General features: G+C 39.4%; 2 protein-coding genes across 5 annotated transcripts; both read left to right on the top strand.

Moving 5' to 3' along the window:
- The first annotated feature begins 10,765 nt into the window (after nucleotides 1–10,765).
- Nucleotides 10,766–20,167, top strand: LOC100619802 (zinc finger protein 420-like). 2 transcript variants are annotated; one of them, XM_007492309.3, is made up of 5 exons: nucleotides 10,766–10,880; nucleotides 11,655–11,779; nucleotides 14,062–14,188; nucleotides 15,525–15,620; nucleotides 16,469–20,167. In XM_007492309.3, the coding sequence occupies exons 2-5, from the start codon at nucleotides 11,747–11,749 to the stop codon at nucleotides 18,637–18,639; spliced, it is 2,427 nt and encodes an 808-aa protein (XP_007492371.2). In that variant the 5' UTR covers nucleotides 10,766–10,880; nucleotides 11,655–11,746; the 3' UTR covers nucleotides 18,640–20,167. The 2 variants fall into 2 exon arrangements, with proteins under 2 accessions (XP_007492371.2, XP_016277860.2); XM_016422374.2 differs by lacking the exon at nucleotides 10,766–10,880 and having other exon boundaries at nucleotides 11,042–11,779.
- Nucleotides 20,168–36,336: 16,169 nt separating this feature from the next.
- On the top strand, nucleotides 36,337–70,293 carry LOC103095662 (zinc finger protein ZFP2-like). 3 transcript variants are annotated; one of them, XM_056796455.1, is made up of 5 exons: nucleotides 36,337–36,486; nucleotides 38,198–40,022; nucleotides 40,690–40,811; nucleotides 61,627–61,753; nucleotides 68,475–70,293. In XM_056796455.1, the coding sequence occupies exons 2-5, from the start codon at nucleotides 38,366–38,368 to the stop codon at nucleotides 68,540–68,542; spliced, it is 1,974 nt and encodes a 657-aa protein (XP_056652433.1). In that variant the 5' UTR covers nucleotides 36,337–36,486; nucleotides 38,198–38,365; the 3' UTR covers nucleotides 68,543–70,293. The 3 variants fall into 3 exon arrangements, 2 of the variants coding, with proteins under 2 accessions (XP_056652433.1, XP_056652434.1); XM_056796456.1 differs by lacking the exon at nucleotides 36,337–36,486 and adding an exon at nucleotides 37,425–37,873; XR_008911666.1 differs by lacking the exons at nucleotides 61,627–61,753; nucleotides 68,475–70,293 and having other exon boundaries at nucleotides 38,198–40,166; nucleotides 40,690–40,800.
- Nucleotides 70,294–72,089: the final 1,796 nt, after the last annotated feature.

Here is a 72,089-nt window from a genome sequence, read left to right as displayed (position 1 = left end):
CAATCATAAATTAGACCCCAACCATAAATTTCAGAAAGTAGATCCCTGTCCAAAACTCCAGCAAGAGAAACATAAACCTCCCTCAGAGAATTAAAAATGAGCAGAAATTTTCGTTACCCTCCCCATACACACACAAAACCTCCTCTCAGTCGCCTCACCCAAAGAAACCAGTTCTGCCGAAAATCTGGGAATCCTCCAAGAAAAATAATCAGATCCCAAAGCAGAATCACTAGAAAAGACAGCCAATTCTCTTCCTTTTGTTGCCCCTTCCCCTGATAAAATACCCATGATATCCCCATTACAACTAACCATAGAGGAAAATCAGGACACAAATGATGAAATTCCACAGTATTTCTCTTTCCCAGGAGCAGAGCAGACTGACACAGGGAAATCTTATTTGGATACATCAGCCTGTGCCATTAACAGTTTTAAAAGATTTAAAGCTAGCTACTTTTCAATATGGTCCTATAGCCCCAGTTAAAATGAAATTGGTGGAGACACTTTCTAATGACATTCTCCCCCCAAATGATTGGAGCAGGATAGCTAAAGCTTGTCTATTGAGAGAAGAATATTTGCTGTGGAAATATGAATATGAGAATGAAGCAAAGATTCAGGCAGAAAGCAATAGGAATGCTCAGTTTAGAATTACCTATGACATGTTCACTGGGCAAGGAGCTTATGCTGCAGTTCAAAATCAGTTGTCTTATAATTCACCAGCATACTAGCAAATTAAAGTCATAGCATTGCAGGCCTGGCATACACTAGTAAGTCCCAGGAGCTAAGCAAGATCAGACAAGGGCCAGAGGAACCTTTCCAATAATTTGGCTCTCATTTGTCACAGTCTCTAGAATTATTCAGAACCCTGAAACAGACAACCTCTTAGTCAGACATCCCTAGATGAGTACATGAAGCTCTCCATCAACATGGGATCCTCACATATTCAAGGTGTGTAAGCACCAAAAGTGTGAGGATAATTTTAGTGTTTTTACTTAAAAATCTAAATAAGTGGTCACCATGGGAAATTCCCAAATATGAAAATACCCAAGTCAGATGGGGATTTATGGAGATTTTAATTAAAAAAGAGAAGGAATTAAGGGAGAGAGAGAGAGAGAGAGAGAGAGAGAGAGAGAGAGAGAGAGAGAGAGAGAGAGAGAGAGAGAGAGAAAGAATTAATTTAAACTGCTCTGGCTCAGGCTAAGCCAAGAAGTAGTTAAAGGCCTTGGCCAAAGTGGCCTCCCTGAGCCTAAGGGAGAGGGAGTTAGTCTTATTACCACAAGATCATCTCCAAGCAAGCTCCAGTCCTTCACTGAATCTCCTGAACTGAGTTCAGAATCTAACTCAATTCAACTGAAATTCTCAACTCTGAAATTTTTACCCCTTTCTTTTAAAGACATTTTCTCTTATGTCACCTCCCCTAAATTTTCACGTCTACCAATCACAGTAGATGTTTTTTTCCAGAACTGCCCATTCTTAGTTCTCATCTTCTTTGGTTCTCACCTTCTCTGGTTAGATTATATCTTCTGAGTACTTCACACCTCTTTGTTAAGCTTGCCTTTTGTAAGTTACTTGACCTTTTTAGGTACTAATTTAACTTTTACAGCTACTTAACATCTTTTTGTATTAGATCTAAAAATTGACCTAGCTTAAGGTTCTAGCTTTACTATAAGGTATGAGTTAGGGACTTTCATTGTTCAATCAGGAGTTTACAACTTTATCTTCCCCTAAAGTATGTCTAATTAGGGTGGAGTAATTTTAAAAGTTCCCAATACATTCCAGATTCTTGTTAGACCAAGTATCTCCATTGTTACAATAAGGGAATAGCTAAATAAAATCTTCTAAGCTACTGTCTGAGTAGTTTTTAAGATTCACAGGTGTGGCATTTGCTGAAACAGTGCAAAAAATCAGGCTACTTCCAGAAAGCTCTGAGACTTGTTTCAAGGCTCTCCCACACTGTTTCCTTGGATATCACTGATTAAATAAATCAGTGTAAATCCAAGATTGACAGAATGGGACGGGTCCTTCCTTATAAGGGCTGACCACAGCCCAATCAAATGATAAAGGCAGCTCCTCCTCAGATGATTTTTTCCCCCAACAAAAAGAAAAAAGGAACTATAAGAGATTTCTCCCAACCCGCCTTAAGTAGCACCAGCCTTGATTTGGCCCCTACTTCCTTTCCCATTACTCTGTATTATAAATTAGTAGAAAAATGAATGACCCAAGGAAAAAAGTGAACCAGTATCCCTCTAATAGAAAAATCTATTCTAGCAATTTCAGCCTCTCCTGACGGGACTTGTGGTACATGTTTGGCTTGTAAATCTGTGATATCTGTGTCATGAATCTATGTGATATGTAGTCTGTGCACTGGGAGGGCTAATTTTGAGGAAAAATAAAAGAGGTTCTTTGCACCTTCCTCCCTCACATTCTCCCCTTCGTTACCCTGGGAAGAATGGAGGAGACAAACTAGAGACAAGTTGAAAGATTCAGAAACAGCATTGTAGAACCTTTTGAGTCTCCTAAAACTCGACAAAATTTAATTAAGTACAAAGAAATCTTATTCTGTGCTCTCATTAAAGCAAGAGCCAAATAAACTGATCTGCCAAATGTTTCTCCTTCCATTTCTCACTGGTCATAAGAAAGGGAACATAGAAATCTAAAAGTCAGAAAAAGCGACAAATTGATGCCACCATTGAATTCTACCAATAGGTTAAATACTGAGATATATATTTTATGAAAATCACAGAGGATTTTAGAATGCAATCTAAGGAAACCAGCTTAGTAGCTTTCAGACAGCTACCTGTAAAACAGTGACTCAGAATTAGACCGATCAAGTGTGTATTTGCTTATGAAACTTGTGCCAACTCAAGCTCTGTAAAGTGTACAAATAATGTTCAAAGAATGCAGGTTTCCCTAATTCACCATATTTGGAATGCATTTATATAAAAAAGGGGGAAACTTCAGATATTACTAATAAATGTAAAAAATGTAAAAAAGTAAAAAAAAATTTAAATATTTAAAAAAAGAATTGGTTTAAATTAAAAATTAGTATAATCTAAACATTTTAGGAGTACTTATGAAAATGACAAAAATATGGGGGGGAAAGAGCCCATGCCTACAAATTATTCTAACTTTTTAAAGTTTTCTAAACATTTAAAAATTTCTTCTAAACCAACATTTTACTAAACTTCAAAGTTAGAAAATGATGACACTTCCTATGCGAAAATTTGGTTCCATTTAAGTGGTTATCTTTGTTAAAAAAATATTACAAGAGGCAAAAATTAACATCGATTGTGGCAGCTTAAAACTAAACTTTAAGATACTATACTTTAGTCAAATAATTCTTACTGTGTTGATTACATGACTCTGCCTAAAAAGTGATTTGAGTAAACTGGAGTTGAGATTAAAATTTAAAAAATTAAAGATATTAAAGAAAAAAAACGGTTCAAATATTATTCATCTGCAATTGTGAAATGCCATTGAAGATTAACCAGCCTTAAAATACATTTTGTCAGTGAGTAATTGTGTGTAAAAATGAAGTATGTATGCAACTATACTGTAAAGAAAATGTATTTTTCACGTGGATTGGATAAAGCAAGATGTACAAATGTGACATACAAACAGGGTAAATGAGTAATGCATCAAGAAAATTTTGACCAGCACAGTGTAAGAGTGGGTAGCAAAAGGGGAAAAAGATGGAATTTTGAAAGAAGAGTGAGTGACAGCAAAGACCATTAGGAGTGGAGGATGCTGGGAGAGAAGAGGAGACTTGTCAAAACTCCATGAAGAATTCTGGGCTTTTGAACAGAGATCCCAAAGAGGCAGGAAGCATTTCCTGGCTGGGGATCTTGCCAAGAGCCAAATAGATGTTTCACCTGAGTATTGCTGGGAGACTACTGCTACTAAGTCATTCCAGCAACATATTACTTCAAGGAAACATCTCAGCAGAGTTTCAAGACTCTTCTGACCCAGGAGGGTTGTGGACTCGCTGCTCAGGAGCCTGGCTCTCCCCTTTGCCTTTTGCACTTGTTCTGCTATTCCTTAGCCCAATAGTATAAAAATTAGGAGTGAAGGAATTAGCTGGGTTTGGGAAGGAGAAACTCAGATTTTGACTTGACAGCTGTCTGAGTGATGGACCTTGTAGGACATAAACTAGGGACTCTGACTTCCTCTTTCCAACCTCCCTACCTGCCTTATAGCCATTGCCTATTAAACCTTTCTTAATCACAGTCAGATCTTTCTTTGGTTCATTATCTGGAGCTGATGGACGGTAATTTGCTGAAGCTATAGATCAGCCTTAGCAGTGTTAATCCAAACCCCTCCCCTGCTGAATCAAGGGACTCGGGGGTGGTTTGTCTCCCTGACCGCTTTGTGTCAGGGAATTTGGGGATATCCATCACTTCAACTGATAGGGGAGATCTTTCTGCAACTTCCCATCACCCTCACATCATGGGGGATCCCCTATTTCCTGTGCAGCATCCCTTGACAGCTTCTCCTAGGAGGAGTGAGGGAGAGCAGAAGTCAATCCATCAAGGCTCCTATCTCACCACACTCTGCTGCCTTCACAACAAGCTCCCTTTAGGTCATCTCACCATCATTATAATAACACCAACAGTGTAGTTAATATACAATCCTTACACCAGATATCATATACGACTTGGAATACGATTGTTGGTTGTAGACAATTGTGAAATTAGAATTTTGCTCCCCTTCCCAGAATCATAGTTATGCATCTACATAAGATACGAATGTAGGGAAGAGGTAAGTTTTGAATAGCTCTGCCCTTGCTCTCTTTTCCCACAAACGTAGCTGTGGAAGTGGAGTGAGAGTCAGGCATGAGAATTTTACTCATGTGTTCTTTACTTAGGCTTTCTCATTTTGTTCCTTTTATTTCTTCTACTTCAAGTGATTATTAATAAATCTTATAAAATATTATACTTGAAGTTATTGGATATTAATTTTAATCTTACATTTTTGGTGAGCCATGAAGGGATAGAATCCTTGAATTTCTTTTTAAAGAAAGCCTTTAAGTTTAGGGAGCAGGTAAATTTTGCTCCTGCTTTTTGCCATGCTGTTGTGGTTTTTGTTTCTTGTTTTTTCTACACCTACCTGCCTTGGGGCTCCTGGATAAACCACCTGATATTTCTGCTGTTTGGAAGCTATTACGGTTCTCCCCCTCAGGATAGGCTGGAAGAACTGAGAAGACTAAGACTAATAGTGCAAAGGGTCCCACTAGATTTCTCCCTATGTAACATCAGACCAGGGGACAAAGTGTATATGAAAAATTTTACCAAAGACAAACCCACAGAGCCCAGATGAATTGGTCCATACGATTAGCTCTCACCACGCCTACATAGATACATCGATCAAAGTAATAGGAAAGATTCTTGGTTTCATGCATCTCACGTTAAACATCACTATGCCCATGATAACACACCAAAAGGCAACTTAATGGAAGCCCAAGAATCCATTCAAACACAGATGCCCCAAGAACAACCCTTGATAAATAAACATAGAGGTCATGAATCCAACAAAATCCACAAGAAGAAATAGAGATACTAGACAGAGACAGTGAAACCAAAATAGAATAATGCCTAAGACAGATAGTATAAACTTGGGTTAGTTAGATCAGGGAGGATCAGTGTAGCCTGTGAAACACAGGAAGAGCAGTTTCTTGTGGAACCTGGGAATTTATTTGGGTGAATTTAGAATCCTTTAGAATTAGTAAACATATATACAAATTTCAATCTCAAGCCTAGACTAAAATATCATTAACCTCTACAATCAACCACATAGGAATAGAATAATCGCCTTACAATCACACATTAAGCAAGATACCTACATTCATTACATTAAAAAATCCCACTTGCACATATGAAGATGGCACAAACATCCTGTATAAAGTTTCAGTCACATGCATCAACATATTCACTCTTACATGCACACACATGTTAATCTTACACATACGTACGATCCAGATACCAGAGATCATCTTTCAAGGTGAGACAACAGGCAAGTATGTATCCTGTAAAGGAGAAGGCACCCCGGACCTGTGACTACGTCAAGCAACACCAAAGGTTGGAAGATACGTGGACAACTGGAAAGAACTTTGAATCAAAGACATTAGGGGGAATGAACTTCAGGAAAATGGGTCATGTAAGATTAATCGCTGATCATATTAACTTCACATATAGGGAAGTACATCCACACATACATTGGAATAAATATGCATCCACCACAACATATCTAGAACACAAACACATTTCACACTGACATTAGGGGCTGTGCCATAAATAAGGACAACCCATAAATTGTATATTTGTAAATAGATATTTAGTACCAGAGGATATATATGTATATGTGTATAGAAATAACATGTGACCTATGTAAATATGTACAAATAACAGACATGTATATATGTAACATAATAATGATCTAATCCCTAATATAGATAGAAAGGAGAGTTGAAATACTAGCCATTAATAGAGAGGGACAGAGTAGTTTAGTGTGGAAAAGGGAATGTTGTTACTAGAGAGGTAACACAGGGACAGAATAAATCAGATTTCATTAGATACAAGTTAATATATATACCTATAAATGTTATGAATTGTTACATTGGAATTAGTATTACATAATGCATAGGATAGTTCAATTTTACTTAAATTAAATTTTATATTGATTGCAATGGGAATGACTTTTTGTATTAAGAAATTATTATATTGTAAAATTTTGTATATAAGACCCTAAGATGATTGTGCTCCTTTGATCCTCCTTTAGATTTAAGATGGACAAGAGAGATGCATCTCCAGGCTACACCTCAATTCTATCAGGCTATAACTCAGACATCTGTCTGTTCCCTAAAACCAAAGAATCTTTTATGAGGGTCATTCCCTACATTCCCTACAATGTCGCCAGGAAGACCCCAGTCAGATGACCAAACCCCTGACCAAATGCCTGAAGGTTTACGACTCTAGGTATAGGAAGGGGAGCCTCCAGCCTCCCTGGAAAGGACCCTATGTTGTTCTTCACTTTTATGCTGATCATATGGGGCTAGTTCCAGGCATTCTTAATCACCTAGTAGCCTTTGTCAAGGATCGCATTAATACCATCCAGCTAATGATCCCTCGCCAGCATTATCAAACCCTGAAACTACTGAATCCCCTTATGAGGATACAGTCACATGAGGAAGATTCCTCATGTACAGCAGAAGAAGTGGGGAATGAAGGACCAGCCCTGGAATCTATTTTCTCCCTTCCCTGACCCCCTACCCATAGAAACCCTGCAGGCAAGTCATCACATCCTGACATATGCCAGGAGCCAATAGACCCCATCCAGAAGTTCCTGTCACTCCCCCTCTTGACATATGCCAGGAACTGATAACACGCCTGCCCCAGGAGTTCCTGTCCAGTTCCTGTTCACTCCCCCCACCCCAGGAATTGTACTCCCCCTACCACTCCAAGATAAAAAGCCTTCAAGCCCCAGACTTGGGGCTCTAGTCATTTTTAGAGTGCTGAGCCCAAACTGCAGCTTGTTTAATAAACTCCCTCTTGTGTTTTGTTGGTCATTATTTCATCCTTGGGATCGATTAACTGGGTACTTCACTATCTGCTTCTGTTTTATGGTGAGTTCATCCCATTTACATTCATAGTTATGATTACCTACTATGTATTCCTGTGATGAAGACTCTTTTAGAGACCGAGTGCCCAAACTGCAATTCAAAACCTACTTATTTATTGCAAAGTGCCAATACAACAATTGAACCTGAATACTGAGGTTTTAATTTAGAAAAAAACTACTCCAACATTAACATCTTTTGTCTTAAAAGAAAAACACAATAACAAAACTTGTAGTGATACAAAGGAGTTTTTATTGAAAGGTAAAAGTTTGCATTTTGGCATGCTTTTGAACTAAAGTGGGGCACTTCCTAAAATGATTCTGGACACCCCAAAATTCAATTATAGGAACCATTATTTATTGATTAATAAAGAATCTACCAGCTGGGACAGACTTCCCTAGTGGAAGCTGCATCAGACTGACATAGGATAGTTTAGTAGTAGTAGTAGTCTCTCAGTAACCGAGGATGACGATTGTCTTTGTGCGTTTTCATCTATGATAGATGAGTGTGCACAAAGACACTTGTGCATGAAGGAGATTTAAGTGGAAAAGTCGATGCACAGAAACAGACCCACTCTCTCAACGTTGGAAGTCTGGGTCCAGTGGCATGAAAAGTCGTTACACCTGGAGACTTCCTCAGCTGTATTGGATGGCCGTGTTGTCTTTTGTGCTCCAACACGCCCTAGGCACTCCACAGTGCTTTGCTGTGTCGCCCTCTCAGCCGTTGAACCTTCTTATTGGTTTCTTCCATCTGTTCAGCCAAAGCAGTTTTCACATGCTGGGTAAGCAAAGCCCTGGTTCACCAGGGGTCGACGACGACCCGATGGCTACTCTCACAAGGTTTAGGTTACAAAATACACAGTTATTTCCTTTTACATACAGGTTCTTATTTGACAATCAAACAAACCTTATATGTGTGGTCAGAGACAATACTTAGGTTATTCAAGGGTTGTTAATTTTTACTTAATTGTACTTAATTAACTTATCCCTAGTTAGCTAAGTGTTATCTTGCATTCCATCTATGGAATAGTCAGTACACTTTCTGTCCTCATAGAATAAACATTCCTTCTCTGTGTCAGGCTGGCTATTAATCACAGTTAGACAATTTTCAAATTCCCTGAAACCATTATGTATCACAAGGTCTCATCAAACAAACCTCTAACCATGAGTTTTTGTGCTCAATAAAATCTGTCAAACATTTCACATTTAACTGACAGTTACCACAATGCATTAAATTACATTTGCTCCCTGTCAAAAGCATTAGCAATCCTCCCAAGTTGTACACATCAACCCTCAGAATTAATCTTAAGTGATAAAACAGGACCCTGAGGCAAAACAAAACAGGACTCTAGGGTGTCAACATGGAATCTAGAAACCCCAAACTGATGGGACTAAGCATATGCTAAGGACCCTCTTTGTCTTAGGTAGTCTCCCCTATTGAATCGGAGCCTCTTTCCCAAGAAGAACCACACCTGGGCAGGAATCATCCTTTAGTGGCCATTGGAAGCAGCCCCTTCCCTTACACCCTTGCCTCTAGCTGTGATTCCTTTCCCAAGCTTGATTGTTTCCTGTCAGTGTAGTTTGAACCCTCCCATTTTCTTTGTAGCTATAGTGGGATGTCCATCATCTTTCCCTGTCCCTGGATTTCCCCCAAATGGTAAGAGGTTCCCCACATTCTTTTGTTCCTTGGAATCGTCATCTATCTTGGTGCCACTCCCAGGGGTCAGTGACCAGAGCGTCCAGAGTTCAGTCCTCGGACTCTGTGCAGTGTGACGCGCAGCTCTGTGTCGAGGCCTCCTCGCGCTGAACCCCTTTTACCCTTGATTAAAGAGTGATTTTGACTACTTCGTAGTTCTGTGTTTTTTTTCCAGTTAACAGGCCCAAACAGAACCTTCAAGCAAAGAGACTCCTAGAGTAAAATGGGCCCTGGGGCAAAACAAAGCAGGACTCTAGAGAAACAGAACTAACCTACAGAACAGAGCAGATGGTTCCAAAGGCAGCTTAAATTTTGTCTGAGATGCCAAATAGCAGAACCAGAGGCAGGCTCTGGAGAAGGCACCATTCGCTTCCTTGGACTTCTGATCCGTTCCCTCCCTGGAGTTGGAAACTGCATACCCTCCAAGTCCACGATCAGAAACACCCCCGAAGGGGATAAGGGTTCGAGTGTCCTTCATAGGCCACCCCTCTCTTCCCCACCCCCATTCCAGGGGAGGGCAGGCCATGCCCAGCCCAGGCCTGTGTATTCTCTCCTCTTGAGCCCAGGAGCCCTGCAGACAGACACACAGACACCCCCAGACTGTCCTCTGTCCATCAGGGCTCAGTGGCTGTTGCTGCTGCCTTCTGTAGCCTCCTCGAGGGCAGGAGGGGTTCCTGGGCCTCCCCCAGGCCTCTGAAGGGTCTTTGGGCCTCTGGGCTGGGGCGGTGCTAAAGGAGACCCTCCCCAGCTGGCCCAGAGGCCCAGGAAGCCCAGAGGAAGCAGCTCTGTTTCCCCCCCAGACCCTCTGTGGACCAGCTTCCCCACAGCCCTGGCTCAGGCTCTTATTGTCTGGATCTCACCATGGGGGAAACTGAGGCAAAGGCTGGGAAGGGCCTTGGCCAGGCTCCCCCAGATGGGCAGTGTCTGAGGCCAGGTTTGAGCCCAGATCTTGGGGGTTCCAGGCCCAAGAGAGCAGCCCCGAGTCACCTGATTCCGCCACCTGGGGAGAGGGTTGGCCCCTCCTTGGGGGAGCCCCTGGGCTACCCCCAGAGCAGAAGGTGCAGCAGAATATTCAGAGAGATCCCTGGAGGAGGGGGGCCCTTGGGGCTGGGCCTGGGCCCTGCAGGATCAGCTACTGCCTTGTGCCTCAGTTTCCTTCTCTTGTCAGACAGAGGGCATCCTAGCACACTCTCCTCCGGTCCTGGGGGAGGGTGGATCCATTCACTGCAGCCAATCAATAGACACTTATTAGACACCTGCTGTGTGCCAGGCTCTAGTCTGAGGTAGCCTCCCCTCTAAAGAAGAAGCAGTAGGGCAGGGCGGGAGGGGAAGTGGGGGGAGGGGAGAAGGCTGCGGCCCCCCACATTGGGGGACAATTGGTGTATAACTCCTCCCCCACCGGCCCAGAATGGACTCCATTTCCCAGAATGCCTGTTTCCGGACTTCCTCCTAGTCTTGTCTCCTCCCACAGGTGACAGGCTCAAGGCATGCTGGGAATCGCCTATGGTCCCTCTTAGTTCCTGGAGGGTCCTCTATTTTTCTCTCTTTTGTTACTCCCGGAGCTTTGATTTGCTCGGTGAGAGGGGGAGGAGGAGGGAGTCCACGCGCAGGCGCGGCCCCGGCTCCCTGGTCTGGCGGAGACTTTGTGCTCTAAGTCCTGGGGAGCGGGAAGAGCCCGGTGGACCAGTTCCGGGTGCTGAGCTTGGGGATAGCGGGGAGTGTGCGCATGTGCAACACGGGAGGTGGGGAAGGGGCTGTGTGGCGGGGTTTAAGTGTGGGTGTCTGTGGGTCACTTTTAAGGACCTCAGAACGGGACCAACACGGAAGCGTCAGTGTCAGGCCCGGACGGCTCCGTCTGAGCCAGGAGCCTTGGCGAGGCTTTGCCCTCCGCCAGAGGAGAGAATGTCCCTCCCGGCGCCCCCTACCCGCCCCCTCCCCGGGCCGGAATCTAGAGCCAGAAGGCATCTGGGGGCGGGGGAGGCATTCAAAAGGTGGGGGGAGGGGCCGATAAATCTAAGTCCGGTGTCTGGGGCATGCCGGTACCCACGTGCCATGGAAGGGGCCTCGATCTTGGGCACCGAAGACATGCCAACACCCACGTGATGCCGGTCTCCCCTTCCAGTGTACCTCTTCCCATTCCCCAGTAACCCCTCCCCCAAGGAGTCTCCCTCAATTCAGCCAGTGTAGTTTCTGAATGGAATGAAGCCAAAGATGGCAGCAGGGAGTGGGGGGGCTTCTTTCTGGCCAGTCCAAGGCCCTTCCTAGCCTGAAGTTCCCTGTTCTCCCCGATGGGGAAGAGTCTCCCTTGAGGCCTGGGAACCCCTCTGAGCCCTCCCCCTCTCTCCTCCAGGCTGACAGAGAGGAAGCCTCCCCCCTCCTCCCAGGGCTGCCACCCCCTGAAGCACCCCAGGGTGGCCCCGCAGAGAGCCCGCAGCCAGAGGAATGGCCCCCGGGACCCCAAGGTCCCTCTCCCAGGTGAGTGCAGCCCCTCCCCAGGCCAGGCTGGAATCCAGCAGAACTCAGAACTGTGTCTGTGCCAGGCCTCCAGGATCGCTGTCACTGCTTGTCCTAAGGGAGCTCCAGGGTCAGCCATCCACTGTGTTCTGGGGTTTCCTGGCCTGAATTCCAGCTGCCCAGATTCTAGCCAGACAGGCCCAGGCGCTGCCATTCCTTCATTCACCCTCCAGTGTGACCCCCTCCCTCAGCGGGGATGGCCAGGTGTCCCCCAACTCCAGGGATGGCCCAGGGACAGGCTGTGCTCCTAATCTCCAGGCCCTGGGCTTTAATGGGTCACTGAGACCTGTCTGGGAGGCTTCTGGAGGAGTTTCGGGTGAGATCAGGTAAGGCACAGACAAGAAAATGAGCATTTTTACCGGAAGGAAAGTTCTGGGCTTATTGTTTTTTGATGTGCTGTGAGGTCATTAGCTTCTCATTGCCCAATTCTTATTTTTAAAAGACTGGATTTCTTCCATTGCCTTTTGATCCTTCTTTTCCATTTGAGTTCATTCTTTTCATGACACTCTTTTCTCCATTGGATTTTTTGGCCTCTTTTTCCAGTAGCTCAGTTCTGGGTTCTTTTCAACACCTTATTCTTCATTAGATTTTTGTTGTTCTTTTTCAAGTTGACCAATTTTTCTTTTTAAGCAGTTATTTTCTTTTCCCCATTTTTCTTCGATCTGTCTTATTTAAGTTTTACAAATTTTTTCAGTTCTTCCAGAGCATGAGACCAATTCCCTGTTTATTATTTGTTTTTCTTTGCTTTTTTTAGGTTTTTCTTGTAGTAGCTTGGATCTGGTCTTCCTGTTTTGGTTCCACTCTTTACTCTTTTTCACCATAGAACTTTTCAAGAATTATATGCTTTTTCTGTTGTTTACTCATTTTCTCAGGCCTTTTGACTTTTGGGGAATTTGGTAAGCTTCTTATGACTTTTCTCTCTTCTGGTTTACAGCATTAGGCAAGGTCGTGTGATCTAATGTGACCAGGGAGTTAATTAAGGCTTCATTGTAGCTAGAGGCTCAGTTTTGAGATTGCCTACCAGTTGGACTATTGATCATCATAGGGGCCTGGAACTTGAAAAGGTGGATCTGAGATGTTTTGCTGGTGAGGTCCTCCTTGTGGGATCCTGAAGTTAGCCTATGCCCTAAAGTAGAACCTAGAGTGGTAGGTGGGTGGTTGACCAGCACTCCTGTGTACAGTTTTGCTTCTAGTTCCCCCTTGCCCCTTAAAAATGGACTCACTCTGCCTATCCTTTCGAATAATGTGCAATAGGAGAGTCCCAGGACTCTTGTCTTGCTGTTGGATTTGGATTTTTAACTTTTTGAAGCACTTTGTTTTATTTTTTAAACCCGTACCTTTGGTCTTAGAATCAATACTGTGTATTAGTTCTAAGGCAGAAGAGTGATAAGCTTTAGACCATAGATGTTAAGTGAATTTCCCAGGGTTACACAACATCAAACTGTGTTTGATGCCAGATTGGAACCTAGAACCTTCTCTAGACTTGGTTTTCAATCACCTGAGCCACCCAGCCGCCCTCTTTTTGACTCACTTTTTAAGGATTGGTATGGAGGGATAGTTAGAGAGGTTTGGGCTTTTGCTGCTACTAAGCTGCCATGTTCACTCTGCCCCTTTCCCCAAATTCTCAATATAATGCGAGACTGTACTTCTTCACTTAGCTAGAATCAGAGTCTGATCCTATATAACTATGGAATTCTCTTTATAGGCCTTTTTAAAATTATTATCTATTATCTTTCTTTCATGTAGATAATAATATCTTATCCTTTTAGGAAACATAAATTTAGAATTTCTTTTCCTTTGTTTTCTCCTCATTAATGACTAGTAATATTTTCCCCCATTGAAAACCCAGTAACTTCTTCAAAAAAAATTTTCTCACCAGATAAATTCTAAAACTTGTGATAAAGAGGAATTTCAGATCACCTCACTTTCTCCTCGACAGACTCTGCCACCTCATTCAGAGAGCACTTATCACCTCCCAGATTACATTGGGAAAAGCATTTCTCAGTAAGACACCTCTCCAGGTTTCATTCTTCACACCATGATTCTCACTTCAGACCCCAAATTCCACTGTCAATATTCCATTGGGCTATGAATGACTGGTCTCTAGTATTGGCTCTACTTCTCTCCAAGGTTATTAATTTGTCGTTAATCCTTGTAAGTTTCAGTTTCCTCCAGTCAATTGAGGGTTGTACTAGATGAATTCTGACAGTTCTACTCCAAATTTCATGATTTTCCTCATTTAGGGGTTAATGAACTTTAAGGATGTGGCTGTGGATTTCTCCCAGGAGGAGTGGTGCCTGTTGGACCATTCTCAGAAAGAGCTGTACCTGGAGGTCATGTTGGAGAATGTGCAGAACCTACTCTCCGTGGGTAAGATACATTTCCTCTGTTAATTCTGAATCTCCTCTTAAGGGATTGTCTTCATTCCAAGCTAAATGTAAAGGACTTTGAGCCTTCGTCAATGCTTAAAAAAAACAAGTTATGATCTCAGTCAAAGCTAAAGGAAAAATAGATCTAATTAAAAGAGATAAGGATGGTAATTACATCTTGATAAAAGATTGTATAGCTATTGAGGCAATATTAGTACTTAACATTTGTGGGCCAAATACTGTAACCTCCAGATGTTTAAGGTAGAAACTACAGGAATATAAAGAGGAAATTGACAATAAAACTATACTTCCCCTATTAAAAAAATTTTTAAAAACAAATTAGCCAAAAAAATAAACAAAAATGAGTAAAGGAAGTGAATGAATTTTTAGCAAATTCACATTTAATATGTATCTGGAGAAAATTCAATGGAATGAAAAAGGAACATACCTTCTTTTTAGTAACTCATGGAGCAAAGGAGAAATTAACCATCTACCTGGTTATAAAAAGTGTCCAACCCAATGCCAAAAGCAGAAATAATAATTGAGATCTGTTCAGATCATAATGTAATAAAAAGTATAATCAATGAGAATTAATGGAAAGACATTAAAACTGTATTGGAAACTAAATCTTATTCTCCAAAAGAGGACACTCAACAAACATATAATAGAAACACTGATTTTTTTTAAGACAATGACAATCTGGAGACAGCATATCAAAAATTATGTCATATAGCCAAATCGTTACTTAAGGGAAATTTTATATATTTGACTTCTTATGTAGAATAAGTAGAAAAAAAGAAGATAAATGAATTAGGTATGTAACTAAAATGATGAGAAAAAGAACAAACTAACAATCTTTAAGAAGACACATAATTGGAAATCCAGAAAATCATCTTAGAAATTAATGAAATTGAAAATAAGAGAATTGTTAAACTAATAAATAAGACTGAGAGTTGGTTTTCTGCAGGGAAAAAACCCAACAAAATAAATAAAGCATTGGTTAATTTCATTTAAAAAAGAAAGAAGAGAATGAAATGACCAGTATCAAAGTTGAAAAGGCCAATTTCATTGACAGTGAAGAATTACAGCATTACGAGTTATTATCTGACAATGTAAGTGAAATGGATAAATATTTACAACAATATAAATTGCCCAGATTAACAAAGGAAAAAATAGCAAACTTAAATTAGCCCATCTCAGGAAAAAGAAAGTGAAGAAGCCATCAACACATCAGAGAATCCCTAAATGGAAATGGAGTAAGCCAGCAAGGCCTACAGGATGGTTTCAGTTGTGTTTTATTTCTCTCTCCTGATCCCTTCCTTCTTTTTTCTGTTCAGGGCTTCTAGTTCCTAGAGAAGATATTGTCTCCTGTTTTCAGCAAGGGGAAGCACCATGGCTGTTAGAGCAAAGAGGCCCAAGGAGCTCCTGTCCAGGTGAGTGAATTGAAAGCAGATGTATGAGGGCTGTTATCCCAATAGACTTTTATCAGTTGTAGTAAAGAGAGTGCTAGACTTGGAGGCTGGCAGACCAACCTTGAATTATGCTATTCATTTCCTGAGAGATGGATGATGGACTCAGTATAGAGTATAAGACATGAGATATGGCAGATCCTGAAATAACATGAATATGAAGTATATATGCACTAAATGGCATAATATCTTTGCATTTGTAGAGAAAAGAAGAAAACTTATGTTCCACTTTGAAAATTACTGCATGAGAGTTAAAAATGTTGGAATTGTTTCTCTATTTAGGATATAAAATTTACCAAGGATGATCATGTGATAGTACCACCAAAATGATAACAAAATATCTGAAAAGTTACTTGAGATTGATAAAATTATAAAAATAGACTCAAGTGATTTTCAAACTAAAGACATAAAGGCCAATGGAGTATGACTGTCTAGTACTGTGGACAGTGCATGCGTAGACACAGGGTTTCAGTTGTAATTTAGCTGGAAGCAAATTGTTTAGGTCACTCCATTATTTACTCATGACATGGGTTGTGAGGTATGATGAGAATCTTGGGTCTGCCTGTATCATTAGTGAGTTTCCATTGTTATTGTATGTGAAAGTCTTTCTGAAATCACTCATCTTGCAGTTATGACCTAATGTTATATCCAAAGACTCTTTCTGCTTCTTTTAAGTTTGAAAACTCCTTTTTGATTGGGGAAATAAAATAAAAATTAGTTTATTTTCTGCCATCAGAGGAAAGAACTTATATTTCTGTGTGAGTATGTATCTTTCTTCCTTCTATGTTCCTATCATTTTTAATTTTTTTCAGAGGCAGAAACTAATTTTGAAGTGAAGAAGATATCTTCCAAGCTAAGCCATTTTGTGGAAGGATCTGGCCTCCAAAGGTACATGAATCAGGGTCTCTCTGACTTCATTTTGAAAGATATTTGTGACTCTACTATCAAAGATAATAAAAATCCAAAGAGTTACTATGAATTTGATAAAACTGCAGAGAAATTCAGTCAATATTCAGTCCTAAATCAGTCTACCAAATTGACTTCAGGAAATGACTGTTGTCAGGTTAGTAAATATAGCAAAGGCTTTCTTGAAGAAATAGGACTTGTTCAGTCACCAGAGAATACTCCTGAAATTCTCATGTATCTAGGTAAACTTGGTGGAATGGCCTTTGACTCATGTTCAGACCTCATTAGAAATTCAAAAAGTAAACATGTAGAGATGGTTTTTGTGAATAATAAAGATGGGAGACCTTTTAGTCAGAAGTATGAGCTTGGTTCACATCAAATAATACTCTGTGGAGAGAGACCTTATGAATGTAAACATTGCGGAAAGATTTTCACCCGGAGTGGCCATCTTGCTGCACATGAGAGAATCCACACTGGAGAGAGACCTTATGAATGTAAACAATGTGGAAAGGCTTTCACTCAGAGGCACCATCTTGCTAGACATCAAAGAATCCACAGTGTTAAGAAAGCTCATGAATGTAAACATTGTGGAAAGATTTTCACTCGGAGATGCCATCTTTCAGCACATGAGAGAATCCACAGTGGAGAGAAACGTTTTGAATGTAAACACTGTGGAAAGGCTTTTACTTGGAGTGGCCATCTTGCTATACATCAGAGAACGCACAGTGCTGAGAAAGCTCATAAATGTAAACATTGCGGAAAGATTTTCACCCGGAGTGGCCATCTTGCTGCACATGAGAGAATCCACACTGGAGAGAAACCTTTTGAATGTAAACAATGTGGAAAGACTTTTATACGGAGGGGCTCTTTTGCTATGCATCAGAGAATCCACAGTGCAGAGAAACGTTATGAATGTAAAGACTGTGGAAAGGCTTTTACACAGAGTGGCAGTCTTGTTGCACATCAGAGAAAACACACTGGAGAGAAACCTCATGAATGTAAACACTGTGGAAAGGTTTTCACTTGGAGTGGCCATCTTACTGCACATCAGAGAATCCACAGTGGGGAGAAAGGTCATGAATGTAAACATTGTGGAAAGATTTTCACAAAGAGGGGAAATCTTGCTGTACATGAGAGATTCCACACAGGAGAGAAACCTTTTGAATGTAAACAGTGTGGAAAGACTTTTATACAGAGGGCCTCTCTTGGTGCACATCAGAGAATCCACACTGGAGAGAAACCTTATGAATGTAAACACTGTGGGAAGGCTTTCACATGGAAGAAAGATATTGTTGCACATCAGAGAATCCACAGTAGAGAGAAACCTTATGAATGCAAACTCTGTGGAAAGGCTTTCACACAGAGGGACCATTTTGCTGCACATCAGGGAGTCCACACTGGAGAGAAACCTTATGAGTGTAAACACTGTGGAAAGGCTTTTACATTAGGGAGCATTCTTGCTGCACATCAGAGAATCCACACTGCAGAGAAACCTCATAAATGTAAACACTGTGGTAAGGGTTTTCTGTGGCAGAGTGATCTTGTTGTACATCAGAGAATCCACACTGGAGAGAAACCTTTTGGATGTAAACACTGTGGAAAGGCTTTCACAAGTAGATCTGCTCTTTCTCGCCATCAGAGAAAACACCCAGGAGAGAAATGTTATGAATGTAAACACTGTGGAAAAGCATTTACATTTAGGAGCATTCTTGCTGCACATCAGAGAATCCACACTGAAGAGAAACGTTTTGAATGTAAACAATGTGGAAAGGCTTTCACAAGTAGATCTTCTCTTTATCGCCATCAGAGAAAACACACTGAAGAGAAACCTTTTGAATGTAAACAATGTGGAAAGACTTTCACACAGAGGAGCTCTCTTGCTAGACACCAGAGAATCCACACTGGAGAGAAACCTTATGAATGTAAACAATGTGGAAAGGCTTTCACTTTCAGTCACATTCTTGCTAGACACCAGATAATCCATACTGGAGAGAAACCTTTTGAATGTAAACAGTGTGGAAAGGCTTTCACACGCAGGGGCTCTCTTGCTGTACATCAGAGGAACCACACAAGATAAATTTCATGCATGTAAATAGTGTGGAAAGGCTTTCACAGAGAGGATTTGTCTGGCTAAATATCAAAGTATCCACATTGTAGAGAAACTTTATGGATGCAATCAGTTCTAATTCCCTTTCCCAATAAACTTCACAGTTGCTTCATATCATAAAATCTTCATGGAGGAAAACCTAGTGAATGAGGAGTCTGAGCTTATATATATATATAAAAGCAGCTTTGCTGCTTTTAAATTCTCTTAAGAGCATCCATACTAGAGAGAAACTTTGAGAATATGATCAACGTAGTAAGGCATTCAGTCATCACTCATCTCTTATTATTTCCAACATAGAATTCCTTTTGAATGCAAATCTTATTACTGTCTTGAATGAAGAAAGACATTGAAATGAATAGTCCAGAGCTTGTTCGGTATGAGAAATATCTTCTGAACGGACTAGTTCCAGATGGATTCCCTGTAAGCAAGCTTTCAGCCAGAGATCATCTCTTGCTTCATTTTAGTGCAACCATGTAGCCTTTCCTAGTTTATAATTTGAAGGCGAAGTTAAGATTTATAAAGAAAATTGTGGTAGTTTTTATTTAGATAGCATAAATTTGGGTTAGTCAGATCAGGAATTTGTTCATTGGAAAATGACATATTCTCATAAACTTAAGTCAGTTCATAATATATTTGTGAAATGAGGCCTTTGCCGGACACACTTGCTATGAAAGTTTTTAAAAAAAAATTTTTTTAGTCAATTTAGAACATGATTCCTTCATTAATAAATCTCTTAAAATATAATATTTTTATTATTGAGATTTAATTTTAACTTTTACACCACTCACTTCCTGTTGTTACATGCTGACATAGGATATAAATTGCGTGGAATTTTGTGTTTAATGCTCTTTTCCTTCCTGTTGGCAGCTTTGCTGGAGTGGGATTTTTGAGCAGGTAGAAAACTTGGTCACATGGTTGTATTTTGGCAGATAATAAACTTTAAAAATATAATTCTTCAAGTATTCAACATTAATTTTAACTCTTACAACAGCAAACCACAAGGTGAGCTTTCCATGCCTCTCCTGCCCTGTGACACAATGCTGAGAATTCAGGATCGAAAGTGCACAGAGAATGAATCTTACTTTCATTACTGACATAGAGTCATGATTACTTCTTGATTCTTACTGATTATTATCTCTTATACACAGCTTTTCAATCTGCTAATACCTGGGGCTATCTCATAAATTACAGTTATATTTTAATATTCTAATAAACTCTTTATAATCTAATGAATTAAATTTCTCCTTATATACCCCCCTTTGATCCAAAGTTGGACATGTGCAACAATGGGCCAACACTAAACACTGAGAGCACATTATGGATGATGGGTGGTCCAGAAGTGGCACTCTCCTCCTGAGATGCACAGATGACAATGGAAGGGGAAGAAGAGGGGAAGGGGCAAACGCATAGCATTCAATTATAAAAAATATATAGGTAAGGCCAAGATTTATAAGATCTTCAAGGGGAAGAGCTGTTCCCCCCTTTTAACAATGCAAAATGAGAGGAAAGAAGAAAAGGAAAAGTGATTAAGAGTATTGGGCTGTACTTCTAAAAAATTCTAGATATTGAGGAATGATTTGCCTCTTAGGGTTAAAACTTGGGGGAAGAAATCTGTTTGCATTTCCAGGTCACAAGCATCAGATGTACATGATTACAAATGTGCCAGATGCAAAGCTAACACAAGAAGGCTTTCTCCTGGGTCTTGGGCAGCATCTATGGTATTTGGCTTCTTGTGAAAAGTAAGGAGCATAAAAACTGCTGGGAAAATTGGAGGACAGTGTGGGAAAGATTAGGTTTAGATCAACACCTCACACCCTACACCAAGATAAATTCAAAATGGGTGAATGACTTGAACATAAAGAAGGAAACTATAAGAAAATTAGGCGAACACAGAATAGCACACATGTCAGACCTTTGAGAAGGGAAAGACTTCAAAACCAAGCAAGACTTAAAAGAGTTACAAAATGCAAAATAAGTTATCTGGAATACATCAAATTAAAAAGTTTTTGTACAAACAAAACCAATGTAACCAAAATCAGAAGGGTAGCAACAAATTGGGAAACAATCTTCATAAAAACCTCTGACAAAGGTTTAATTGCTCAAATTTACAAAGAACTAAATCAATTGTACAAAAACGGGCAAGGGACATGAAAAGGCAGTTCTCAGCCAAAGAAATCAAAACTATTAATAAGCACATGAAAACGTGCTCTACATCTCATAATCGGAGAGATGCAAATCAAAACAACTCTGAGGTATCACCTCATACCTAGCAGATTGGCTAACATGACAGCTATGGAAAGTAATGAATGCTGGAGGGGATGTGGCAAAGTGGGGATCCTAATTCATTGCTGGTGGAGTTGTGAATGGATCCAGCCATTCTGGAGAGCAATTTGGAACTATGCCCAAAGGGTGATAAATGACTGCCCCTTGATCCAGCTATAGCACTGCTGGGTTTGTACCCCAAAGAGATAATAAGGAAAAAGACTTGTACAAGAATATTCATAGCTGCACTCTTTGTGGTGGCCAAAAATTGGAAAATGAGGGGATGCTCTTCAATTGGGGAATGGCTGAACAAATTGTGGTATATGTTGGTGATGGAATACTATTGTGCTAAAAGGAATAATAAAGTAGAGGAAGTCCGTGGAGCCTGGAACAACCTCCAGGAAGTGATGCAGAGCGAAAGGAGCAGAACCAGGAAAACATTGTACACAGAGACTGATACACTGTGGTACAATTGAAGGTGATGGACTTCTCCACTAGTGGCAATACAATGTCCCGATCTAAAAAATACTATCCACAAGCAGAGGATAAACTGTGGGAGTAAAAACACCGATGAAAAGCAACTGCTTGACTACAGGGGTGGAGGGGATATGACTGAGGAGAGACTCTAAATGAACACTCTAATGCAAATACCAACAACAGGGAAATGGGTTCGAGTCAAGAACACATGTGATAACCAGTGGAATCGTGCGTCAGCTATGGGAGAGGGAAAGGTGGGGGGGGGGGGGCGGGGAGGAAAAGAATATGATCTTTGTTTCCAGTGAATAATGTTTGGAAACGACCAAATAAAATAATGTTTAAAATTTAAAAAAAAAAAAAGAAAAGGAGCTGCCATGAAGTCCACAAAGAGTGGCTGAAGCTGAAATGGAGGATGTGTGGGTGCAGAGGGGTGTCTGGAGTGCAAAGCCTAGCTCTTGATGAGTCATGTGGATGGTTCAGAGTCACAGGATGTTAAATGGAGGGCTCTCCACAGTCTCCTATAAGAAAATGGTTCCCTGCACATAATCAGCTCTCTGTTCTCTGGTCAGAAGTGCAAAAGGCCTGAGAAGCTCCTGGGGCGGGGGGGGGGGGGGGAGGGTGAGCCGTTATCCTAAGAGACTTTTACCTGTTATGGTGAAGGGAAGGCTCACTTTGGGGGCTGGCATACCTGACTTGGAATTTGGTTTTGGATACGTTTCAGGAGTGTGATCTTAAACAGTGGATAATTGCGCAATCTGAAATTCATGTTTAATTAATGATGAAACTTCAGCTGATGTTTAACCAGGGCTAACTACTGAGAAATGCCAGATTCAGAGTAGCCCCTCCCTGCCCACTGCCAGCCCACATTACAAAGAGACCATTTGGGCTTTAAACATTCCTACACTTGCTGGCCCAGGTGAAAAATATACCGTTAACCAAACTGGGTAGTTCTTTACTGCATACACCACCATTAAAAATTTTAAGCTATGACCGCTTGGACATCATTTTGAACCTCCAAAGTTTCATGAACCACTAAAAGGATGTGGTGTAAAAGGACTGATACTGAATCATGCTGTTTATGTCCTGAGAGAAGGATGATGGATATGATATGAGAAATAACATGATAGATTTGAAATAAGATGAATATTTTGTATATTTGCACTAAATGGCATTCTATCTCAGTTAATCTGAAGAGATAGGAAGAAAACTTATATTCCACATTGAAAATTACTGCATGATAGTTAAAAGAATAAACTTGTTTCTAACCTTAGCATGTAAAATTGACCAATAATGACCATATGATAGTGCATCTAAAATGACGAGAACAGAGTATCTGGAAGTTTACCCCAGACTGACAAAATAATAAGAATAATCAACAAATGACATTTAAAGGAAAGAGAGAAAGGACACTGGAGAAAGTGTGTATAATACTGTGGATAGAGTGTTGACCAGTTGCACACAGCTCAGTCAGGGCACTCCATTTTGAGCTCATGGCCTGAGTTGAATCCTGGACCTGGCTGTGTCATATATGTGTGGTGAGTTTCCCCATGTTATGGCATGTGAGGGCATTTCTAAAATCATCCATTTTGCAGATGTGACCAAATGCTGTATCTAAGGACTAGTGTTGCTTGTTTAAGTTTGAAAACTCCTTTTTTTTTTTGCCTGGGGAAGCAGAAAAAAAAATCAGTTTGCTTTCTGCCATCAGAGGAAAGAACTATTTCTGTGTGTTTGTGTCTTCCTGTAATTATATTATGATTTGTTTTCTTCAGAGACAGAGACAAGTTGTGAAGTGAATGAGACATCTATAGAGGTGAGCATTTTTGTGGAAAGATCTGACCCTGAAAGCTTTATGAATGAGGATCCTGGTGATTTCAGTTTTAGAGAAATTTGTGACTCTAAGATGTAGATTAAAAAATTAATATCCTATACTTCAATTGTTATATTTAATTAGATTTATTAATATTAACTTTGAGCAAATAAAGGAAAATAAAAGGCTAGAGTCAAAAGGGAGCTCACGCAAGCCATGCACATTGGGGGGCGGGGGGGAGGAGAGAGAGAGAGAGAGAGAGAGAGAGATTACCAAAACTTATATACAATAATGTAAGAACACACAAATGAAAAGGGAAAAGGAATTTGGGGATGAGGAAAGAATTCTGGGAGATGGAGTCTAACGGTTCAAGATTTTTTCTAATTACACAATATCAAGGTAAATAAAAATCCAAAGAGGGATTGTGAATTTGATGAAACTGCAAAGAAACTCAGACAATATTCAATCCTAAATCAGTATAAGAAATTGACCTCAGGGGGGGCAACTGGGTAGCTCAGTGGATTGTGAGTCAGGCCTAGAGACTGGAGGTCCTGGCCTCAGACACTTCCTAGATGTGTAATCCTGGGCAAGTCACTTAACCCCCATTGCCTAGCCCTTACCACTCTTCTGTCTTGGAACCAATACACAGTATTGATTCTAAGGCCGAAGGTAAGGGTAATTAAAAAAAAAAGAAAAGAAAGAAATTGACCTCAGAAAATGACTGTTGTCAGGATAGTGAATACAACAAATACTTTCAAGTAGGACATTCAAGTGCCTCCTGGAATGCCCATATATCAAGGTAACCTAGGGGAAATGGCCTTGAGCTGGAGTTCACACCTCAGTAGATATCAAAAAATTAATCTGGGAGGGATATATTTTCTTTGATTAATAATAGTGGTAAGGTATTTAATCAGAACTCTTGAGCCTGCCTCACTTGAGAGAATTCAACAGCAGAGAAACCTTATGAATATAAACAGTGTGGAAAGGCTTTCACACAAAGGAACAATCTTACCAAAAATTAGTGAATCCCCACTGTAGAGAACCCTCATAAGTGAGACTGAGCTTACAGTTGTCACTCTTAGTTTATTTAAAAGAAGAGGATCCACACTAGAGAGAAATTTTAGGAATATAATTAATGTGGTCAAACCTTCAGGGAGCAATCATCTCTTATTCCTGATACAGAACTTCTTTATCATATAAATCATATCATTGTCATGAATGAGGTAAACCACTGATATGGAGAATTAGCTTGTTCAGTATAAGGAAATGCTTTCTAAGGAAACCAGTTCCATTGTGGATTCCCTGTGGGAAGGTTTTCAGCCAAAGACCATCACTTTATATCAGAGAATTTGTAGTGCAGAGAAACATAATGAATGTACTCAAAAGGGATGTGTTTTCCTCAGGAGGAGGGTGATCACTATTAAGTAGAGAAATGCAAATTATAACAAGTCTGAGGGACCCTCCCCGAACAGATTGTGTATAAATGGAGATTTTAAACCTTTGGACTTTATTCCCCAGAAGTCCTAGTAGTTCCCAAAATTCCCTATAATCTCTCCTGCATCTTCATGTTGGTGAGATCATGTTATTGGTATTTAACTGGCGGTAACACCTCCAACACACTATCTTCTTGCAGGATGTAGAATCAGAAGTGATGGTGGTGAGTAGGGATGGCTAAAAATGACTAACTAGCCATGGGCACGTGGTTTTTATTTTGTATTCTCTTTACTCCTTGATTCTAATGTTCTTTAATAAACCTTATAAAATATAATAATTTTATTATCAGAGATATAAATTTAATTTTTACAGTTTTGGCAACCACAAGTCAGATGAGAACTTCTCAGTTTTTTTAAAGATAGCCTAGATAATTTTTTTTCCTCTGGCCAAGGCTTTTCACCCACCCCACTAACCCATCCACCCTCTCAAAGACGCTTCTCCTGATTCCACTTGCTCCTGCTGCTAAATTCTAGCAGCTTGCTTCTACTCTTACTCCTGTTCCTACTCCTGCTCCTGCTGCCTGCTCATCCCTCCAACCATCCACTACTGACCTTCTTGACCCAGACTGCTCACCTGGCCCTGGCCTCTGCCTCAGGCCCCAGCACCTCTACTCCTGATCTCCAGCATCTGACTCAGATCACTCATCCAACCCTAGGCCCAGCTCCAGGTCCCAGGCTGCTGGTAGCTGACTTATAAACTAACTAGTAAACACTGGGGTGTTCTTTCCTTAGGCAACGATTAGCCTCCACATGACAGGGGACCTGGGGGTGGGGGGAACAAGGAGAAGGAAGAGACTCTTCCAAACAGGAAGTTGATTACAAGCATGGCATATTCTATGAGAGAACAGTGCGTTGCCTATTTCAAACAGCTTACCACTATACTTGCTGCATCGTTTGCAAAGGAAGAGAGCTTGAGAGGCATTACTGCCAGTTAAATACCAATTGTGATTTTGCCAATGTGGAGACTCAGGAGAGATTATAGGGAATTCTGGGAAATACCAAGGACTTCTGGGGAATGAAGTCTAGATTCAAAATCTCCATTTTTACAGTCCCCCAGAGACCCGCGTAAGGCTAGTCTCTCCAGTGGGTCTTGTAAACATACCAGCTATGAAATTACAATAATTTGAGGATAAGAAGAAAAGAGAATAAGACTAATAATTGCTAGGCGCATTGACAAAAAGCCAGGTGGGGGCAGTCCCCTTTGGCATGAGTATACATACAAAACAAATGCATTCAACCCCACACAGTTCAAATGACCACATCCCAAAGTTCACTCTGGATCTTCTGGTGTAGCTTGTGGTCTGTGGAGGCATCCTCATGGTGTCTTCTCCAAACAGTTCACTTTCTGGATTCAGAGAGGTAGCATGTTTCTTAATCTAAAATTACTCTCAAAAGGAATTTAAACTTTACAATTTAAAACAATAATAATTATACATCCCCCCCCCCCCAAGAAGGTGATTGAAAAACACAGGGATCATTTAGGGATGCATGGCTGAGTTATGAGGTATATGAATCAATTGGCAAGAGACATCAAAAAAAGCAAATAAAAATCCAAATAAAAAAAGATAATTTCTGGATGAAATATAGACTATCAAAGTCTTATGTATAAAAAATTCTAAGTAAAGGAAAAATAAATCTATATTCAAATCCTTGAATCAGGGCCCAATTAAAATGATATAAGCAATTAAGCAGTTACCCAATCAGTAGCCAGGACTACAGAAAGTTGCCACATAATGAAAGACAGAAAGGGGACTAGATTATAGGAGCCAGGTAGAAGCCAAATTTGAGATACTTGGTAGAATGTGGGACAAAGAAGACCTGTCTTTAACACATGTTAAACATGTGCAACCTCAAACCCCAAACAAGTTCAAGTTCTCCTGTCATGGATCAAAATTTTCATCAACCCCATTGAGATTGGTTGATCTCTTTGACCTTGTGCTTGATAGGCACTATGCAGTTTAGCTTTGTGATTCTTTGGCACTATGCAATGGCTCTTTTGGTATTCTCTTGTCCTGGAATCAGACAGAATCATTAAGCAAAGTCCCATCATTTTTTAAAACAATTAACAGCATCTTTTTTATAGTCTAAAGCTTTTTGGGTATGCATTGACATTTTAGCAAATGTATTTTAAACTTATATTACAGCAAAGTAAAAAAAATAAAGAAAATCTTAATACCAGGGACATGTGCTTCAAATATAAAAAGGAGAGAAAAAATAAACTGAAATAGTATATTACACATGCAAGAAGAATATAATAAAAGTTTTAAAAATAAAAAATATGGTTTATAATCACTGACACACTGTGTCAGCTAAGGAAATGTAGAATACAAGTTTCTCACCAAAAATGAGATCCATTTCTTCTTCATACCTGGCCATGATCCACTCTGAGTACAAGGCAAATGATTTTCACAAAGTAACAGTTTTTTTATAAAGAACAGTAGTACAACATGTAATGCACATTCAAAGAGTACCAAAATCCCCAAAATTCATAATAGCCCAGTTAATTACAGTAGCAAACAATCCCACGATCATATTTCATATCAGTTGCTGTATGACAAAAAAAAAAAACCAACCTATGAACTGACGGATATTTGTCACAATTTTTACAGATGTAGCAAATCTTTCAACCTTGGCAAATACACTTTTAAACAAAGTAAAACTTATTTGGGTCTAGAACATCATCAAGAAATCTAGATTGTTCTGGTGGTAGTAAAGTGAGCTGAAGAGTTATAAATAAGAGATGCTCCCTTTTTGGGAGCCATCCAGGGGTACCACGCCCTGGGATTAACTTCCCAGCTCCTTTGGTATGAGACTGTGATGTCCCATCCATTCACATTTTTATAAATGTGGGAGGTGGAGATTATAATTGTATTTCACTTCAGCTACTAAAATGGACCTTACTTACTATTAGAGGCAGGCAAAATGATCAGAGTTGTTGAAAAAAATCTAAAAATCATGTCTAAAGACCCCTTAAAATCAATTTGAGGTATTTAACTCATTAAATTTTCCAAAGGTTGTTATACAATTTTAATTTTGATGAAGTCCATCCATCCTCTATGTGACAATTTACAAAGTCAAAAATAGAAAAAACCGTGCTTTTTATATGGGCTTATTCAATAATGTTTGTTCAATATAGTTATAGGGGGAAAGCAACAGAATATAACAGTAGTTAAAACCCAGTACATTAAAATGATTCAGTGTAACAGAATAGTATTGAATACATTAATATATAAACTTAAACCCCCCAAATTAAATCTTAAACCAAACAATCAGCAAAATGTAATAAAATACAGAGATTTTTATAAAACATTAGAGTCTGAAAAGTCTTAAAAATATAACCTCCAGTCTCTTTAAAGTTCGTTTTTGTTTTTGTTTTTATATCTGTTGAGATTCCTTTTGTCAGTACTGTGGGATTTCTCATAGCGAGGGAGAACATGGGTTTTCAGAATCCCGAACTGGGCAGGCCCAAATGGCAAAGAGTTGCAGCAAGATGAATTTCTCCCCTGAATCTCAGGTAAGATAAGTAAAAGGATCAGTGCACTCATAAAACACCCTTTGAAATAGTCAATGCACTACTCTCTCATAGAGTACGCCATACTTATAATCAACTTCTTCTTCGGAAAAGTCTCTTCCCTCTCCTCATCCCCACCCCCACCCCCAAGGTCCCCAGCCATGTGGAGGCTAATTGTAGCCTAAGGAAAGAACACCCCAGTTTTTACCACAGTTGGTTTGTGATTCTGAAGACACAGTGGCAGCTACCAGCATCCTGGGTCCTGGGGCCAGGGCTGGAGCTGGGTGAGCAATCTTGGACAAAAAGGTCAGGAGTGAATGACTGGAGGCAGGAGCAGGCAGCAGGAGCAAGCTGAGTCAGGAAAAGCAGCTTTGGGACAGTGAGTGGGTGGGTGGGCTGGGCAAAAAGCCTTGGCAGGAGAAAGGTGGCTTAAATAAAATTATCTAGCCTATCTTAAAAAAAATTGAGAAGTTCTCATCTGACTTGTGGTTGCCATAACTGTAAAAATTAAATTATATCTCTAATAATAAAAATATTATATTTTATGAGGTTTATTAAGGATCATTAGAAATCAAGGAATAAAGAAGATACAAAATAAAAACCACGTGCCCATGGCTGATTAGCCCATTTAAAATCCCCGCACTTAGCTTACCACTATACTTGCTGCATCATTTGCAATACCAATTGTGATCTCGCCAACGTGGAGACTCAGGAAAGATTATAGGGAATTCTGGGAAATACCAAGGACTTCTGGGGAATGAAGCCTAGGCTTCAAAATCTACATTTTAATAGTTTAAAATATATTTATCCTAATGTCAATGCATGCCTCAAAAGCTTTAGTCTATAAAAATGATGCCATTGATTGTTTAAAAAAATTATGGAACTTTGCTTAATGATTCTGTCTGATTCCAGAACAAGAGAATACCAAAAGAGCCATAGCACAGTGCCAAAGAAGCACAAAGCTAAACTGCATAGTGCCTATCAAGCACAAGGTCAAAGAGATCAACCAATCCCAATGGTATTGATGAAAATTTTGAGCCAAGACAAGAGAACTTGAATTTGTTTGGGGTTCAAGGTTGTGGGTGTTTAAACATGTGTTAATGGCAGTTCTTCCTTGTCCCACATTCTACCAAGTATCCCAAATTTGGTTCCTACCTGGCTCCTATAATCTAGTCCCTTTTCTGTCTTTCATGGTGTGGCAAACTTTCTGAAAATCAAAGTTTAGAATAATAAAACTGAAAGCAAGAAAATAATTGCACTAATAAATAAAACTAGAAAGTGTCTTTTATTTTAAAAATTAAATAGATGAACTATTTGGCTAATTTGATTTTAAAAAGGAAAGAAAAAACAAAATGATAATATCATGAACAAAAAGAGTGAAGTACCATCAGTGAGGAATAAAAGTAATTAATAGCTATTTTACTCAATTATATGGCAACAAATTTTACAATCTAAGTAAGATAGAGAAATATTTACAAAGAATATAAATTTCCTAGATTAACAAAAGATGAAATAGAATACTTACACAACCCCATATCAGAAAAAGAAATTGAAGAAGTCATTAATGAACTTCCCAAGTAAAAATCCCCAGGGCCAGATGGATTCACAAATCAATTCTACCAAGCATTTATTTTCTTCCTACAAAACTTTTAAGGAAATAATTAATCTCAATAATATACAAACTATTGGAGGAAAAAACTGAAGAAAGCATTCTTATCAAATTCCTTTAACCACACAAATATTGTACTGATACCTAAACCAGGAAGATAAAAAAATAGAGAAAGTAAACTATAAACCAATTTCACTAATGAATATTAATGCAAAAACTTAAAACAAAATACTAGCAAGGAGATATCACAAAGCTCATACACTATGACCAGGTGAGATTTATATCAGGAATGTAGGGCTGATTCAATATGAAGAAAACCATCAGCAAAATTGATTCCATCAAAAGAAAACCAACAATAATCATATGATTAATTCAATAGATGCATAAAAAGGTTTGGGCAAAACGCAACAGCCATTCCTATTAAAAACACTAGAGAGCAAAGGAATTAGTGAAGCTTTCCTCAAAATGACATATTAAATATCTAAAACTATCAGCAACCATTACTTGTAATGTAGATAAATCAGACACCATCCCAATAAGGCCAGGGGAGAAGCAAGGATGGTCATTATCACCAGTATTATTTAATATTGTTCTAAAAAAATGCAAGCTATAGAAATAAGAAAATAAGAGAAGAAAAAGGAATTAGAATAGGCAATGAAGAAATAAAACTCATTCTTTGCAGATGATTTGATAATATACTTAGTCCTAAAATTTCAACTAAAAAAAAGATGAAATAATTAACAACTTCATCAAAGTTGCAGAATATAAAATAAATCCATTTAAATTATCAGCATTTCTTTATGTAATAAACAAAGCCTAACATCGAGACATATGTGAAAATTTATCATTCAGAATTCCTATTCTTCTGAGGTTGCAATTCAACCCCACCTTCTGATTTAGCTAAAAACAAGACCTGAGGTTTATCTGTATAAAGGGGATGCATGTGCACTCTGAGAGGACCCCAAAAGTTTTGTGGCTCCATGGCACCTGGAAGATTCTCACCTCTTGTCCCACATGACATCTGGATGACTGGTCTCTGAACTGGGCTAAGGTTAAGTCTGGCAAATGTAATAATAAAATTAGTTGAGGCCATAAACTGTAGTGAGTTAAAATAGTGGAAGACTTAAATTGTAGTAGATAAAAGAGTGGATGAGTAAGTTGTGACCGCAGAAAATATGTTTTCACTACAGTGTCTTGTTTCAAATTAAATATAAGGTGGTCGCCAGGGAAATATTCCCAATTATGAATATACCCAAGTCAACTGGGTTTTATAGAGATTTTAATTAATAATACAACGAGGAATTAAAGAAAGAGAGAAAGAGTAAGAAAGGAATAAGTATGAAGGGCCTTAAGCCAACATGGCCTAGACCTGAGTCTTAAGAGAGAGATCAGTCAGTCCTTAATCACTCACAACAAGATCTGTCCAAGCAAGGATTCTAGTGACACCATGCCAGCTTCATCTCAGCTGCCTCCACCAGCTCAATCCTCCATCTGAATGTCTTTCCTCTGAATGCATCTGAGCTCCTATTTAAAGGGCATTTTCCCCTATGTCACCTCCCCTAAGTCCTTATATCTACCAATCACAGTAGACGTTTTTCAAAGGACAGACCATTCTTAGTCCACACCTAAGAAGGTGTAAATTTTTGAGTAATTCACACCAGGAAAGCTCTGAGTAAATTTCTCAGCTCTTTGTTCCTTGTAAATTCACAAGTTGCTTGACCTTTATCGGTACTTATCTTAAGAACTTTTTGCCTTATTATAAGTATGGGTTTAAGTACTTTTCATTGTTCAGAAAAGAGTTTACAACTTTAACTTCCCCTAAGGCATGCTTAAGTATGGTGAAGTAGAGTTCTCACATTCCTGATCTAAGTAGAGTTCACTGCCCAAATGGGGAATGGTCTTAATCCAATCTTATGAAGTAGGGTCTGGGAATTTTTAAGGTTCACACAAATCAAAGAAACTCAGAAAAATTATGTCATAGAAGATATGTTTCAGGTATTGGGAAGGAAGGCTCAGGTTCTCTTTATGGTGCTGAAACCATAGTTAGTGCCATGACTAAAATGAGCTTGGGCTGGCTGGAGGAAGAAATAGGCAAAGGGAACAGCTGACCAAATGTGGCTGGTACATTTTCTTTCTCTGACCTGCTTTTTACTAGTTAATAAATAATTTTAAATGAAGATGCAGGCTCCAGATAATTTCAATCTGAACAAATAGAAAAAGAAATTCTATTTAAATTATCTGTAGATAATATAAAATACTTGGGTATGTGGTATGTCTTCCCATAAAGACAAATACAGGTATTATATGAACACAATTACAAAACACTTTGTAAAAAAATATTAATTGTTCACATATTGGTTGAGTCAATATAATAAAAATAACAACCCTATGTAAATCTACTTATTCAGTGCCATACCAACCAAATCGCCCAAAAATGATTTATAGAACTCTGAAAAAGTTACATAATTAATGTGAAAGAATAAAAGATCAATTGGAGAAGTCCCATGGAGACTGGAACAACCTCCAGGAAGTGATGCAGAGCGAGAGGAGCAGAACCAGGAGAACATTGTACACAGAGACTAATACACTGTGGTATAATCGAACGTAATGGACTTCTCCATTAGTAGTGGTGTAATGTCCCTGAACAACTTGCAGGGATCCAGGAGAAAAAAACACCATTCATAAGGAAAGGATAAACTATGGGAGTGGAAACACCGAGAAAAAGCAACTGCCTGAATACAGAGGTTGAGGGGACATGACAGAGGATAGACTCTAAATGAACACTCTAATGCAAATACTATCAACAAAGCAATGGGTTCAAATCAAGAAAACATCTAATGCCCAGTGGACTTACGTGTCGGCTATGGGGGGCGGGGGGGAGGAAAAGAAAATGATCTGTGTCTTTAACGAATAATGCTTGGAAATGATCAAATAAAATATATTTAAAAAATAAATAAATAAAAAACCCTTAAAAAAAAAGAATAAAAGATCAAGAATATCAAGGGAATAACAAAAGTGTGAAAGGTTACCAGATCTCAGACTATATTACAAAGCTATAATCATCAAAACAATCTAGTTTTACCTAAGAAATAGCATAGTAGGGGAATAATACATAATAGCAAGTGGCCATAACTATTTAGTGTTTGATAAATCCAAAGAATCAAGCTTTTGGGACAAGAAATCACCATTTAACAAAAACTTCTGGGAAAACTGGAAAATGGCATAGAGTATACTGGGTACACACCAATATCTCATACCTTATACTAAGATAAGGTCAAAATGATTTAGGAAAATTGGAGGATAGAATAGTTTATCTGACAAATCTATGGATGAGAAGAATTTATGACCAAAGAAGAGACAGAAAGCACTGTAGGACATAAAGTGGCTAACTTTGATTATATTAAACTAAAAAGGGTTTGCACAAATAAAACCAATGCAACCAAAAAGAAAAGAAGAAAGCTAGAAAAACATTTTTTTTATAATATCTCTGATATAGATCTTGTTTCTCAGGTATATAGAGAACTTAGTCAAATTTACAGGAGTACAAATGATTCCCCAATGGATAAACGGTCAAAGGACATGAACAAGCAGTTTTCAGATAAAGAAATCAAGGCTATATATAATCACATGAAAAAAATGCTCTAAATTGCCCTTGATTAGAGAAATGTAAATTAAAATAACTCTGATGAACTACTTCATATCTATCAGATTGGCAAATATGATAGAAAAGGAAAACAATAAGTGTTGGAGGGTATGAAACAAAATTGGGACACTACTGCACTGTGGATGGAATTGTGAACCAATACAGTCATTCTGGAGAATAATTTGGAAGCATGCCTCAGGGGCTTTAAAACTGCAAAACCTTTGATCCAGTAATACCTCTTCTAGGTCTGTATCCCAAAGAGATTTTTAGAAAAGAGAAAAGGACCTGGTTGTACAAAAATATTTATAGCAGCAATTTTGTGGTAGTAAAGAATTAAAAACTGAGGTGATCAGGGGGAATGACTGAACAAATTGTTTTAAGGAAAGATGAGAAAAAGGCTTTAAGAAAAACCTGGAAAGACCTACATGAACTGATGCAAAGTGAAGTGAGTAGAACCAGGAAAACATTGTACACAGTAACAGCAAATATGTTGAACTTAGCAACATTATATGTTAAATGATTTAGCTCTTCCTAGTAGTGACCCAAGAAAATCCTCATTGATTTGAAAAACACCACCTACCTCCAGAGAAAGAAATGATGGAGTCTGAATAGAAACCAAGCTATACTATATTTCACTCTGTTTCTTTACTTTTGTTTGAATTTTCTTCTACAAAAGGACTAATATGGAACGGTGTTTTACACTATTATATATGTAAAATCTACATCAGATTGCTTGTCATCTCAGGGAGGGTGGGAGGGAAGGTGAAAATTTGGCTCAAAGTTTTAAAAAATTCAGGTTAAAAATTATTTTTTCATGTAATTAAGGAAATATTTTAAATGAAGATAATAAGACGTACTTGACATAATTACTGCAATGATAATATAAAAAGAAAAAGAAATTCAGAGAGCAACAGAGAAATCATAACTTGCTGATATATTTAAGAAATCCAAAAAGCAACTGTGAGGGAGTAAATTATTCTGGTAAAAGGAACACTTTCCTCAATCATTGTCATGTTAGTATCAATAGTCTGGTAAGCTGATTTAAGGATTGACATTGGAACTCTTTAGAGAGTTCTTTCAGTTTCTTTTTGGGGGTCTGAAAAATTTTTTAGAGTAGTAGATATTGCATTAGACCTCTGCTGAACAGCAATTTTAACCATATGAATTTGGGAGGCAGTATTTTTGCCATTCCTAAATAAAAACATTTCTTTACGTGGCATCCAAAACATTCTGCCTTCATTTTTGTAGTCCCCATTCCTCTGGCAAACAACTGTACCTCTTTGGGGGGAGTTCTTTTGAAAAATTGGTGACAAGGTACATAGACAATAAATCCATAACTCTTATGACCAAAAGAAATGTCCCCATATATTTGGCAGACAGACTTGGAGGTGGTGGTCAGGATGGAGAGAACAAGCTAGTTGGAGATCCTGAGACAGGTGATGGAGCTGATGAAGAGGAGGTGGAGATTGGAGGGATGAAATAGTTAAAAGTGGGTGGCTCATCTGGGATGGTAATTATGGATGGCAGTTGTTGGTTGAGATCAGAAGATGAAAGTTCTCTTCTAGGTTAGAGAATTGAATGGTGGGCCAAGGAGACTGGTGTGACCCACTGGGAGTAGGAATCAGAACTTACTGATAGGATGCCTGAAGTGAATAAAGTGAGGTCACTGACCAGGAGGACAATCCAGAGTGGGATCCTTGCCTGGATCTGGGCTGTAGGGGTCATCACCTGAGTGGTCCTCATCACAAATGTCATTAACAGGATAGCCTTTGTCCTCTGATGAATATACTATCTTCATAGGGGCTGGCTGTCTTAGAGAGTGTTGTTTGAAAAAGCATTTGGAAAGCATGTAGGGTGTTCTGCAGCAGATGTTGCAACAAGAGGAATGGAGGTAAAAAAACCAATGAACCAAAGAAAAGAATAAACAGAAATATAAGAACTCATCTAATTCTGGTGGCAAAAATATCAGCACCTGCTAGCCAGGTAAAATCAGAAGGAAGCTGAGAGAAGCATGAGCTGGGAGACATGAGTCTCATCTGCAATATGGTAGATCTTAGATAACCCTTCTTGGAGGGAATGAAAATCAGTTATAAATCACAGGCTGATTAATAATGGCACCAACCTCCCCTTGTGTGCCTGTAATAAGGTCTGCCTATGCTAGGGAGCTGGTTTTGATTTGTCAAATTGTAATAGCATTCTTTTGGAGTAATCTTTCACGGTCAACAGAGAGATTTCTAATGGAGTTCATGAGAAAATGTGAACTAACTGCTAGAATAATGGCACCATGGATCTTCCAAATGGGGAAGACAGTTCCACCCAATTATCTGCAACAGAGGCTGTCTCTCTTTACCTGAGGGAGAGGGGACGTTGTCCTGGTCCTAGGTCCTGGCCAATTAGCGCTGTTCATTTCCTGAGAGAGGGATAGTAGGTTTATGAGACATAATATATAAGAAATAACTTGAATATTGAGTTAGTGCTGCCTTCTGCCTCAGTTTCCTTCTCTGTCAGAAGAGGGGCGGGGGTTCCTAGCACCTCGTCCCCAGGCCGTGGGAAGAATGGATCAATTACTCAATACTTATTATGCACCTACTGTGTGCAGCGCACCAGAATAGAGGATACCCTCAGAGAGATTCCAGGCTAAGGAGGAAGAAGCCCAGCACCGGAAACGGAAATGTGAGTAAGCCTCAGCTCTTGAGTCCTGGGGAAGAATCAGACACAGCGACTCCCCCACCAAGTCTCTAAACCCAGTGGGAGGAACCCGAGACAGGAGAACTACATTTCCCAGAATGCCAGTCGTGAATCTCGCTCTCTCGCTCTCCTGCACACACAGCGGGCCCCTCCCCTATGGCAGTCTTAGGGCATGCTGGGAATCTCATGCGCGCAGGTGCAGCTTTCCGTAGTGACCACACTTGTCAGAGTTCAGTGGCAGCTCAGATGACCAGCGGGCTGTGGCGAGTCCGCTCCTGCCCCCTACCCCCCTGGGGGCGTCCGAAGAGCAGCATGGACCAGGCTGGGGTTAGTGAGCCTGAGAGTGTACTGGCAAGCATGTGGCGTGTGCAGGAGCGAGAGGGGCTGAGGGGGCGTGCTCGGGTGCCAGTGTGTGAGAGGGCTTGGGTGTGGGGCGTCTGTTTGTCGGTGTATGAGTGACAACAGGTCCGGCCCGGGGCAGTCCGTATCCCCATCGGGTGTGATTGTGTTTCCGGGGGTGGGGTGTATATGTGTATCTGCCCTGGGAGGGCTGGGGAGCAGAAAGGCTTCGGGGAGGACGGGGGGTGGGGTTACCCGAAACCTCCCCTCCTCTTGCTTAGACCCAAGACTGCCTTGGCCCCTAGACCTTCCTGGCTCTGAGCAGTCCCTTCCAGCTGGACCTCGTCCACACTCTCCTCTTCCTGGTCCATGCAACAGTTTTAGCCCGCTTTTCTGTGTCCCCTATTTCACAAGAAAGGAAATGTCCAGAGCTAGCATTTCTGTAACCCTTATGGATTCCTCAACAAGCCCCGTGCTGGGGAGGTGCCCTTTTTATAGATGGGGAAAGTGAGTCAGACAGAGTTGAAGTGACTTGCCCCAGGTCACAGGGTCAATTCTATCTAGGCTTTTGTCCTTCTGTGGAGATACAGTGGTTTCTTTGGACATTACTACAAATACCCAATGAACAAAAAGTGAGGAGGGCAAAAGGGAGTGGGACTTGGACCTCAGTCAGTCAGCATCTATTGAGAGTGTGTGTGGGGGGGTAGGGGGGAGGTCTTGGTCTTTAAAGGGCTGTTGAGAAGGAGAAATCAAGGAAGTGCCCCTGTCAGTCCGTGAGGAAGGAACCATGGCGGTGCTTTGTCCTCTCCCAAATAAAAGAATGGGCCAAAGGACTTGAGTCAGGAGGCAGCTGGAGGACAGGGGTGCAGCCACAGGATGGGGGGGGGTAGGGCTAGTCTGAGCCTTTCCCCAAAGGGATGTTTAGGTCAGAAGGGGCCAAGGGGAGACGCAACCAATATCACCATAATGATAGAACAGTTGGAGGATGCCCATGCACACACCTCATGGAAGAAGTTCTGATCTTGGACACTAAAGAAACGCCAACACATTTTTCTCCAACACCTACCTTGATGCACATCTCCATCTCTCACTTCTCCTACTCCCATTACACAGTAACTTCTCCTAGGAGTTTCCTTTATTAAAGGGTTTTTCTTAATCTCTCTCTCTGTATCTTTAGGAGGCAAGAGAGCAAAAAGATTTCTAAGTGGAGCAGAACTGGCAGGTGCCAGTGAGCTGAAGATTCCATTACCTAGGAGACGAGGGAGATGAAGGGACAGTTGGTGTCCTCCAACTGTTCTTTCACTATGCATGTGAAATTTACCAAGAATGACTGTGATATCCAAGTTGATTTGAACTGTAGTCTAGCTGTTGGGAGGTTAGTTCACTCCATTCTGAGTTCATGACCTGAGTTATAAAATGTGCTTAGTAGGCTGCACCTCCTTGTATCATAGGTGTGTTGTGGTAGTCCAATGTTATTCTATGTTAAGGTACTTCTAAAATCAACCATCTTGTGGATGTGACCAAATGTTGTATATCCAAAGACTGGTTCTGGCAATGTATGTTTGAAAATTCTTCTTTTTGACTGGGAAAATAGAATAAAAATTTACTTTACTATCTGCCATTAGAAGAAAGAAGTTATATTTTTGTGTGCATGTTTTTCTATGTATATATCATTATTTGTTGGTTTTTGTTTTTTCAGCTGCAGACACCAGATTTGAAGTGAATGAGATGAATACAAAGCTAAGCCTTTTTTTGTGGAAGAATCTGACCAGTAAAAATTCATAAGTGACAGTCCCTGAGATTTGAGTGTAAGAGAAATCTGTGACTCTTATATCAACGTAGATAAAAATCTGAAGGGTGACTGAATATGATGAAACCAGAAAGAGATTGTCAGTATTCAGTCCTAAATGAGTGTAACAAAATGACCTCAGGGAATGACAGTTTTCAGGACAGCAAATATAGCAAATGCTTTATGCAACATGGAGAGCTTCTTCAATCCCAAGAAAAGACTTCTGAAATTCACATGTATCAGAGTAATCTAGGGGAAATGGCCTTCAGCTGGAGTTCAGACCTCATTAGACAACAAAAATGTTATTCTGGAGAAATGCTTTATGTAAGTAATAAAGGTGGGAAGACCTCCAGTCAGAACCCTAAGTTTACTAGACGACAGAGAATCCACACTGGAGAAAAAATTTATGAATGTAATCAATGTGGAAAGGCTTTCACACAGAGGGGCAGTCTTCATGAACATCAGAGAATCCACACTGGAGAAAAACCATATGAGTGTAAACACTGTGGAAAGGCTTTCACATTGAGCTCCCAACTTGCTAAACATCAGAGAATCCATACTGGAGAGAAACTTTATCAATGTAAACAATGTGGAAAGGCTTTCACAGAGAGCTCCAACCTTGTTGTACATCAGAGAATCCATACTGGAGAAAAACCTTATGAATGTAACCAATGCGGAAAGTCTTTCACACAGAGGGGCAGTCTTAATGTACATAAAAGAATCCACACTGGAGAGATACTTCATCAATGTAATCAGTGTGGAAAGACTTTCGGAAGTAACTCTGATCTTCGCAAACATCAGAGAATCCACACTGGAGAAAAACCTCATGAATGTAATCAGTGTGGAAAGACTTTTACACAGAGGGGCAGTCTTGGTGAACACCAGAGAATTCACACCGGGGAGAAACCTTATGAATGTAAACAATGTGGAAAGGCTTTCACAGGGAGATCCAACCTTGTTGTACATTGGAGAATTCACACTGGAGAGAAACCTTATGAATGTAATCAATGTGGAAAGGCTTTCAGAGAGAGTTCCAGTCTTGCTAGACATCAAAGGATCCACACTGGAGAAAAATCTTATGAATGTAAACACTGTGGAAAGGCTTTTACAACAGGCTACAATCTTGCTGAACATCAGAGAATCCACACTGGAGAGAAACCTTATGACTGTAATCAATGTGGAAAGGCTTTCACACGCAGCTCCAATCTTAGTAAACATCAGAGAATCCACACTAGAGAGAAACCTTATGAATGTAAACAATGTGAAAGGGCTTTAACATTAAGCTCCAATCTTGCTGCACATCAGAAAATACACAATGGAGAAAAGTCTTATGAATGCAATCAGTGTGGAGAGACTTTTACAGGGAAGGGCAGTCTTGCAGCACAAGACAGAGAGAAACTTTATAAATATAATCAGTGGGGAAGGACTTTCACCCAAAGCTCCTGTCTTGCTAGCCATAAGAGAATACGCACTGGAGAGAAATCTTATGAATGTAATCAATGTGGAAAGATTTTCACAACTCGCTACAATCTTGTTGAACATCAGAGAATCCACACTGGACAGAAACCTTATGAATGTGATCAATGTGGAAAGACTTTCACACAGAGGAACAATCTTGCCAAACATCAGAGAATCCATGATGGAGAGAAACCTTATGAATGTAATCAGTGTGGAAGGGCTTTCACTCAAAGCTCCAATCTTGCTAGACATAAGAGAATCCACACTGGAGAGCAAGGTAAGGAATGGAGGGGTAGAAATGGTGGAGGAATGAAGAGGTATATAGGATCCAGAGGTCCTCACCCTGCATGTGATTGCTTCTTCCCTTGAAGCGGAATTCTCTCTGGCTTCTGGAAATCAGCCCTGCATGTGCAGATGCCTGGTAAGTCTGAGAGAGGACCTTTAACTGCACCCTGCTTCTGCTGATTGCCCTTTCCTTTGGGCCTCCTGTTCCCTATCTGACCTTTTGGTCAGTGTCTGCCTGTTATGTCAGGAGCACCTCCTTCCACATCTGGCTCTTGGGACTGCTACTTGTCAGGATTCCTCATCACATCCCAATGGTCCTGGAGTGCCATCCTCACCTTTACCACTGGGTTACAGTTGCCCAACCTTCATATCTCACCCATAGTATCAGGGAAATCTGAATCAGGGGTCATTGTGGCTTCACTGGTCTCATCTCATCTGGGATCCCAAGCCCCTTCTACCTTTTGGCTCTCTGTAGGAGAATGGGGGAGAGGCTAAAGATGGGGTTAAAGAGAGTGGGAAGTCTTCTGGTTCAGTCCAACTTCATTTTTAAGGTAGAATCTCCCTGCTGCCTTAGGTGGACTTAGGTGGACTCTTCCCTGAGGGCAGGGCCAGGACCTTTGTATGTCCTCTGAGACCTCACCCTTTGTAATTCCTTTTAGGCATGCAAAGAGGAAGTCTCCCCATTTTGAAGATCCTCCATGAAGAGGACCAAAACATGGTCCAAGGAAAGGCTGTGGACCCAGAGGGAATGACCCCTAGGACTCAGCGACCCCCATCCCAGGTGAGTGCAATCCATCTCCAGACTTGACCAACTTCATTCAAAATGGAATTCAACAGAGGTAAGGAGGCTGCATCCTGTTGGACTTTAAGCATCTTTTGCAGTATTGTCAATAGAGCAGAAATTGTGGCATCTCCGTATCAAGCATTGTGCTAACCTCCTAAGGATACAAAGAAAGAGAAATAAAATCAGACCCTGCTCTCAAGGAGATCTCATTCTAAACCAGAAAAACCGTGTGAGCATCTGTGTCCAGAGAAGCCCTGTGTACTCCCTTGTGTAGGTGGGAGCCCTCTGAGAGAAAAGGTCCTAGCAGTTTAAGGGACCAGAAAAAAACTGGTTTTTAAAAGATGAGGTTTGAGCTGAGAAAAGAAGGAAGCCAAGAGGCTAGGGAAAGAGGGAGGACATTCCAGTATGAGAGGCAATCATTAGAAAGACATAGAATGAGGTGATACAGGGTATTGATGAAGGATCAGTCAGCAGGGCAGTGTCCCTGAATTAGGGAGGAGGTGGAAAGGAGGAAGGTATAAGAAGACTGGAAAAGAAGTTGGGGCTAGTTACACGGTACCTGCTCTGTGCCACTAGCCCTCTCAGTATGGTGTCATTTAATCCTTTTGGGAGAATTGTCAGGGTCGTTGCCAGGGGCAGCTAGACTAAGGCAGCACAGGATGCAGACAGATCTAGGGCAGTTTTATTTTTTTTATCCACTCAAGAATATGACCCATATCCTCAATAGGGGATGAACACTTTTGGTTTTTCAGTTCTAGAGATCACATATATTATATTTGTTGTTGTTATATGGTTTTTTTGTTTAGTCATTTCAGTTGTGTCTGAATCTTTGTGACCCCATTTGAGGATGTTTTTTGCAAAGATACTGGACTTCCACAGAGCCTCAGGGAGCCAAGAACAGGTTCCCTATCTCTGTTCATTGCTTCCAAACTCCTTTTCAGAACCTTCCCATGTGACTTTAGGCCCCTCAGTTTGGCTTAAATTGCTTCCATCAAGTTACAAAACTTCTAAGGGCTCCATCAATGCTTGCTATCTGTATGAACCCAAAGGTCAATACTGCCTGCTTCCACATATATCATATTGCATGAATTTTCCAGGTCTTTAGTAGCCCCTGCCTGAATAAGTGAACCCAGGGTCCAAACAGACAGGTATACTCTCATTTATTCTTCTATTCAAGAGTAGGATACACTCCATCAACTCCAGGCAAGGCATAGGAACCAAATGACCCAGTATTTGGATAGGTCAGTCAGATCTGTGAGGCAGACTTAGAAAGAAGTTTTGGATACAGTCAGGTAAGGGTACATAGACAGGGAAAGGGACATTTTTAGTTAAAGAAAAAGGATGGGAATTTAGGGTTAAAGTTAGAAGGATCTATTAATAAAGTCTTTGGGGGCAGCTGGGTAGCTCAATGGATTGAGAGTCAGGCCTAGAGACGGGAGGTCCTGGGTTCAAATCTGGCCTCAGACACTTCCCAGCTGGGTGACCCTGGGCAAGTCTCTTAATCCCCATTGCCTAGCCCTTACCGCTCTTCTGCCTTGGAACCAATACACAATAGTGATTCCAAGGTGGAAGGTAAGGGTTTAAAAAAAAAATAAGGTCTTTATCATAGCTACTTACTTCAGTCCAAAGAAAACAGTGTCTGCTTCACTAGTCAGGTTCAGTAAGCCCATTTTGCATTATTTGGCCTAATAAAAAGAAATGGGTGAACCCCATGAATTCTCTTAAAGTGAGAGGAGGATTGGAAGTACTGATGAGGATATTCTATACATTTATATAAAAACACCAAATGTAGCATCCAATGTAGTCAGTTATGTTCTCTCCAAAATTCACTTTTGACAGCCATTACCCACTGACTGTAGGAGAGCCTCAGTGGTAAGTGCCAGGGAATATGAGTGTTAAAGATGTAATTGTGCTTCCCAGAGTTCAGAGAAGAAAGAGATTAGCAGTAAGTGGAGAGGGAGGGGCTAAGCTGGTTGAGGACAGCATTCCCCAATCAGGAGAGCAGGTCCCAGAGCTGGAGACCTTAGTGAAGCAAGAGGCATGGCATAAAGGTGACATCAAAGACCACTTCTTGTTCTTAGAATGCTAGTCAGTTAAAGTACAGGGAGACCATTTCATCTTTCCGACCCCTTGGCTTTGCCCTGCCTGGGCTCTGCAATTCATAAATGTTTGTTTCCTACATTCCAAATATTCACAAGGTAAATTGTAGCAAATCACACAAAGAAGGTGGGCCAAGAAAGGTTTCTTTCAGAAGATGGGATTTTATTCCACACTTGGAGAGAACCAGTAAAACTTGGAGGCAGAGACTAGAGAAGATAGCAGTCAGAACTTAGAGGATGAGGGAGAGGAGCTAGGAAAATGCAGGGTTAAAGGATGGAGAGTGTGAGGAATAGCAATGAGGCCACTGTCACTGGATCCTGTGAATGTGGAAGGGAATAAGATGGAGGGGGTGCTGGAAGAATGGGAAAGGGAGCTCACAGGGTGACCAGCCTTATACATGTTGGCTCAGGTATAATTTAAGCTCTAGGGTGTTTTGGAAGCCTGGGAAAAGTCTAGGGTATAAGAGGGGTTATTTGAGTCATAATAGCAGTCCAGATGGTGGAGGACAGGGTTTGGAAAGGTGAACCAGGGAGATTCTTGAGGTCCTGGTCCTGGATCCCATTGGAAGAAAGTTCTTGTCCTGGGACTTCAGAGGCAGGACAGGTAGGAATCTTGGGACTAGGAGGACCCACCCAGAACAAGCTGACTCAAAACAGAAACTGCCTTCTTCTCCTGGACCTCAGATCTCTGCTTTCTTCCTTTGCAGCTAAAAGTCTATCTACCAGACTTGACTCCAAGGGCTGCTCCCTTTCTTGCTATTTGTCCAGGCTCATATGCTAAAGGTCCTAGAGTGCCAGCCCCACCTTTATCATTGAGTCATGGTTGCCAGACCTTATATCTCACCCATTATATCACTTGGGGCAAAAGCTCTGCTTCAGGAGTCATTGATGCTCTGATTAGTCTCATCCCCTCTCAGAACTCAAGCTCCTGCTTCCTTCTGGGTTTCTACAAGAGGTTGGGGGACAGGAATGGGATAGAACAGAAGGGATAAGTGAGTGTGGCAATTAATCTTCATTTTCTGACGTCCTCCCCTCTCCCCTCGCCCCCCAACTTGGCCCTACCTGCTACCCTCTTCTTTGCGTTGGATTCTTTCTTCTGAGGGCAGGACAATGAGTTTTGTAACTGCTTGGGACCTCTCCCTATATAAATCCCTATAGGCCAGCATCCTGCCTAGGAAGAGAAGGGAAAGACATCTCCCCTTTTGGGGATTCTTGTTCTTTTCCAAATCAGCCTGAAGAGAACCAAGGTCTGGCCCAAAAGCAGGGAGCCTAGAGCCAGTGAATGACCTCTGGGCCTTGGAGACCCTCATTTATGGTCATTCTAATCCATCACAGTCCTGACCAACATCAGCCAACATGGCCACTTCCATCCACAAAGAAGATTTTATTTGATGCTGACCATCTCTTGTCTATGGATTATTTCTTTAAAAAAAAAAAAGCCCTTTTATTCTGTCTTAGAATCAATACTGTGCTTTGGTTCCAAGGCAGAAGATCAGTATGGGCTAGGCAATGGGGGGACAAGTGACTTGTCCAGGGTCACATATCTAGGAAGTATTTGAGGCCAGAATTGAACCTACCACCTCTTGTCCCTAGGCTATGAGTTGTTTCTTTACAAGCATAGACATAAAATTGAGTACAATGGTAACAACACTGCCCTGCTCTCTTTACCTGTGCTTTGAAGTATATCAATGGTGCTTTTTCATCTGGAACCCTGATTTCCTGACATGTATCCTCCATTGCTGCTTTCTGTGTTTAAATTCTCCATCATTACAGCTGATTGATAAGGGAAACACACTTTCCTCATTAGTCTGTATGCCTTAGGTATCATGTCTTAGCTCTCTTTTTGCTTGTCTAGCCCATCTCCTCTCCTTTTTGTTCCTTTGGACCACATTCTCCCTTGTAGCAATCAAGGGTCAAGGAAAACCCTTCACACTTGTGTCTTGTCTGAAGAGCCATGGAACAGAGCCCTGAAGGCTTCCCCGGCTCTTGTCCTTTCCAGAATTGTCATCAGAATAAGGGATTGTCCTCCTTGTGCTGCTCACTCTGTCTCAGCTCACACAAATCTTCCCAGGCTTCTCTGAATTCCTCTCATTTACATTTCTTAATGTAAGACTTTAGTAAAGTAAGACTTTAGAAAGTAGCTCCTCTGTGCCAGGCACTGTCTTCGGTCTTGAGAATCAGCAAATGCTCTAAGTCAAAACTTGATGGGTTTGTTGATTGACATAAGCAAGTGATGTTCATGATGAACATAGACCTTAAAAATGGGATGTACTTGGGATTTTTTTTTCTAATCTGGTTCATCAACATTTACTAACTCACCACTTCCTGGCTCCCTGCTGTGTTAGATGAACTTACATTATATTTCAGTGCTATAGGAATCCCAGAAGACTCTTCCTCCATCATGTAAGGACATCAGGAAAGCTGCTAATCTCCTGTTGTCTGAAGAAGAAAAAGTGGCAGACAGTAGATGGAAGAAGTTGAAAGAAGGGTACTAATGGAAACAAGAGGAAGTGGGAGAATGGCAACATAAAGATCAAGACCCAGAGCCCAAGAAAGTCAACTTTTGATAATAACGAAGAATGAAAAATGAGGAAAACATCTAGAAAAATGCCCTGATCAGTTAACAGGTGGTCTTGAAGAGACTACCCTTCTGTAGATACAGAGAGAAAGTACCATATAAAGAAATGATCTCAATTCCAATGAGGTCCCACTTTAATAGAGGAAACACCAAGTACACAGAAAAATAGATACAGTTTCAGTATAAGATTCAATCTTATCAATAGCTGAGTACAGAGTGGTTTAGAAGAGAGAAGACCAACTGTGAGAGATACTAGGTAAGGCTTCATGCAGAAAATGGTGCCTAACGTGTATGTGTTTTATATAGAGAGAGGAACTCCCAAGTTGAAGGGGGGAGAAGGGAATAAGAGGAAGGGATAAGGCAGTGGATAGAAACAGGAATTGCTTCAATTCACTATGTCACAAGCAGAGAGAAGGCCCATGTGGTTCGATTTCACAGGGCAGATGGGTATATGGTGTCCAGTGAGGCTAGAAAGAGGTTGTGACCAAAGTATGGCTTTGAGAGCTAAAGATCAAGATTGCTAAATGATACTAGGGGCAATAAGAAGCCATTGGAATTGGTAGAAGAGCTGAATGGTCTAATCTGTGCTTAAGGCAAAGGGCTTTGGTAGAAATGTGGAGGATGGACTGAAGAGGTAAGGGATAAGATGCAGAGCAACCAACTTTGGAGTGTGGGAGTAAGGGAAGAGAAGAGTATTATAATTTATACAGTATTTGCTGTGTGCCAAACACTTCACTTTAAAAATATTATCTCATTAGATCTTTCAAACACCCATGTAAGTTGGTAGTATCCTCCTTTTATAGATAAAGAAACTGAGGCAGAAGAAATTAAATGACCCAGGATCATGCAGCTATTAATTTTCTGAGCCTGGATTTGAACTCTGCACTTTTGGAGTTCTGACTCAGTCTGGCTCAATCATCTTTATCACCAAACTCTCTCTGTCAGAACCTCTAACACTAGAAGAAGAATGTTAAAAAAGGTATTGAGACCATCCTCTCATCTTGATTGGCTCAGGAGACTAAAGGCTTAGGTTGTTAATTTTTCTTTCCTGGTTTCCTAATTTCCCACAGCAGCAGTGAAGTTCAAATGTGCCTAGATGTTCAACTGATATAATGGAGTCCAATGGGTGTTTCACTAAGCTAAGGTGGTGGTAAAGGTCTGTCAGTGATTGCAGAGATGACAGTTAAATGTATACAAGGAGAATGTAGAAACAGAAGAGCAGAGTGCAGGACATAATCTTGGAAAATAGACACAGTTTGAGGTCATGATATGGTTGATGGTCCATCAAAGAAGACTAAAAAAGAGTGTGGTCAGATATGTAGTAGGTAAAGACGTAGAGAAAACTCCCAAAGGAATGAGGATCCTGGAGGAGAAAGTGGTTAACAACATTGAATGGGAAGCAGATTGTTGTGAACTGAGAAAAGACCATCGCATTTGGCAATAAGAGTTCAATAAAAACTTGGGAGACAGCACTTTCATTAGAGGGAGAATGAAAGCCAATATATACGGGGTTAAAGAGTGAGTCGGAAGAAAAAGAGTTCAGACTTTTTTTTTAAGAGTTTGGCTAAGAAAAGTAGGTAAGGAACAGAACCAAGATGGCAGAGTAGCAGCACAGAAAGCTGTAACTGCTCTGAGAAACCTCTCAAACCAACCTTAAAATAGTACTTAAAAATGAATACTAGAGTCACAGAACCAACGAAGTGTAAGGGTTAAAATTAATGGTTGGACAACAATTATATGAAATTATGTGGTGTCAGTATTATATCTTGAGTCAAAATTTTATTTACAAATATTTACAAAATAGAGAGGAAAAAATAAAGTAGAGAAGTGTGAAGGAGATAGAGAAGTTATCTATCCTATCTTAATCCAGGCAGAGGTTAATTAGCTCCCACCCAGAAAGCCCGGTAGTGAGTAAACCACATGATCTCCTCCAAGATGGGAAGCTAGTCTCTCCAGAAACTAGGAAAGGAGTTAGCCCTTCACTCACCCCATGAAGTACTCCAAGAGTCAGAGTCCAAGTTGAAGCCAAGCTCCAAGCCCACAATCCAAGCCAAAGTCTCCAGCAAAGCTCCTTCAAAGACTATCTCCAGAAGACACTCTCTTTAGACAATCTTCTCAAAGACAATCTTCTCAGACTGAGTTTGGGACTTGCTTTTATGGTGACTTCTTGTCCCTGCCCCTCTTCTCAGGGGCCAATCATGATTTCCAAATTGTCTAGCACTGCCTAGGGGGCAGTGTCTGTGGGATTCACGCCTCTCATCCTCTGAAGTGTCAACTCTTATCAAAGGCCTCTGAAGGTGTAAACTCTTACCAAAGGATTCACAAGTTCCTGGAGTTGTCACCCATTTTAGAAAGTGACTTGGGAACTCCTCCATCTAGTTCAAGCTTTTGTTGGTCCAATCAAAAGGTAGACAAAGGAGACATAATCCTGTCTTAAGTTTAGTGAGGTACTAAGTAGGGGTACTTAAGTTAGTGTTCACTCAAGATAGACAATAGAGTAAAGAGTTCTCTTTCATAAAAGGGATGGCGTGAAATAGCTCCTGTAGAAAACAACTCGAAAGGTAGGCAGAAAAGTCTATTTCAGTGGGAAATTGGAAGTAAAAATGCATAGAGGAGTGCAAGCTGCCTTCCCCCCCTCCCCCAACCTTCTGCACCAAGTCCAAACTGGGCACAAACCAATTTTGAGACCTGGCCTCCTGTCTAAGCCAACAGTGGGCATGCCATGCCCCTTCAAGTCCCAAGGCCTGGCACAAGCCTGCAATGAGTATCCAAGTCTGTAGAACTTATAGCCCCTTAAAACTTGTGGTGAAGCTCCACGCCCCAGGGCAAGATAGCTCAGAGTGCTCTGAGCCCTACAAGCCATTAGCAGTTTCTAGAGGAGATTGAACCAGGAGCAAGAATCAGCATCAGAGCTCTCAGTTCACACACCACAATACCATCTTAGAAGAACTGAAAGTTGAAGAAAACCAAAATTAAAGCTGAATGTAGAAGCAAGGGAAAATTAAAGTTCAAGCCAGTGCATTCTCTACTCTGAGAACAGAGTCCACCTTTAAGATAAAAGTTTTTAAAAGTCCATTAAAATGAGCAAACAGCAAAAGAAACACCTAATCCTAGAAAATTTTTATGGAAACAAAGAAGAGCAAGGCATAGACTCAGTAGGACACAGTGAGATCAAAATAGCCATATGTGAAACTTCAAAGTAAAATAGGAATTGGTCACAGGCACTGGAAGAGCTCAAAAAGGAATTCAAAAATCAAATAAGAGGAAGAAGAAAAATGGGGAAAAGAAATGAAAGAAGTGCAAAAAGAAAGTAACAGCTTAAAAAGCAGAATTGGTCAGGTGGAAAAAGAGGCACAAAAATCCAATGAAGAAAAGAGTTTCTTTGATAATCAAATGTAAAAAGAGGTTCAAAAGCTCATAGAATAAAATCAGTCTTTAAAAATTAGAATAGAAAAATAGAAGCTAAAGATTTCATGAGACATGAAGAAATAATAAAATCAAAAGAAAAAAAAGTAGAAGAAAATATGCATTATTTAATTTTTAAAATTGACCTGAAAAATAGATCAAGGAGATACAATCTAAGAATATTGGTCTACCCGAAAGCCATGATTTAAAAAAAAAAAGCATACAAGAATATAACAAGAATATTACAAAAAATTATCACAGAAAAATTGTCCTGATATTCTTGAATAAGAAGGTAAAATAGAAATGTAAAGAATCTATAGATCACCTCCTGCAATAAATCCCCAAATGGTAATACCCAGGAATATTATAGTCAAATTCCAGAGCCCCCAGGTCAAGGAGAAAATACTGAAAGCATCCAGAAATAAATAATTCTACTATCATGGAGCCAGTCAGGATTACTGTAGCAATTAAATTTTGTTTCCCTGCTATAAATATTATATTTTATGAGGTTTATTAAAGATTAAGAATTTAAGAAAATACAAGTAAGAAAGCACGTGCCTAGGAGGGACGAAAGGCCCATTCAATTTCACTTACCTCATGAGAGATGCATCTGCTTGGAAGGGGAAGTAGGAAGAGAGCTCAGTAGGCTTTTACAGCCAATTAGATAGAAATTTTTTATCTTGCCCAGGTGGAAATCTCAGTGAGATTAGAGGGCATCTCGGGAACTAGAGCAGGGACTTCTGGGGATTGAAGTCCGGGTTTCAAATCTCCATTTTTACATTTCCCCAAATGATCCTCTGGGAAAAAGATTTTTCCCAAAGGATCATGAAAACATAATCAACTTAAACATTACAATAATTTGAGGATAAGAGGAAAAAAGAACAAAACCAATAATTGCTGGACGCATTGACAAAAAGCCAGTTAGGGGGAAGTCCCCTTTGGCATGAAAGTATAGATACAGATAAATGTTCAATCAACCATATCCAAAGTTCAATTTTGATCTTCTTCTGCAGCTTGTGGTCTGGAGGCTTCTTCATGGTGTCTTCTCCAACAGTTCAGTTTCTGGATTCATAGTGGTAGCATCTTTCTTTACCTAAAATTCTTCCTAAAAAGAATTTAAACTTTTCAATTTAAAATAATAATATTTTTTACATTTCCCCATTAAAATGGTGATTGAAAAATACAGGATCACTTAGGAATGTATGGCTGAGTTATGAGGTATATGAATCAATTGGTAAGAGAAATTAAAAAGACATCAGAAAAATCCAAATAAAAAAAGAAAATTACTGGATGAAAATATAGACTATCAAAGTCTTATGTGTAAAAAATTCTAAGTAAAGGAATCAAAAGGTTAAAGAAAATCTCAATACTGGTGGCATGTGCTTCAAATATAAAAGGAGAGAAAAAATAAACTGAAATAATATATTGAACATGCAAGAAAAATATAATGAAAGAGTTTTAAAAATTTAAAAATGTAGCTTATAACTATTGACACTCTGTGTCAGCTAAGAAAATATAGAATACAGGGCTTTCTCTCCAAAAATGAGATCCATTTCCTCTTCATACCTGGCCATGATCCACTGTGAGTACAAGCAGATGAATTGAACAGTAATTCCAATGTGTAGTTATCAATATCCCCAAAATTCTCAATAGCCCAATTAATTACAATAGCAAACAAACACACTATCATATTTCACAGAAGTTGCTGTATGACATTTTAAAAGCCTATGAACTGATGGATACTTGTCACAATTTTTACAAATGTAGAAAATCTTTCAACCTTGGCAAATCCATTTTTCAACAAAGTAAAACTCTTTTTGGGTTTAGAGCATCATCAAGAAATCTAGATATTCTGGTGGAAGTAAAATGAGCTGAAGAGTATTAATGAGAGATGCTCCTTTTTTGGAGGCATTTTAGGGATACAAATGCCCTGGGATTAACTGCCCAACTTCCATTCACATTTTTAGAAATGCGGAAGTTGGGGGTTAAATTGTATTTCATTTCAGCTGTTAAAATGGGCCTTACCTCTTGTGTTAGGGGCAGGCAAAAATGACCAGAGATTGTTAAGAAAATTCTAAAAACCATGTCTAAAAACCCTTAAAATCAATTTGAGATATTTAGCACATTAATTTTCCAAAGGTTGTTATAACAATTTTCTGAAGAAGTCCATCTATCCTCTATGTGACAATTTACAAAGTCAAAAATATAAAAGCTATTTTTTAAAAATATGGGCCTACTCAATGTTTGTTCGTTCAGTATGGTCATTGGGGAAAAGCAACAGAATATAACAGTAGTTAAAACTCAGTACATTAAAATGAACAGTATAACAGAATAATATTGAATGCAGTAATATAGTAGTAGTAGTAGTCTCTCGGTAACTGAGGATGACTGTCTTTGTGCGCTTTCATCTGTGATGTTGATGAGTGTGCACAAAAACACTTGTGCGTGAAGGAGATTAAGTGGAAAAGTCGTTACACAGAGACAGTCCCACTCTCTCAGCATTGGAAGCCTGGAAGTCGTTACACCTGGAGACTTCCTCAACTGCATTGGATGGCCGTGTTGTCTTTTGTGCACCAGCATGCCCTAAGCACTCCACAGTGCTTTGCTGTGTCGCCCTCTCAGTCGTTGAACCTTCTTATTGGTTTCTTCCGTCTGTTCAGCCATAGCAGTCTTCACATGCTGGGTGAGCAAAGCCTTAGTTCACCAGGGGTCTACGACCCAATGGCTACCCTCACAAGGTTTGGCCGGCCTGTCGAAGCCGTTGCCTGGGGTGTGGCCTCTGCTGCATGCCAGCAGCTACTAAGAGCTACAAGTGAGAGCTGGGTGTCAGGTGAAGGTCAGACCATACCAGAGGTACTACCCCTCCCTGAACACCCCATACACCCCAATGCTGCATGAACTTAAAATCACAAAGTTAAACCATAAACAAAACAATCAGCAAGTGCAATAGAATACAGAGATTTTTATAAAACATTGGAGTCTGAAATGCCTTAAAAATATAACTCCAGTCTCTTTAAAGTTCCTTGGGTTTTTTTTATCCATTTAGATACCTATTGTTGGAAGGCAGATTGATAATGGCTAAGCAATGGGGTTTAAGCGACCCATCCAGGGCCACACAGCTGGGAAGTATCTGAGACCAGATTTCAACTGAGGACTTCCCATCTCTAGGCCTGGCTCTCAGTCCACTGAGATACCCAGCTGCCCCTCCAAAGTTAGCTAAAGAGTTACAGAGAGCTGAATTTTTTTTCCTGAATCTCATGTGAGGTTAATGAAAGAACCAAATATAGTTAAAAGATATCCTTTTAAGTACCCCATGCTTGTAAGTTCCTGTTTGGAAAAGCCTCTTCCTTCTTTCCCTTTCTTTCTCCCTTCCTGTGATTCCCTGCCCCCAGTCCAGGTGGAGGCTAATCATAGCCTAAGGGAAAATTACCCCTATTTTTTACCAGCTGATAGAAATGAGTCCTGAAGAAATTGGGTCTGCTACCAGCAGCCTGGGTTATGAGCCGTCTGGGTCAGAGGCCAGAGGTGTGGGAATCAGCTGGGCCAGGTGAGCAAGAGAAAGACCTATGAGCAGGAGCCTATGGGGTCTGCGTAGCAGAAACAGGCAGGCAGTGGTAGGGAGGGCGGAGAGGCAATAACCAGGAACAGGAGGAGCAGGAGTGATTAAAACAGGTCCAGATTACAGGCAACAGTAGCCGAGCCAAGCTGAGCTGGGCTGGTGGGAAGGCCAGAGCTGATTAAGATGGTTTTCTAAAAAAGCATTTTGGAGAATTGTGGCTTAAAAAACAAACAAACTAGGCACTAGCTATTAAAGGCTGAACTTAAAAGATCAGAAGGTTGAGGGTATTTCGTTTTCCCGAAGTGGTTATGCCCAAACTGTGGCAGGTAAAAATTAGTTTTTCTGCTAGAAGTATTATATTTTTAGAGGTTTATTTAAGATTGAGAAATAAAGAAAATACAAAATAAGAAAGCTCATGTCTAGGCCGAGAGAGCCCATTCACAACCACTTGCATCTTGCCTGCTAGGTAGAGAGCTGCATGTGCTCAGAAGCGGAAGTAGGAAGAGAGTTCAGTAAGCTTTTACAGCCACTTAAATAGAAATTTTTGATCTTGCCCAGGTGGAAATCTCAGTGAGATTAGAGGGCATCTTGGGAGCTAGAGCAAGGACTTCTGGGGATTGAAGTCTGGGGTTCAAATCTTCATTTTTACATTACACAGGATTTGGTAGCTTCTCCATTGAAGAATTGGGAAGGCTTGGAATATGATATTCCAGAAGGCAAAGGAACTAGGTTTATAACCAATAATCACCTACCCATCAAAACTGACTATATTCTTTCAGGGAGAAAAAATTGTCATTTGATAAAATAGAAAATTTCTAAGAATTTCTGATGAAAAGACCAGCCATAAACAGAAAATTTGATGTCCAAATACAAATCCAAGAGAAGAATAAAAAAATTAATAGAAAATTTTAGGGACTCATTAAGGTTGAATTTTTTTATTCCTTCATGGAAAGATGATAGTTGTAAGTCTTAATATTTTTTTTATCATTATCATAGTAGTTATAAGAAGTATTCATAGAGTGCATGAGAGTAAGCTGTTTAGGATGATATACAAAAAAATTATCAAGGGGTGAAAAAGGAGTGTACTGAGAGGAGGAAAAAGAGGTAAAATGGGAGTAAATTATATCACTTAAAGAGGTGCAAAAACCTATTACATTTGAGGGGAGGATGAGGGTGGTGATGGGCAATGCTTAAACCTTATTCATTAGAATTTGCCACAGAAAGGGAATAACAACCAGTTTCATAGCAGTGTAGAATCCTATCTTATACCCTATAGAGAAGCAGGAGAAAAATAAGAATTTTGTTAGGGAGAGGACTAATATAAGGGAGGAAGAATTGCAGGGGGGAGTGATTAAAAGAGAAAACACTTGTGTGGAGGCACAGAGTAAAAGGAGAAAGTGCAATATCAAAAGGGTAAAGCAGGACAGAGGGGAATGTACAGATGGTAATCACAAATGTGAATGTAAATAGGATGAACTCACCCATAAAACAAAAGCAGAGTGAACTAAAAAGAATCCCATGATATGTTGTTTACAAGAACACCATTTGAGACAAGTAGACACACACAGAGGAAAGGTAAGGGAATAGAACAGAATCCATTCGGCTTCAACTGAGATAAGAAAAGCAGGAGTAGAAATCATGATCTCAGACAAAGCTAAAGCTAAAATAGATCTAATTAAAAGGGAAAAGGAAGGAAATTATATCTTAATAAAAGGCAGTATTGACAATGAAGTAATATCAATATAACATGTGCACCAAATGATATAGCCTCCAGATTTTTAAAGGAGGAACAAAGTGAGCTTAAGAAGGAAATAAAGAGTAAAATTAGTTTGTAAGGATCCTCAACCTTCCCCTATGAGAACTAGATAAATCTAACCAGAAAATAAGCAATAAAGAAAGTGAGTGAAATTTTAGAAAAGTTAGATTTATTAGATTTCTGGGGAAAATTGAATGGGGATAAAAAAGAATATGCCTTCTTTTCAGCAGCACATAGTATGTGCACAAAAATTGGCCTAAACTAGGGCATAAAAACTTAACAACCAGATGCAAAAGAGAAGAAATAACAAATGCATCCCTTTCAGATCATAATGCAGGAAAAATAGAGTTCATGGAAAGGCAAATTGAAAATTAATTGGAGGAGACAGCCAAGTGGCTCAGTGAACTGAGTACCAGGCCTAGAGACACAAGGCCCTAGATTCAAATGTGACCTCAGATACTTCCTAGCTGTGTGACCCTGGGCAAGTCACTTAACCCCCATTGCCTAACCCTTACCACTCTTCTATCTTGGAACCAATACACAGTATTGATTCTAAGAGGGAAGGTAATATTTTTTTAAAAAATTAATTGGAAACTAAGTAAACTAATTCTTCAAAATGAACAAATTATAGAGACAATCAATGATTTCATTAAAGAGAATGGCAATGAGAAAACAACTTATCCAAATGTATTGGATACAGCCAAAGTCATACTTTGGGGAAATTTTATATATCTGAATGTAAGTTTATATTAATAAAACAGAAAAAAATCAAAGAATTGTGAGTGCAACTAAAAAAATTAGAAAAAGAACAAATTAACAATCTCCAATAAAATGGAAACTACCAATAAAATGGAATCAAACTACCAAAAAACTATTTTATGGAACTAGAAAAAAATATTAGAATTCTTACGGAAGAACAAAATGTCACAGATATCAAGGGAATTAATGAAAGAAACTGTGAAGAATGGAGAACTAGTAGTACCAGATCTCAAATTGTACTAATCATCAGAACAATCTGATACTGGCAAAGAAATAGAATGGTGGATCAATGGAATAGATTTGGGGTAATTGACTGTGGCAATATAATTTTTGATAAATCCCAAATGCCAGCTTTTAAAAAAATAAGTATATAAATAATATAAATACAAATTAGTATTTGACAAAAACTTATAGGAAAATTATAAAAAATTATGGCAAAAATTAAGTATAGACCAATATCTCACACCCTGTACTAACATAAGGTCAAAATGGGTATGTGACTTAGACATAAAAGGTAATATAATAGTATAACTAAATTAGGGGAACATAGAATAGTTTGCCTGTCAGATCTCTGGAGAAGGGAAGAATTTATAATCAAAGAAGAAAAAGAGAACATTAGTAGAAGTAAAATGAATAATTTTGACTGTTAAATTAAAAAGGATTTGTACAAACAAAACCAATAACTAAGTCTAGAAGGAAAACAACAAAGTAAGTAAACAAGTAAACAAATTTTATAACAGATTTCTCTGATAAAGGTCTCCTTTCTGAAATATATAGAGAACTAAGTCAAATTTAGAAGACAAGTCATTCTCCAATTGACAAATGGTCAGAGGTTATGAATAAATAGTTTTCAGAAATTAAAGCTATTAATAATCAAATGAAAATGTTTTAATCACTCTTGATTAAAGATATGCAAATCAAAGCGACTCTGAGGTACCACCTCCCACCTATCAGATTGGCCAATATGGCAGTAAAGTGAAAAACATTTGAGGAGATGTGGCAAAACTGGTATGCTAATGCATTGTTGTTGGAGTTGTGAACTGATCCAACTATTTCAGGAGGGTAATTTGGAGTTGTGCTCCCTGTTGTTGTGCAAACTATTCTATGTTCCCCTAATTTAGTTATACTATTACCTTTTATGTGCACACCCTTTGATCTAATAAAAACATTACTAGATATTTATCCCAAAGGGATTTAAAAAAGGTGATGAGGAAGCACCTACTTGTACAAAATTATTTATAGCTGCTCTTTTTGTGGTGGCAAAGAATGGGAACTTGAAGGGATGTCCAATGATTGGGAAATGGCTGAAAAAATTTTAGTATATAATTGGGATGTAATTCTATTGTGTAAGAAATGATGAAGAGAATGATTTTAGAAAGAGCTGAAAAGACCTAGATGAACTGATGCAGAGTTAAATAAGCAGAACCAGGAGAACATTGCACATAGTAACAGCAATATTGTGGAGTGCTCAACTATGATAGACTTAACTACTCTCAGCAATACAATGATCCAGGACAATTCTGAAGGACCTATGACAAAGAATGCTATCCACTTCCTGAGAGAACTGTTGAAGTCAGAATGCTAATCAAAGCATACTATTTTTCACTTTTATTTATTTGGATTTTATATTGGAGTTTTGATTTTATGATTGTTCTCTTACAAAAAATTAACAATTTGGAAATGTTTTGCATGATAATACATGTATAACCCAGATCGAATTGCTTGCCAGTTCCAGGAGGTAGAAAGAAGGATAACTTCAGAAAACTTATGTGGAAATTTATTATATGTAATTTTAAAAATAAAATGTTTTTATAAATAAAAAAAGAAAAGTAGATGAGATAGACTGATAGCTCAAGGGATGATGAGAATTTAGGGAAGGTTTCCTTAAAGCTGAGCGAGATAGATATTTGAAAGATGTTGGTGGGGAGGTGATTGAGGTTATGCTGGGGAAGACAAAATGGGGTGAGATCATCTGCCCATAGAGATGGTTGGCCTTAGCAAACACAAAGGCTTCTCCTTTCCTGAGAATTAAAAAAAAAAGAAGCTCTGGAAGATTATATGAAGAGGTTTTGGAATGGAGAAAATGCAACCAATTATTCAATAAACATTTATTTTATTTAAAAATTTCCCCCCAATTACATGTAAAAACAATTTCCAACATTGTATTGAATTCTCTCCCTCCCTATGTGAAAAGATATGTGAAAGATATTTCACATCTTTTTTTTCTTTCATTCTTTTCACTTTGCTCAATTGTTTCTTGATGTCTCATGGAATCACTATTTTCCACTTACCTAGTTCTGATTTTTAAAGCATTCTTTTCTTCACTGAACTTTTGTATTTCCTTTTGCATTTGGTCAATTTTACTTTTTTTTGGTAAAGCTATTTTATTTTATCAATTGTGTGTAATAAAAATTATCCACACCGGTTTTCTGAAGTTATATGATCCAAATTGCCTCCCTTCTTCCCTTCCCTCCCCTTTCTCAGAGATGAAAAGCAATTTGATCTGGGTTATACATGTATTATCATGCAAAGCATATTTCCATATTGTTCATTTTTGTAAGAGAATAATCATATAAATCTAAAACCATAAAACAAAAACTGAAATAAACTTAAGTTAAAAATTGCATGCTTTGATTTGATTCCCACTCCAACAGTTGTTTCTCTGAAGATGGATAGCATTCTTTGTCATATGCTCCTCAGAATTGTTATGGATCATTGTATTGTTGAGAGTAGCTAAGTCTTTCACAGTTGATCATTGCACAATATTGCAGTTACTATGTACAATGTTCTCCTGGTTCTGCTTATTTCACTTGGTATAAGTTCATGTAGGTCTTTCCTGCTCTTTCTGAAATCTTGTTCATCATTTCTTATATCACAGTAGTATTCCCTCACCTTCATGTACCTCAGTTTGTTCAGCCATTCCCCAATTGCTGGATATCCCCTTAATTTCCTTTTTTTTTGCCACCACATAAAGGGCTGCTATAAATACTTTTGGACAAATAGGTCCTTCCTCCGCCCTTATAAAAATATTTTTGGGTTACAGACCTAGTAGTGGTATTATAGCCCTTTGGGCTTAGTTCCAATTTGTCCTCTAGAATGGTTTGGATCAGTTCACAACTCCACCAACAATGCATTAGTAGTATCTGAATTTTGCCACATCACCTCCAACATTTATCAGTTTCCTTTATTGTCATATTGGTCAATATGATAGATGTGAGGTGATACCTTAGAGATATTTTTAATTTGTATTTCTATTCAAGAGTGCTAATTCTACTTTTTAAAGAAATTATTTTCCTCAGTGAATTTTTGTCCCTTTTTTCCCATATGGTCCATTCTGATTTTTATGGTGTTCTTGTCTTCAGTGACTTTTTATATATTTTTCCCATTTAGCCAATTCTGGTCTTGAAGGAGTTCTTCTCTTCAATGGATTTGTGCCCCTTTTTAACCAATTAATCTATTCTGTTTTTTAAAGTTATTTTCTTCAGTATTTTTTTTATGTCTGCTTTACCAAGCTATTGACTAATTTTTCATGATTTTCCTGCATTCCTCTTATTTCTTTCCCCAATTTTTCTTCTATCTTTATTATTTGATTTTTAAAATCCTTTTTTTGAGCTCTTCCTTTAATTCTTTTTGGGCTTTTGACCAATTCATATTTTTCTTAGAAGCTTTGGATGCAACAGTATTGAAATGATTGTTTCTCCTGAGTTTGTGTTTGGTATTCCCTCTTACCAAAATAAATTTCTTTTTTTTTTCATTTTTGCTAATTTCCCAACATTTTTCTTTTCTTTTAACTTAAAAAACTTAAATTTGGGTTCTGTTCTTATGGTGAAGGCAGCAATGTTCAAAGCTTTGTGCAACTGTCTTCAGATCTAGCTTTGGGGAATTTATAAGTTTTCAGTTCTTCCAGGTGGCATGATGTAAGGAGAGGTATGTTTATACTTTCTTGGCCTGTATTCTTATCTGTGAGCAACCATATCTACTCTTTTCCACCTTGGAACTGTGACTAGGTTTCTTTGCTCCCCTTCATTCACAAGACTGAAGTACCCACTTGTGTGTCCTAGTGCTTTTCATTCCCGTGAGACCACAACCCAGGAGTGCAACATGGATTTCTGTATGAGCAATGCAATAAAGGTCTGTATCCAGAGCCAGCAAGGGGATCCCTATAATCTTGTGAGCCTGATACCTCCATTACTCTCCATGACTGAGAGCTCCAGAAGTCTTTGTTGCTGATTCAGCCACCTCCAAAGGCTTTTGCCATTGTGGGACCTACTTTCATGTGCTATTCTATATTCCATTTCTACCTCTGTACAATAGATTCTTTATGAAGGCTTTCTAAGTTGTTTTGGGCTAAAGAATTATTCACTCCATCCTTTTGTGGATTCTGCTGCTCCAGAATTCATTTTGGGCCTTATATCATAGTTCTTAAGAAGGTAATTTGATAGAGATCAGGAGGGTTTGTGTACTTTCTCTACCATCTTGACTCCAATGAACATTTATTAAATTCCTACTATGTGCCAGGCACTGTGCTTAGTGGTGGGGATGCAAAATAAGGCAAAGAATAGGGCTTTCCCTCAAGGAGCTAACATTCTAATTGGGGAGACAACAAACCCACAAATCTATAAAAATATCTGTAGATAGGGCAATAGGATATAATTCAAAGACGAATGAAGATGTGCTGGGAAAAACTTCCTGTAGAGTGTTGGATTTTTATTGAGATCTGAAGGGATCCAGGAGGCCAAAATGAGGAGACAGAGTACTCCAGCCATTTTGGAAAGCCAGAATGTAAGAGATTGAATATCTTCTTTCTGGCATGAGGCCAGTGTCATTCAAAGAGTAGGTGGATGGAAGTAAGGTGGAAGAAGACTGACAAAGTGGGTGATATTTAGGTCCTAAAGCTAAATCAAAGGAAAGGTACTCAGATGAGAGTGTATGATCAATATTCACTAAGCATTGATTAAGCACCCACTATGTGCTAGGCATCATTTTAAAACCTGGAGATTCAAATGCAAACGAAGAAAGACTGGCCTATCTCCAAGGGGTTTACACTTTGAAGGAGAAGACAACACAGAAAAGAAAGTTGTAAAGGGGACAGGAGAAGAATATATCAGACCCTGGGGCATGGTGGAGAAACCAGTCAAAAGTCCTTTGGGGAGATATGTGAGCTGAGCCCTCTTCTTAAGTAGATATTTGGAGTCCATGACCTCAACCCATGATAATGAAGAAAGTGTGGATGAAAAAGGAAGGAAGTTTAGAAGAGCTTCTTCTGCTGGGAATGACTTGGAAATTAAATGGATTATTAATGCATAAAGCAGTGGCCTTTCTATTGTAATTGCTCATAATATGAATAAATGCCATGCAATGAAGATTCATAACATAGCAAACCCTAGTCAAAAGGAAAATGTAAATTCTTGAGAATCTAAAAAATGAGGAAAAAAAGTATTAAATTCTTTCATTGTTCTGAAGTTCAATAATAGAAATGAAGGAAACTAAAGGTAAAATATAGATTACAAATAGAAGAGAAATCATGTTTTTAGAAAGAGATCAAAATAATGAGCAAGTAAAAAGAGATGTTTATCTACATGAAAGAGAGTTGCTCCAAAATAATAGAATATCTAGAGCAGTGAATCCCATAATTCTGTCAGAAATGGAAGAAACTGAAATGGAAGAGCACCCAATACCAGTTGTACCCTGGTTTTTCCATGGAGCAATAAAGTAGCTGATCCCTGCCAAGTATCTAGGTATTTTCAGATCTGACCACTCTTTTGTCAATTATCCATCAGTCAAACTTTTAACTAATTCTCTTGACTTTTGATCCCCAGGATTCTAGAGTGCCACGGGCATGTGTAGATAATTTGTTTTACATTAAAAAACTTATCAATTTCATTCCTGTGAATTGGCTCAATCTCCAACCCCAGTAAATAAAGTACTACAGTCTTAATAAATAAACACTCTCCTTTCCTCATTATAGTTACCCTTCTTTTTTATGTCATTAAATATTAAAATGAATGAATATATTCCATTAAGAAGTGAAATTGATTTCCATTCATAATTCCATTATGAAGATGTTTTGGGCAAGACACATCATAACTTAGTTATCTGAAGCTCTCAATATAAAACTAGAAAATTCTTCTTCGCTTGCCTAGAAACAGAATCTGATACCATGTATTTCTTAAGAATTCTCTTTGTGCTTTCACATAGTTAAAAAGATTTCAACTTTTTAGGAAATTAATTTGATAATTTCTTTTTATTTGTTGTCACTAATCACTAGCAATGTTTTTACCCAGAATAAACAGTACTTGTCACCTTCTCACAAACTCTTCCTAAAATGTTCTTACCCTATCACTTCTAACACTTGTGATGAGGAATTTATGATCACCTTCTGTCTTTTCCACAGAATCTCATGACTCACTTAGAAATTACATACTTTCTCCCTGATTCTGTAGAGAGAAGCATTTCAGAGTAATACATTTCTCCAACTTTTATTATTCCAACATGATTCTCAGTTCAAATAGAAAATGCTTTTCTAGATATTCTGTTGGATTCTGAATGATTATGGCCTTTGTAGGCTATACAGTTTCTTCCTGTAAATTGGTGAGACTTGGACCAGATGAATTCTGAAGTCTCAGATCTAAATTTTGTAACCTTTATTGATTTAGGAATTGGTGACCTTCAAGGATGTAGCTGTGGACTTCACCCAGGAGGAGTGGTGCTTGTTGGACCATTCTCAGAAAGAGCTGTACAAAGAGGTCATGCTGGAGAATGTTCAGAATCTACTCTCCGTGGGTAAGATGCATTCCTCTGTTAACTCTGAATCTCCTCTTAAGGGATTGTCTTCATTCCAAGCTAAATGTAAAGGACTTTCAGCCTTCGTCAATGGTTAAAAAAGCAAATTATGATCTCAGACAAAGCTAAAGGAAAAATAGATCTAAAAGGATGGTAATTACATCTTGATAAAAGATTGTATAGCTATTGAGGCTATATTAGTACTTAACATTTGTGGGCCAAATAGTGTAACCTCCAGATTTCTAAGGTAGAAACTACAGGAATATAAGGAGGAAACTGACAATAAAACTATACTTATTGGTAAGGACCTCAACCTTCCGCTATTAAAAAAATCTAAAAATACATGTAACCAAAAAATAAACAAAAATGAGTAAAGGAAGTGAATGAAATTTTAGAAAAATTACATTTAACATATATCTGGAGAAAACTGAATGGAGTGAAACAGGAATGTACCTTATTTTTAGTCACCCATGGAACAAAGGAAAAATTAACCATCTGCCTGGTTATAAAAAGTGCCCAACCAAATGCCAAATGCAGAAATAATAAATGAGACCTATTCAGATCATAATGCAATAAAAAGTATAATCAATGAGAATTAGTGGAAAGACAAATTAAAAATTTATTGGAAACTAAATCTCATACTTCAAAAGAGGTTACTCAACAAACAAATCATAGAAACACTGATTTTTTTCAAGAGAATGACAATTTGGAGACAGCATATCAAAAGTTATGACATATAGCCAAATCAGTACTTAGGGGAAATTTTATATCTGAATGATTATATAGAATAAATAGAGGAAAAGAAGATAAATGAATTGGGCATGTAGCTAAAATGAAGAGAAAAAGAAAAAACTAATAATCTTCAAGAAGAGACATAATTGGAAATCCAGAAAATCAACTGAGAAATTAATGAAATTGAAAATAAGAGAACTGTTAAACTAATAAATAAGATTGGGAGTTGGTTTTCTACAGGAAAAACCCCAACAAAATAAATAAAGCATTGGTTAATTTCATTTAAAAAAAGAAAGAAGAGAATGAAATTACCAGTTTCAAAATTGAAAAGGCCAGTTTCACTGACAATGAAGAATTGCAGCATTACGAACTATTATCTGACAATATATCTGACAGTGTAAGTTAAATGGATAAATATTTTACAACAATATAAATTTTCCAGATTAAAAAAGGATATCTCAGAAAAAGAAATTGAAGAAACCATCAACACATCAGAGAATCCCTAAATAGAAATGGAGTAAGCAAGCAAGGCCTACAGGATGGTTTCTGTTGTGTTTTATTTCTCTCTCCTGATCCCTTCCTTATTTTTTCTGTTCAGGGCTTCTAGTTCCTAGAGAAGATATTGTCTCCTGTTTTCAGCAAGGGGAAGCTGTTTATTTAGAAAGATAGTTAGTGAATCAATTTAGATAGTGTAGGTTAGATAGGCCTGGTCTGGCCAGGCAAGAAGCACCTGTCCTTGAAGACTGTTACAATAGGTTTTTTAGAAATTTTAGATTTCTAAATTAGGAATTTAGGTATAGTCATAGAGTGTTAGAATAATAATCTCTCTTTCCTCCTTTCTATTTTCTATCTGTCCTTCTCATTAAACTAAGCATTTTATTCAAACTGCTCTCCTCACTTTTGTCAAACTCCTACCATTTAACCATTACAATATGTAGGATTTTGAGCCCTTACCATTAAAAAATCAAAAGTGCTTATCTCTCCACAGGGTCATCTTGTTGCCTTATTTTCGTTAAATTTTTTTTTTACTTTAATTATGTGTCAGGAAGCTTTCCTTTGTTGCTCCTGAAGTTGCCTCTTTCTTATTTTAGGTAGCTTCAGTTCAAAATTGAAGCCAGCATTACAGATTCACAATCTTGGAGGTCATCTCATCTAGCCTCTAACTGGACATGTGTTTTGTCTCTAAAATCTCATATAGGCAACCTTCTACCTTACCATGGCAAACCCTTCCTATTTGAGAAGGGTGTACTCTTCAGAAAAGTCTTATTAAAAAGTATAAAATGGTAGCTCACCACCCTTAGTTCTGCCTAGTCTAGCAAGTTTATTCTCTCTTCAGTTTTTTCTGAAATTTCAGCCCAGATATTAGGAAAGGAAGGGAAGGAAATAAGAACCTACATGTACCTGCTGTATGTCCTGATCTGGGCAAAGGACTTTATAATTATCATGTGATCTCACAATATCCCTGTGAGTTTGGTACTATCATCATCCCCATTTTATTGTTGAGAGAGCTGAATCAAACAGAGGTTAAATAACTTGCTCCAGGGGCATTCAGATACCATGAATTTGAGTCTGGTTTGAACTTGTTTTTCTGACTCCAGGTTCAGACCTCTTAGCCCTATACTCCCAACTGCCTTTAATTTCTAGATAATGGAAGCTGTGGAATCTATCCGTCCTTCTATGAAAGAGGTAAAGATGGAATTTTTTTTATTCCAAATGGGCTACATGATCTTTTCTTCCCTCCAAAGACCCCAACAATGAGTACCATGGAAATCATCCTTGAGACTCCTGGAACCATTCTGTAGGCCTTACTTGCATGTCCCCTTTCCCCATGGAGTAATAAATGATCTATTTCTCTATGTCCTCATCCCTTCCTTCTTCCATATGCCTGGGGCTTCCAGATCCCAGAGAGGATTTGACCTTCTCTTTTCAGCAAGGGGAAGCCCCATGGCTCCTAGAACAAAAAGCCCCAAGGAGTTCCTATCCAGGTGAGTGAGATGAAAGCAGGTATATGAGTGCTATTATCCAAAGAGGCTTCTATATTGTAGTAAAGGGAGTGCTGTAGGCAAGCAGACCTGACTTGGAATTTGTTTTTAAACACATTTTGGCAGTGGGATCCTGGGCAAGTAATTATACCTCTGAGCCTCAGTTTTCTCAGCTGTATTAAGGGAGAGAGAATTGGACCCTATGGCTTTTCAGTTTCCTTCCAGCTGTGATCCTCAAAGAAGTCATTGTTGGGAACTTTGGAGCACAGAACTTTCCTACAAGCATCTAAAAAGGGCGGAGGCTATCCAATGTGAACTCTTTCCTAGGTTTATTGAAGACAACAAGTATTTCAGAAGTCCATATATGTGTCAGAACCTGTAAGCACCAGGGATATGGAGAAAGGCAAGGGAAGAGCCCTGTTCTCAGAGAGTTCCCTTTCTAGAGGGGAAGACATGGACACAGCTATGTGCAAGCCCATCCATTCCAGAATTCATTGGAGTTAATATAGAGAGGGAAGGCCCCAGGACTGAGGAAGACTGGAGAAGACAGAGTGTGGAATGAGAGGTTAGAGACGGGACTTCAAAGAAGCCAGGGGAGCATTGCCAGCCTGATGGGCAGCCAGAGAAAACCTACAGAGTCAGGGGATGGAGTGTCCTGGTCAGAGGAAGAGGGAGCCCTTACCACTGATCGTTGCATGTGTGGAGGGGAGTCAGGTAAGAGATGCCTGAGAAGGTAGGAGAGGGGAAGAGAATAAAGGAATTTAACAGCCAGACAGAGGGTTTTCTATTTGATGCTAGTGAGAGGGAGCCACGGGGGTTTCCTGAGAGACAGTGACATGATCAGAAGTGAATTTTAGGAAGAGGACTGTGACACCTGGGTGCAAGATTGAGTGGACTGGTGTGGAAGAGGGAAATGCTAAAATGAATGAAAAGACTGGATTTTGCAAAGCTATCTCAGGAAAAGATAAGATGGAATTCTGCTGCCATCAGGGGATGGGAATAGAGCATTCCAGCTAAATAAAAGGAGGAGCAGTTGGGGACTGCTGGGTTCTTCTCTCCTTGGCTTGAAGAGGGAAAGAACAAAATCCTCAGTGAGCAGACAAAGCTACATCCACTAAATCCTTTGCTGAACAGTAGAAGATCCAGACCATTCATCTGATACATTAGTAGGATAGAGACTTTCTCCCTTCGGGGAAGACAATAGCCTATCCTGCAGAAGATTCATTCAGTCATATCTCTGAGACAAGAAGTACCAACATCTTCAGCCACAAAGACATTATCATCGTCTGGGACTTGGTCCCAGACTTGTGCTTCAAACCCCCTGAGACCATCTATAGAAGAGCAATAGTCAGGGACTTCCTGTTTCCTCCGTCCTCGTTTCTACCTTAATCCTTTACCCAATAATTAGTTATTTTTGCTTTACTGAACACTCAACCATTTCAAATGTACTAGAAGGGGGATTGCAAATACATCAACTAAAGAAGAAAGAGACCGAAGGGGATTCCCTCTTACCTTTCAGCTCGAATCAGATCTGACTCCATTAGTCAAATTGCTCTACCTGGGGTGGGAGGGAGAATTGGTGCTATTCTTTATCTGTTCCCTCTTTGTCAAGTATCTGTCAAAAATTTGGTTCCTTCTTGATTTCCCCACTAGTACACTGGGAGAGGCTGGAGGCAGGGAGGCCAAGAAGCAAGCCCTTGAGATCCCTCGGCTGTGGGGTGATTTAGGCCTGATCCTTGAGAGTGGCAATGTTGGGAGACAAGGGAAGGGGGGAGAGAGATGAATGGGTGAAAGATGATAAGTGAATGATGCCTCGGGAAGGAAAAGGGTGTCCTGCTTTCCTGGAACTTCCAATCTAATACACAACCATGGAGATGTCATGAACCTCACTGAGGTGAGAGCAAAAGAAAGTGCCTTCGTGTGGAAATACCTTAAGTTTGGGAGGGAAAGAAGTAAATAGAACAGAAAAGAATAACGGTTTCAGAAGGAGAATAGAGTTGTTGAGGGACTTGGAAATAATGATAATAGTAAGAGCGAACATTTGTAGACATCTTGCTAACTGCCATGCAATTTATCAATATTGTCTCACTGAATCCACAACTGTGAAGCAGGTACTTTTATTGTTTTCCTGTTAGAAATAAATGGACAGAAGAAGAAATAGAATTCTTAAATAATCCCATATCAGAAAATGAAGTCCAACAGGCCATCAAAGAACTTCCTAGAAATAAATGGAGACCAACAGATATCTTGTGACTTGTCTAGTATCTATCATATGGGTAGAAAATGCCTGGGCCTGGATTCGAACTCAGGTCTCACTGACTTCAGGAATAGTGCTCCATCCATTGGGCCATTTAGCTCCCTCTTGGTAGAAAAGATCTTTGCATCATAAAGGCAGCAGCTGCATACAGGGGAGGTCAAAGATAAAACACTACTTTTTTGGTTATGAGGATTGAATTAAGATGAAAGGAAGACATCAGGGAGAAAACAATTAATTTTCCTAACAAAACATGCATGGGATAGTCTCAGAAAAAGAGAGGAGGGTAGCAGAAAGCATCAGAAAATAGAACTAGACAGCTGGTGGTGTATAAGAAAGGATCTTGACCCAAAGAAGCAGAAAGGCATTTCGAATCTGCAAAAACCAAAAATCAGTGAGAGGCAACGTAAGGTCTGTTTTTGCCGAATGTGTGAGACGGTCCATGATGGTTTCGGGACGGCTCGTAACGAGCTCAAAGAGCCAGTCCTCTCATCTGGAGTACAAACATTGTGACGTCTTGACATGGTCCTCGCAGCAGTGTGGAGAGATTACAGGGTGACTGCAATGAGGCAGCTACTCTGGTGTAGGGAACAGGCTGTAAATGAGGGCATGAGCATGCCTTGCACTGCCCATAGGAATAGATTTACACGTGTATGTTAGCCTGTTACGGCGGTGTGGAAATAACGTTAGAACAGATTGAGAACCCAAAATAAAATGTCGCACTTCGTTTTAAGGGGTCAGAATTTAATATCATCGATCACTGCATGAACATCAAAATCCTTTTATGCCCAATCATGTGGTTTGAAATTGCTACACAAAGAAATGTTTTAGGCTTCAAACACGTATATGCTTATTGTTCTGGGGAGGAAATATATTAATAACCAACCTGGACAGTTCTTTATCATATAAAGTTCCATTAAAGCTTTTTTAGCTGTATACACTTGGACATCATCATGAACTTCCAAAGTTTTCACGAACCCCTAAAGGGACACAGCATAAGAGGACCAATACTGAATTATGCTCTTCTCTTCCTGAGAAAAAGATAATGGGCTCCACAGAGAGTGTGAGATATAATATAAAGAAACAGAATGAACATTTAGTATATCTGCAACGAATGGCATCTCTTCAATTTGAATAGAAAAGAAGAAAACTTGAAAATAACAATGAAAATGACTACATGACAGTTTAAGAGTAAACCTATTTCTTAGCTTAGCTTATTAAATTTACTAAGAATGACCCTGTGATGATACATCTAAACTGATCAGTACAGAATGTCAGGAAGTTTGCTTGAGGTGGACAAAAGTATAAATATGATCCACAAGAGGCACTTAAAGGTAAGCTAGGAAGCAAAGTGGGAAAAGATTGTCTAGTACTGTGGGCAGAGCATGCCCAGTCATGGGATTTGAGTTGTCTAGCCACAGAGAGGTGGGTCAGGTCACTCTTCCACTCGGAGCTCCTGGCCTAAATTGTGAAGTATGAAGAGAATCCTGGGTGTGCTACAAGATTCCTGCCTTATTTGTATGTGAAGGTATTTCTAAAATCAGCCTTCTTGTGGATGTGACCAAATAGGTTCCCCAGAGACTGGTTCTGCTTGTTAAGTTTGAAAACTCCTTGACTAGGGACATAAAAATCAGTTTACTTTCTGCCACCAGAGGAAAGAACGTATATTTGTGTGTGTGTGTGTGTGTCTGTGTGTGTGTGTGTCTGTGTGTGTGTGTGTTTCTATGTATATGTCATCATTTGTTTTCTTCAGATGCAGAGACCACATTGGAAGTCAATGAGACTCCAAAGCTGAGCCTTTTTGTGGAAGGATCCGGCTAGCAAAGATTCATGAGCGACGGTCCCCGCGACTTCAATTTAAGAGAAATTCGTGACTCTAACATCAACCAGAATGACTGTGAATTTGATGAAACTGGAAAGAGATGCAGAGAGTATTCAATCCTGAATCACCAAGAAAATAACCTCAGGAAACGATGGTCCTCAGGATGGTGAATACAGCAAATACTCAACAGAGCGGCCTCCTGGGCCCCATGAGAAGCCTTCTGAAATGTGCAAGTGCGGGGGTAAGGGAGGGGGAATGGCCTTCAGCTGGAGTTCAGACCTTCTTGGACACAAAATGTCATCCTGGAGCAAAGCTTTGTGTAAGTGGTAACGGTTGGAGGCCTCCAGTGAGAACGCGACGCTCGCTGGACAACAGAATCCTCGTCCAGGGGATCAATGCGGAAAGGCTTTCCAAAGTAACTCCAATCTAGGAAGCCGACTCCACGCTGCAGAGAGACCTCGTGAGGGTCACAAATGAGGCTGAGCCTCAGTTGCCGCTCTTGGCTCCTTTGACAGAGAAGAATCCACCCTGGAGGGAGGCCTTGGACATAATCCCTGTGGTGAAGCCTTCAGGCAACAGGCATCTCTTATCCCCAGCATGAAAATTCCTGTTGGATAGAAATGACTGTCATGAATGAAGAAAGGCGTTGAAATGGATGTCACAGCTTGTTGCATATTAAAAAATCCTTCCAAGAAGCAGCTCCATACGGACTCCCTATGGGAAATCTGTCTCTTACTTTATATCAGAGAATTCATGTGGAGAGAAACATAATGAATTAGTAGACAGTATTCTTATTGAAATGAAGTCATGGTTGTGGGAATGGCTTCCCATCAGGCTCCTACATGCATGTGCACTGGAGAAATCATGCTGGAAGTCACGCTTAATGTGTCCAATTCACGGGAGAAGGCCTCTTGCTATAGCACAGAATGCGTTGGATCTCCCCACAGAGATCTCATTAAACACCCCAAATTTTACACTGTGCATAATATCCTACAATGCTAAGGAATTTTTCTCTGAAATTCTAATGTTTGGCATTTCTCCTCAACATTTCATGGCATTCATATTTTATAATTTCTTCAGCTATTCTCCAGTTAATTGGCACTCGCTTTGTTTCCTGTTGTTTAGAAATCCTCCTATAAATATCTTGGTAACTGTTGGACACTGATTTCTGTAAGCAGTAAGGAGTCCCAAGACCTTTATTCTAGGAGGGTCTCTGGCCCAGACCACCTGTATGACTCTGGATTTTCTCCATCTCTCCCTCTGTCTCTTTAAGAGGCAGGAAAGAGTGCAGGATTTCTAAGTAAGAGCAGAGAGGCAGGAACCTGTGTGGGAGAGCTGAAGATTCCATTACTGAGGAGACAAGGAGAGACCATTGGGAGTTTGAAGTCTTTTGTCTCTGGACCTAGAGGGGAGCAGGAGGTCAGTCTCGGTCTCTCAGACAAGGGTCACTACTGGCAGTTTTTTACTACTGACAGTTGGTATAGAGAAATGGATTTAAAGAGTTCGTGGGTGATGAATGTCTGTTTAATTAGTGTAGATAGGTAGTTAGTAAATATTTTATAGAGTAGATTAGATAGGCCTGGCCTGGCCAGGCAGAAGAACCTGTCCTTGAAGACAGTTAGAGTAGGTTTTTTAGAACTTTTAGTTAGAATTAGGAATTTAGGTATAGTCAATAGGTATTAGAATAATAATCTCTCTTTTCTATTTCCTATCTGTACTTCTTCTCAAATTAAACTATTGTTTTATCAAATTGCTCTCCTCATGTTTGTCAAACTACCATTTAACCCTTACAAGTCAGATAACCTATTCCTGCCTGAGTTTCCCCATGCAGAGACTGGGCATACTAAGAGCACATACTTCTTAGGGTTGGTGTGAGAAGTAAAGGAAACATTGTAAAATGCTTCTCAATCATTAAGTCAGTATGAAAATACTATCTTATTTTAGAATGAACATTCCTTGGATCATAAGTATCATAGTAAAGCTAAAACATGGACAGATTAGTCACTTTGGATTCTAGCTGATGTTTAGAACAATGTAGACAAAGTCATTACTTATAAAGGATATAAAGGCTAACGGATATTTTGGTTTGGAGTCAGGAAAACTTGACTTCAAATTATGATCCAGACACTCCTTAAATCTATAACTCTGGATTAATAAGAACCTCTCTATGCTTCAGTTTCCTCATCTCTAAAATGAGGAAGTTGGGTTCAGTAGCTTCCATAATCCCTTACAACTTTGTGTTCTTATCAAAAATATTTATGTCTCTTTCCACCAGTGCATTCTAGCATTCTAGAAGGAAGCCATATAAGACCAACTCTGGAATGAGACCAGAAAGCAGTAATCCTCCAAACTATTTTGTCCTCCCTAGAAATAAAGATCTCGAGAAATTGAAGAAATCAAGCGCAGGATACACAAAAGAAATAGTAACCTTTTGTTCAGGCAATCCAAAGAACTCTGCTATTGGGCCAATATTTGACTAACCACTACAAAATGGTAGTCAGGCAGAAAATAGACAAGGACCAGCATTCACCCCGTAGATTAAGATTAGCTACTCATGAATATGTGACTTAGAAATAAAAGGTCATCTTAAACTAATTAGGAGCCATGAAAAAGACAGTTATGGATAGGGGAAGAATTCATTTCCAAACAGTGGACAGAAAGGATGACAGAAAATAAAATGGGCAATTTTCATCACATATAAAAAGACAAACACAATGCATCTAAAATTTAAAGGGATGCTATTAATTGGGAAACATATTTGTTGCAAGCTTCCCTCATAAAGGCCAAATTCTTGTTCAAGGTATATAAATAACCGATACTGACTACATACTGGTATGTAAAGACAGTACACATTAGACATGGTAAAAAACTATGAACAGACAATTTTCAAATGAAGAAATGCAAATTATTAACCACTATATGGAAAATATGTCTATAACCACTCATCTGAGTTATTAATAGTTAGAAAGATTTTCAGATTGATAATAAATGTGCATCCCAGATATGTTGGAGAATTCTTTCTCCACAATTGTGTATTTGTTACAAGACTTTTGTACCTAATAGAGGAGAAATCAATGAGTGAGAAAATAAATGTAATTGGGGGGGGGATATTCCAATATTAAAGAAGAATATTCCAAATCATCAGTTATATCAATGCAAATCAACTCTCAGGCTCTACTTCACCCCCATGCAATTGGCGAGGATAATAAGCAAAATAAAGAAGTATTAGAAGGGCTCTGGAGAAAGGCAATAATTAATTGATTGTCAGTGAAGCTGTTAAGTCTTACCATCCCACCAATAACAAAATTAAGAATATTCTTTGACTTGGTAATAGCATTAAAGGGAATATTCCCTAAAGAAAGGGAAGGAGAGGGACCCAAGTGTACAAATATATTGATAGCCTGCAACTTGTCATGTCAAAGAACTAGAAAGTAAGATGTGGTGTCCTACAATAGGATAACAGCTGAACACATTTTAGTATATGAATGTCATGGAACAATAATGTGCCAAAAAAAACAGGGAACTTCAGTGAAATCCAGGGAGACT

Source organism: Monodelphis domestica, chromosome 4 (genome assembly GCF_027887165.1).
Source record: "Monodelphis domestica isolate mMonDom1 chromosome 4, mMonDom1.pri, whole genome shotgun sequence".
NCBI classification, from domain to species: Eukaryota; Metazoa; Chordata; class Mammalia; order Didelphimorphia; family Didelphidae; genus Monodelphis; species Monodelphis domestica.
The sequence above is the reverse complement of the archived record's forward strand: the minus strand, read 5'-3'. Positions and strand labels throughout refer to the sequence as shown.

Coding starts and splice junctions, on each gene's coding strand:
- LOC103095662 (XM_056796455.1), top strand. CDS start 38,366: ATGATGAAACCAGAAAGAGATTGTCAGTATTCAGTCCTAAATGAGTGT. Junction 40,023..40,689: donor AATCCACACTGGAGAGCAAG/GTAAGGAATGGA, acceptor AATTCCTTTTAG/GCATGCAAAGAGGAAGTCTC. Junction 40,812..61,626: donor CTCAGCGACCCCCATCCCAG/GTGAGTGCAATC, acceptor TTATTGATTTAG/GAATTGGTGACCTTCAAGGA.
- LOC100619802 (XM_007492309.3), top strand. CDS start 11,747: ATGGCCCCCGGGACCCCAAGGTCCCTCTCCCAG. Junction 11,780..14,061: donor CCCCAAGGTCCCTCTCCCAG/GTGAGTGCAGCC, acceptor TTCCTCATTTAG/GGGTTAATGAACTTTAAGGA. Junction 15,621..16,468: donor CCCAAGGAGCTCCTGTCCAG/GTGAGTGAATTG, acceptor AATTTTTTTCAG/AGGCAGAAACTAATTTTGAA.